The sequence below is a fragment of the Lactuca virosa genome, chromosome 4 (genome assembly GCF_052849685.1).
Source record: "Lactuca virosa cultivar CGN04683 chromosome 4, Lactuca_virosa_CGN04683_v6, whole genome shotgun sequence".
Lineage (NCBI taxonomy): Eukaryota > Viridiplantae > Streptophyta > Magnoliopsida > Asterales > Asteraceae > Lactuca > Lactuca virosa.
Genome location: NC_136429.1, coordinates 7,137,514 through 7,209,602, shown reverse-complemented (window position 1 = coordinate 7,209,602; position 72,089 = coordinate 7,137,514). Strand labels below are relative to the sequence as shown.

General features: G+C 37.4%; 2 protein-coding genes, 1 long non-coding RNA gene and 1 other non-coding gene across 11 annotated transcripts in view; 3 read left to right on the top strand and 1 right to left on the bottom strand.

Moving 5' to 3' along the window:
* The first annotated feature begins 3,637 nt into the window (after positions 1–3,637).
* On the top strand, positions 3,638–3,744 carry LOC145110499 (small nucleolar RNA R71). The gene has a single exon (XR_013709878.1). It is a non-coding gene; the product is annotated as a small nucleolar RNA R71 (small nucleolar RNA).
* Positions 3,745–38,175: 34,431 nt separating this feature from the next.
* On the top strand, positions 38,176–42,033 carry LOC145169262 (Regulator of chromosome condensation (RCC1) family protein). Of its 6 annotated transcripts, none has more exons than XM_079087829.1 (7): positions 38,176–38,457; positions 39,157–39,194; positions 39,553–39,771; positions 39,879–40,228; positions 40,318–40,719; positions 40,809–41,196; positions 41,511–42,033. In XM_079087829.1, the coding sequence occupies exons 3-7, from the start codon at positions 39,568–39,570 to the stop codon at positions 41,751–41,753; spliced, it is 1,587 nt and encodes a 528-aa protein (XP_078943955.1). In that variant the 5' UTR covers positions 38,176–38,457; positions 39,157–39,194; positions 39,553–39,567; the 3' UTR covers positions 41,754–42,033. The 6 variants fall into 6 exon arrangements, with proteins under 6 accessions (XP_078943955.1, XP_078943954.1, XP_078943952.1 ...); XM_079087828.1 differs by having other exon boundaries at positions 38,176–38,531; XM_079087826.1 differs by having other exon boundaries at positions 38,177–38,457; positions 39,513–39,771.
* A 21,615-nt stretch (positions 42,034–63,648) lies between these two features.
* Positions 63,649–65,427, top strand: LOC145169261 (uncharacterized). The gene is made up of 7 exons (XM_079087823.1): positions 63,649–63,778; positions 63,865–63,933; positions 64,050–64,157; positions 64,256–64,323; positions 64,794–64,945; positions 65,024–65,079; positions 65,186–65,427. The coding sequence occupies exons 2-7, from the start codon at positions 63,877–63,879 to the stop codon at positions 65,330–65,332; spliced, it is 588 nt and encodes a 195-aa protein (XP_078943949.1). The 5' UTR covers positions 63,649–63,778; positions 63,865–63,876; the 3' UTR covers positions 65,333–65,427.
* A 5,085-nt stretch (positions 65,428–70,512) lies between these two features.
* Positions 70,513–72,089, bottom strand: part of LOC145169260 (uncharacterized) — a 21,792-nt gene continuing 20,215 nt past the window's right edge. For 2 of the 3 annotated variants that reach the window (XR_013742397.1, XR_013742399.1), the window contains exons 5-7: positions 71,916–72,011; positions 71,061–71,123; positions 70,513–70,587 (exon numbers count right to left, since the gene is read on the bottom strand). This is a non-coding gene — a long non-coding RNA (uncharacterized LOC145169260). The remainder of the gene's footprint in view (positions 70,588–71,060; positions 71,124–71,915; positions 72,012–72,089) is intronic. The other variant, XR_013742398.1, reaches the window with a different exon arrangement.

Here is a 72,089-nt window from a genome sequence, read left to right as displayed (position 1 = left end):
GTATAAACAGAACTTACATTCATTATCACTAGTGATCTACATCTCTTTTAAATCTCTCAGTGTAATGTTACTTCATATCGACACCTGTGATAGAAATAAGCTGGAGTGAGTCAGGTTGGGAAACCTGGTGAGTACATAGGGATTTCAATCCCACAATGCTATATCATATATATAATTTAGAACTCACAAAATATACAATTTCACCATATATATATAAGCGACTCTTACCCCACCACGTTAATCCTTACAACGAGACTATCCATACTCTCGGACCTTAAATTTTACCTCTTACTTAACCCATACTCTCGGATCTAATTCATGCTCATGGTTCAATAATTGTGCCCATTCCATACTCTCGGACTAGGGACAAGTGTCTATGTGAAATCCATTCTCCCGGATTAACGACGAATGACTATGTCGTATCCATACTCCCGGATTGAGGACGACTGACTGCGTCTTAATCCATACTCCCGGACTAAGGACGACTAACTATGTCTTAATTCATACTCCCGAATTAATGACAGTTGGCTATGTCCAATCCATATTCTCGGACTAGGGACAATGACTATGTCTAATCCATGCTCCCGGATCAATGACATATACTAAAGTTCTATTCTCTGAGTATAACTCACTTGTACTCGTAAGAAAATACTGTCCAATATTCCTCATAATTAATTTAGGTTTACTCTTTATCCTAAATCATCATATATAATCAGGTATGTTTTTTAACACGTATTTCAGGCAACATCAATTAACTCGCACATAAACATATAATTAATACTTCAATCAATACTTGTATTAAAATCATGTTCATGAAAGGGACTATGCACTCACTTGATTAGGTGGTGATTCCGAACTCAGACAACGCTTCGTTATCTCAAAACAATTTTTCCCTTGACAAAACCTAGTATCAATACCACTAGGGTTTAGTCTAACGTTAACTGTGACTGATTAATAGTCTAGCTATTATTATTATTATATAAGCGTTAAACAACACTCTATATAACTCATAATAATAACCCAAATATTTATTTTAAGTTCCTAATAATATTACTATAGTTAAATAAAAGTTATATTAAAAATAGCGTAGGCGTAGCTCACTTATAACGGGTTTTATAGAAAATCGGGCTTCGCTTGGAGCAGCATTTCCGAACCGAAAGACCCTTTTTCTCGGGACTCCGGGAGCCTCGGGGCTTCCTTCGGGTGCTAGGGGGTTCCCTAGAGTTTATGGGGCTTTGGGGCTTTAGATAGAGAAAGAAATTAGAGAGAGAAAGAAATTAGAGAGAGAAGAGATTTTTGGTGTGAGAAATCGGAGCACTTCGCACCTCTATTTATAGTGCCAGACTTCGGTGGTACGCTGGGCGTACCGAAAGCTACGCTGGGCGTAGCTTCGGATGAGGCTGCCAGCTCGCATCCAGCTGTCTCGCACGTGCATCAGACCCGGATAAGACCGGAGTACGTAGAGCGTAATCGACCTCGGACGTGGGGTGTAATGCGAGGCTACGTGTCGCGATCCGAAGCGGTTCCTCCAATCAGCGATCGACGGTCCGGATGCTGCCACGTCGTCAATCTCGCAACAGGCTTCGCATTTTCGAGTTCCAACTTCAATAATTCGTATCTTCCTCATACGAGCTCTGTTTTCAACGTTCTTTATATCCACGCGTAGGAGGGAACGTACTCTACAACTTTCGTTTAGACTCCGTCAGCTAATTTTGATTTATTTTAAAAGTTATATTTTTAACAGGCCGGGACACGATTGGTCTGTTAAAAATTCATAACTCCCTCATCCGACGTCCGTTTTCGTATGCATTTTTATCATTACGCTATGATTAACGATATCTTTGATTCTTGTTTAGGTTGTGTCGGCTAAAACCGCTCGATCTAATATTCGAACTTCGGGCTGTACACTGCTAAGTCGAAACTTCGAAAAATCATAACTTCCTCATACAAAGTCAGATTTGGGCGTTCTTTTTATGGACGCTCTCACTTTAACGTATTCTATGACTTTCGTTTAGGTCACTAAGGCTAAAAGTCGCTCTATCATAAATTCACTATTTACGCTTCCCGGTGTCGTGTCGGTTCCGTCGCGAAACTTCGACGTGTCATAACTTCTTCGTTATAATTCGGATTTCGGCGTTCTTTATATGTACGGAACCCTTGAGACATATTGTACAACTTGGTTAAGATTATTTATTATAAATGATCTTTTGTCGAAAAGTCGTTTTCGACCCCTATTATCTCTAAATTGACTGGCTCGGATCTACGGACGTTACAGAATTGGCCTTCGCTCTGGAAGATCTAATTTCTTGAAAAATGAGTATGACATGAGATTTACACTTGCTCCTGAATCAGCCAATGCATAAATGGTAGCTAAGTTTCCAAATTAGCAAGGCAATGTTAAGCTTCCCGGATCACCTTTCTTCTTAGGTAGTTTGTTCAACATGGCAGCTGAACAATTCTCATTTAGGACCACTTTCTTCACCTCTTCCATCTTCTTTCTATTAGTTAGAATCTCCTTGAGGAATTTGGCATACTTCGACATTTGTGCAACCGCCTCTATGAATGGCATATTAATCTGGAGAGCCTTTATGTGTTCCAGAAACTTCTGGTAGTCAACTTCATTTTTTTCTTGTCTAGCTCGAGCCGGAAAGGGAAGTGGAGGCTGATATGGCTTTACAGGAGGCTGGATTTTCTGTTCAGGTGGGGGACTCGTCGAGTCCGTAACATCAACTCGGCGAGTCGGATCGGGATTCTGTGATTCTTCATGTTCTTCTTTACCCTTTTGCACCAGCTTAGGTTCTTCTTGCTGAATAGGGGTTATCGAGTTATAATCTTCCCACTCCTAGTTGTCACTATATTTATATGTGCACCTTTTAGGTTACTTTTGGTATTACTAGGAAGTCCACCCGGTCTTCTTTCATTCACTTGTTGAGCAAGCTGCCCCAGCTGCTTTTCTATGTTGAGAATAGATGCTTGCTGATTCCTAAGCAAGGCTTGTTGATCCTTCATCATAAGTTGGTGTTCTCTCAACATATTTTGTTGATCTTTGAGTGTAGCATCGGTATCATTGTGTCTTTTCTCGGATGCGGCCACGAATCTTGTAAGCATGTCTTCCAAATCTGATTTCTTTTCATGCACCGGTTCCTCCTTTTGATAAAAGCCTCTCTCCTTTTGCTTATACTTTTCCTCCCTTGTCTTTTTGTACTCATCATAAGGTAGCCATTCCTTCTTTGGTTTTCGCCAATTGTCATCAAACCTATCACCACTTGAATAGCACACTTGCACCTTCCAATTCCCATTCTCGTCAAGATCACAATCTTTAGTTAGATGAGGTCCTCTACATTTTTCACAACCCACTCTAATGGCGTGGATGGATTGGTCCATCTTTGTCATTCTTTGATCCATGCTTTCCAATTTTGCCATCATTGTTGCGATGTCATCAGTAATAGAGTTCACCGCCCCTTGAGTCAAGTAATTTCTTGGGTTATGATATTCTCTAGAGTGTTTAGAGAATTCTTCAATTAGGGCCTTTATCACCGGGGGTGCTTTCTTTGTAAGTGGTCCTTGCGAATCAAGGAGTTGCCTAGTTGTCACATTTACTCCATCATAGAAAATGGAGACTTCTTGTTGGCTGTTTAGATCGTGATGTGGCCAATTCCTTAGTAAGCCTCTATACCTTTCCCACGCCTCATATAGTGACTCTCCAGCTTGTTGTTCAAAATTAGCTATGGCTTTCTTCAACTTGGCTATTTTTGAAGGAGGGCAAAACTGGTCTATGAATTCTTCTTTCATTTTAGCCCATGTAGTGATGGATCCTGGGGGAAGTGATTTCAGCCAATCCTTTGTAGCTCCCTTGAATGTGATAGGTAGCATACGAAGCAAGACAGTGTCGCGAGCCACATTAGGGACATTGAAGTAGTCGGCTATGTCATTGACTTCGTCAAGATGCTTGTATGCGTCTTCATGATCCTTCCCGTAGAATGGAATCTCCTTAAGTTGAGCAAGTATGTGGCCTTTAAGTTCAAAGGTGGCAGTTGCAGGAATCGCGGGTTGCACGAGTCCCGGGCCGGTGTCGTCACACATCCTTTTCTTCCATTCACCCATGGGAACTTTATCGATGTTAGCCATGGGGTCTGCTAGTTCGCCTTCTAAATCGCTTCCTTCTTCGGATTCGGTTTCTTCCCTTTCGGTTTCGTACTCGGTGTCCTCCTTCTTCGGGTCTTTGTCCGCCACTGAAGAGAAGCTGGATTCTCCTTCTTTCTTGCTCTTTTTCTTACTAGAAACAGCTTTTAGATTCTTCAACGGTGAATTCTTCGATGTTGCGGTTTCTCCTATGTTCTTGCCTTTGTTTTTCCTCAAGGTTGCTTTCGGGTCTTCAAGCGGTGGAATCAAAGGTGTACCTCCTCCCCTGGTCATAAACGAACTGTAAACAAAACAGAAAACACGCATAAAAAGAACAAAAATAAAATAAAAACGAAACTGAGTTTCAGCGATGGACTCGTCGAGTAGCTTCGATTGCACTCGACGAGTTCAAGGCTAAAACTGAAAAAAAATCAAACAAAAATTCGAACAAATCAGATAAAATTAAAACTAAACCTAATACCTAGACTACTAAAGCAGTAACTTTGTGCAAGATTAATCTCACACAAAGGGTCGGTAATACTAGAAATTAAAATTAATTTTTGAATCGTTACCCGGCAACGGCACCAAAAAATTGATGTGTGTTAAACTAACTAGTTTTATCCTACTTTTAATTTATGAATTTCATACACAAAAGGCAGTGGACCTTTCAATTGGTAATATGAATTAGCAAGTAGGGTATCGAACTCAGGGAACGGAAATTAATCTAACTACTAGAATTAACTAAAATAATTAGTAAAATAGAGGGGTTTTCTCTAGTTTTGCAAGACTAGAAACTTAACTTAAACTTAACTAATCAACTAACAACTGAAAACACGTAAAAACCAACTAAATTCAATGATCAAAAAGGGTTTCTGTTTAGGTTCAACTCATTTACTCCTATGGTTATTTTTTTATGGTAATGTAATGGATTAATTGTTATTGGCTACCGACTAAGGTGATTAGATTCACATTCGTTATTACCAATCCTTAGAAAATAAATTAATTTAAGCAGTGATCAAGTGATTAAACTAATAAATTCCCTAGTTTAATTATTCGGGTTAAATAAGACTTGTAATTAGCTAATTAAATGGGTGATTCAATTAACCTCTCGTTGATAGTGTATCACACAAGCTTACACATTAATTTACCCATTCTCCAGTTAATCCTAGTTTCATATTCACTATTCCTAGGCATATAGCAATGTGTTCACATAAATCATATGAGATAAGCAATTAAGAGATGTTCATGCAACTTAATTACTTAGCAATTAATAGAAAATAGTTATGGTTAATGCATAAGGGTCTTTAACAAGTTTAATTTAACAAGATTCACCACATAACAATTAATCAAAATAGTAAATTAATCCATAGGAGCAAACTTGTCTACCCTAAACAGAAACTAACGAAATTAGTTCATAATTACAGTTGATAAAAACCTAAAAACGAATTCAAACAAGCTAGACATAGTTCTATTCAAAGGTAAAGTGGAAAATTAAGCCTAAGTTGCCTTATTATTCTTAGAATTGAGGATTAGGGTTCTTCTCACGTTCTTCAGATCTCCAGCAGTCTCCTTAGTCGCCAAGTAAGCTTCCCAAAAGCCAGAGAGAGCCTCCATTCGGGTTTGTTGCTTCTATTTATAGATAACTCAAAACAGGGGCTACTCGTCGAGTAGACAACCGACTCGTCAAGTCCCCTTGAAGAATCCGTATACGGCAAGGACTTTACGTATTTCTTCACGAATCTTCGTATGTACTCGTCGAGTAGACGTCCCCACTCGCCGAGTAGCTTCAAGATTTAGCATTTTTCTTCTTTCTTTAGTTCCCGAGCTTTCGATCGTATCTCCTGCTTCCTTTTACCTTCGAGCTTCTCTTTCGAACTGAAAATACAATTTGAACACTATTAAGTACCTTTTGTCCATAATATGTAAATAATTAGCTAATAAATAATGAAAATCTATACTAAATATATAGCTAAATATGCACATATCACTACCCCATGGGGTTTACCTCCAAACTCTGAAACCGGAAGCTCGTTATCTCTTTTGCTTGTCCCAGGAAACGGGTACAATGCAACTCTTGTCACAGAAGGTGACGCCTCATCTATTGGTCGATTGTTCACTCAGACCGCGATCCTCCAATAAGCATCATCTCTACTCATTCCTGAGTCTTGCGACTCCAATTGGCATCTCTCCAATAAATTCTCTCGGAAACTAACTCAGTTTCCCTCTCAAGGTATGCTCCATTAAAACTTGTTCGACATGGCCCTCTAGCCCCACACTCTATCATATATGTTCTCAGTCTAATCAATTCCAATGGGATAACTGGTAAACTCTGAAGCACTAACCGCCACGAATCATGGTACTCGAACCATGCTTTCTTTTCTCAATCTGCTACGAATCATGGTAATCAAACATGTTGGGTTATGAGCATTCTAACACTCCTAAGTGTACATGTAACCCTAAATACCTTGGATCTATGTTTTCTCTCTTATACATACAATTATGAACATCCAAGGTATTATCCTAATCTAGCATACAAAATAATAAATATAACAAGATAGAATACATACCTCTTTGATGTAGAATGTCTTCATGAAGCTTGAGTGCCTAGTGCCCCAAGTGTGACACCTCAAATGGTTCACACAACACCAAATACACTTGGAATAACTTGAGAGAAACTTGAACACTCCTTGAAATCGTCTAGCCCTCACACTCACACATTAGTGCATGATTTCTTGAGCCATGGGATTCTTTTATATGGTGGCTATTAGGGTTACACCATGTAACTCATAACTTTACCCATTCCTTATGCTCCATGGATTTTAACCTCCATGGAGTATCCATGGGTCACCCCATGGACTTAGTCCAACATAAGGAATCTTGGATCACAAGCCCACATATATAAGAATGAATGATTTACACAATCAACCTGTATATTTAATTAGTCTCCTTTTGATCAGTTAATTAATTCCAAATTAATTCTTGATCAATACTAATTAAATAACCTTATTAATATATTAGAACTTATAATATATTAACCAACCTTAAGTGTTATTTCTCTCATTATAATCTATCCAAATGCATGATGCCATGCAACCCAAATGGACCATGCCTGGTCGGGTCAAGTCTTACCAATTATAGTTATGGACTTAGACATTAATCCAACAGTCTCCCACTTGGATAAGTCTAAAACTATTATTGCGTATGACTTCAGGAACCGATCAGCAATCGTAGCTCTCAAAAGCTTCTGTCGAACTCTGACCTTGTCGATGAACTCTGACCTTTGTCAATGACTTGTCCATTAGATAAGGGATCATATATTCCTCCATTCTAGATATCATATGGACTGAGACATGGATTATCAATCATTCTTTCTGTCCATTTGTTGTTTCCCGATTTCCGATTCATGATGACTGACTGATTGAACAAATCAAATCAGTCTTGGCTTGGCCAAGCACTCACATGTATCATCTTTAAATCATCGAGGGGCCCACAGATATCGCTTTTATCCCGAAGGTAAAAGGAATGGATAAACTTCGACTCATATGGCTTGTTCTACTACTTGTTGAATCATACACAAAGGCACGTTTTATAACATCGAGTTACCAATGCGTTTTCGTGCAATCAATGTATAACCAACTCATAGTAACAACTCATATCTCTAGGTTTGAAGAATATAAGATATTATCGTCTCATGATCACTCGTGATAAAATCCATGAAGTGATTCAAATGAGCGCGGGTTGAATCCAATACTCAGAACTTATGAGCACTCATAAGTGTTGTAGCACCACTTTGTCCACCAACTTGGACCTCTACAAACCAACCCATGACAGTCTTGATTCATATCTACTTCCAACATATGACCGACTGTGGATGGTTTGAATAACTTAATCATTCAGGAAGAGCGACTTAGTTATTCTGGAATTCAAAACATGCAAAGTGAAACACAAGAATAAATGAATCAAATATGGTATCAAACCCTATGAATATAAATAAACACTTTTATTTATCACCATACTGATTACTCATTATTTATTGTTTCGGTTTTATCAACTTTATACTTGAATTTAAAACAATAGTTGTCCCACGCTCCAAGCATGTACACTATGTTTTCTAAACACTAGTCATGTCATACACCAAGTATGCATACTATGTTTGTCTATGATCTTTACTTTGTAAAATAGATCGATTGAACATCACTCCAATGATCCTCTTTTCACAGTCCCAAATCCTTACTGCAAATGCAAGAATTCCAAATTCATGCCATTTACTGAAATCTGTTAGATTCTAAACTTATATGCATTGAACCTCTTAATGATTATGCACAAAGTCAGAAAGACTTGACAACAATCATTACAGAGCATTCCAAAGGAGATCAGCTCCTTGGAAACATCCTTCTTTCATTAAGTTTCCTAATCTTACACAGATTGAATAATTTCTAACTTTGAAACATTTCCATATTCCATTTTGACTATCACTTCTGAACAAGAGTTGCCTCCTTACAGATTATGTCAATATGGTCCTTCCAGAATTAACATTATACTTCCAACTGTCCTTGAGCAACCAATCTTTGGTAAACCTTAGATTGTCCTCGACAATTGCTTAATCATTTTAGTCATATCCAATTCTAGACCTTTTCCCTTCATAATGCCCCAGGCATTTGGAAAATTTTAGAAAGGATGAATATAGCACATGTAATCGAACCTATATTCGAAGCATATGGGACACGATTCATGATGTCTCACATAAAGACTAAACCAGTCTTTTGCTATAATATTTCCATTTCAATTTGCCAAGTTCTCAAAATTCAGATTATGAAAAGGGATGTCGTAATCATAATCGAATTTTAGAACGCAAATAATGGACCCATATATAGAATTTCCTTATGTTGAGCCATTCCAACATGAAATTCATATATATATATATATATATATATATATCCTTGATTAAATACGATTAAAATCTCAATCTAAGCTTTTTAGAATTGAAATGAAGTATAATTTCCTCTCCCTTAATTATAGCAAAACAACTTTTTCAACCCCTGCAACCTTACGAATTGAAACTTTTGTTTTCTATAATTAACATTGCTAACTTACAACCTTTGTCATAATTATCATGCTCCCACTAACATGATGATTATTAGCATAACTATCATCCAACTAGCTTTGATATGTACTCAGAAATCAGCTGACTTTCTTACCAAAGTTCAGATTTCTGATACTAGATTGTTTTGATAAAACTTTATCAAAATCATACACCTCTCTTAGATAGCTCACATGTGTGTCTAAACAATTTTAGAACTATGAAAAGGGATGTCGTAATCATAGTCTCAATTGTTTAGACCTTTTCCACTTCTCACAAGTCCATGTTAGTGTGCCGGTAAACCACACACGCTCCACTAACGACTTTGAGAATGCAAATATCACAATTGCTATCTAGCTAAAATCTACTTAGTGAAAGTGTTTCCTCACCATCATTTTCATGAATCGGAGAGAAACCTTATGACACTTAGATTTAATAGTGTATGTGTTCTTATCCATGTGAATTTGTCAAAACCATAATCACAAGACAAGGTTAGTGACAAATCCAAACTCATATTGATTAAACTTGTGCAATCTTAAATTCTTGCCATTTGGCAGCTCAGGTGCCTGCCATTGCTTCCAAGTAGTTGTGCAACCAATTAAGAACTCTCAGAACTCCTATGCAAAGCCAACTTGAATAGGCACAAAATTTTCAACACGATAGGTTATAAACCTCAAGTCGTGTGCTAGTGAAGGACTTTAGGTTTTATTCTTGATTAAGTCTTGAAACTTTCAAGAGCTTTAAGACTCCCACTGTCCTCTTGACATATAAGACTCCCTTATCAAATATTTCAAGAGATAGTGCGGATTCTTTATCAAGACTAACACTTTACACAATTGGCCTAAGTTGGTCTCTGTTTTATCCAAAACATCACAACTTACCAATTTCAAATGTACAAGAGTAGATAACCTTTTACTCTTACATTTGACTAGTGTTAACAAACCCTCTTTAAGATATGTCACTCAAGTTACAATCTTGGAGTATGACTCTAAGAATTGTTTTGGAACGAAGTATGACTCATCTTTTTGATTTAACCATTTCAACAATTCATGACTCCTCTTCTTAGTCATAAGAATGCACTAAGATGACTTTAGAGGACCAATTGTGATATGGTATCTTAATCATTAAGATGATCATAAACATGATACTAAAGTACTCTCCCATCTTTTCAGATTTGAGAAACTTTTATCTTTCTGCCATACTTTGATTCTTCTTATCCTTACAATCCATATGAAAACCTTGTTGTTATCTATTCCTAAGCAATATAAATATCATAACTCTTAAGTAATAGCCCAAAATTCCGATCACCGAACCATGCGATTGAAATCCATCTTCGCGATCAGAATCAGCATGTACTTAATAGAGTTAGACAATGGACTTTACCTGAAGTAGAGCCAGACTTATTGACTTTAACATCCTTAGGTAAATTTGGCAGCTTCGTAACCAATGCCCCTTCCTTTGGCAATAGTTACCTATGGACCCTTGATAATGGGACTATCTCAGACTTCGCCTCTCTCTTTATCATTGGGTCAACCGAGTTGACTATGGCCGATCCCTTTCCATTGGGAAGAGAGAGCTTTACTGGATATCCAATGTCATCATTGTCAATGTCCATATCGTTTTAGGAAGTTGATCTTAGCAAATAGATAAGATCATTAAGGGTCTTGTCTTAGTCTGTTTCATAGGATTCCCAAAAGAACTCACTATGTGACTTAGAAAGTAGTTGAGCCACCAACTTTCTCAAGACTTTGACACCCAACTCTCCCGGCTTGTCAATATGTGACTACATCTCCAAGATGTGATCACACCTAGACCTTGCCTTGCAAATAGGGCTTGAGTGACCTTAAACTTTTTAGGAACTTGTGGGTTAGGAAAAATAATTGGAGGAGGTGAAAGAAGTATGATATCCATGGGACATCATCTTCATTTAGGAAAGCTTGTTTCAAGAGATTTGGGAAGATCATAAATGTCTAGACCAGACATCTTTTTGGGAGATATTCAAGATAGTTGATTTAAAGTCCTTAATATGACACCCAATATGAAATATTAAGGCTAGGACCCAACAAACTATTTTATAACTTAGAAGAGGGATGCCGTAATCCAAGCTATAAAATATTTGAAGGTAGGTGAATGACGATTCACCAATTTCCACCATGAAAAACGAAATAATTTATTAGGTTTTAATTGGATTTGAAAGTCCTAGATCTTTCAATCTCGAGTGTGCCCTTCAGGTTTTGTGACTGGGATGCCGAGGATCACAAAACAAGGTGTGAATAACCATGCAAATATACTTGGTACCCTTAATATTTACCCCTTAATCAGTGTGTCGGTTAACCACACACGCTCCACCGATACTATGATAAATATTAACTTACCCTTTGCCTACCTTGTTAAGTCCAGGTTAGTGTGCCGGTTAACCACACACGCTCCACTAACGACTTAAGCAAAGTGCAAAGTGTAATTTCATGGGTTAGCACCAAATTCACATTTTCCTAAGTAACTAAGATTGGGTATTAATAAGAGTTTAGTTACTTAGTATTTATCATTAATACTTTTAATTAAAGGAGAATTATAGTCCTTGTCCTACCCGTTCGGCTAACGACCCTCCACCAGTCAAGGAAGCGGTGGGTGAGAGTGGACACCCATTAAACTGCCATTTTATAGGCAGTAACCTTATACCCCCCTTATAGACCGGCTTCGTGAATGAGGCCTACTAACGGTAAGACTGACTTTACTCTTATACATATATATAAATATTATTAACTTATAATATTATAAAGTATAAGGGTTGAATTTTAACTTTTAAAATTCTAAGGGCTAACTTGGAATTAAAGTATTCATAAGTGAAAACTTTTCAAATTCCAAAACTTGAGGGCAAGTTTTGAAACTATTCAAAACTAATTAATTCCATAACTTATGAGTTTAAAGTAGTTTTAATTAAAAAAAAAAAAACTCTTCAAGTTCCATAACTTGAGGACAAGTTATGGAAGACTTTAAACTAATTAATAAAAAAAAATAACTTTTTTTTTATTGTAACTTATGGAACTAATTAAGGTTACACTTTTTTTTTAATTTAATGAAGAGACTCTTCATTTTGTAACCTTTGCCAACTTTTATGAGTTTTATGATTCTTAAATGTGACTTTTCATATAACTTGAGGACAAGTTACAAAAACACACTTTGGAATCAACTCTTAGATTAAAATGGATTGAAAACAACTATTTCACACAACTTTTCTATTAATCTAAGAACCTCATAAGAACAAGATAATTCAAATCATCAATCTTCAAGAAATTAGCATGAACATACAAACTAATACAAATCTTGAAATTATGACAATTATCTTAGAAATTGGATTAGCATGAACATTACCACATCAAAAACAAGTTTGTAAGTCCAAAAACATCTTAGGGTAATGTTCCTAGTCCAATTCCAGCCAAAACAATCGAATATATGCATCCAACTCGATTTTTCAGCTACTTTTGCAAGTATAACAAGAAAACAAGCCTAGGCTCTGACAGCACTGTTGGGTTATGAGCATTCTAACACTCCTAAGTGTACATGCAACCCTAAATACCTTGGATCTATGTTTTCTCTATTATACATACAATTATGAACATCCAATGTATTATCCTAATCTAGCATACAAAATAATAAATATAACAAGATAGAATACATACCTCTTTGATGTAGAATGTCTTCATGAAGCTTGAGTGCCTAGTGCCCCAAGTGTGACACCTCAAATGGTTCACACAACACCAAATACACTTGGAATAACTTGAGAGAAACTTGAACACTCCTTGATCCTCAAAACATAACTCTTTCTCTGGTGTGTACAATCAAGCCGGCGCCTTCCCGCGATCTTGAGAAGAACCTGAAACACATATCACATAACACGGTAAGCACGAAGCTTAGTGAGTTCCCCAAAACACCACACATATCTCATTAGCCTCTCATGGCTATGCTCAAATAAGACCCTCCGGTCATGTGTCTCATAATCCTCTCATGGCTATAACTTGTCATGGACCCTCCGATCATGTGTCTCAGTGAAGACCCTCTAGTCTCACAGCTCGGTTTGGACCCTCCGGTCCTAACTTAGTAAACTCAGTATAATACTCAACATAAATCACAAATACATAATGAAGGATATCACAATACTCAATATAAGCACATAAGACCCTCCGGTCACACAAAGGTTACCACTCTAGGTAAAGTATAGTGAGAAGACTCACCTTGTTAGCAAGCAAGTAATAACCTCGTACACGAATCTCGAACTAGCCTCTGCCTAACACATATGATAATTATCTCTAATTAATACTCTATTCACAACTCTAAATAAATCAAGGCTATTCTCTTTCTCTCAAACTCTTGGATTGGGTAAAACACCATTTTACCCCTCTATGGCTCTCTTAACCATGTCTTGACCAAAACCCTAAAGTCAACAGAAGTCAACGCCCGAGTCAACATTCCATGTTTGACCCGGCTCGCTGAGTACATCTATGTGACTCATTGAGTCCCCTCGTTTTCCTCAGAAGTCTCATGAAAGTCCAGCTCAGCCCGTCAAGTTAACTCCAACTCGGTGATTTGTCGCATGAACAAGCTCATCGGGACAAACTCTAACCGACTCGTCGAGTCAGTTCATAGACTCGGCGAGTCCCTTCAATCTGATTTCCCATTTAGACGTTTTAAAGCAGATCTACCACTCCAAACACTAGATCTAGCATCCCATGAATCGATTGTTACGTAAAGCTTCGATCTTTACGTTCATGCATGGTACTTTTTCTCCAAAATACCAATACATGTTCTCACAAAGTGTTAAGCACAATAACCCTCATATGGATGAATAAAGTTGGGACCTTTAGACTTTAGGGACCTTACAAGGTCCAGATCTGAGGTCTAAACCTCATGATAACTCAGTATTCTTGAAGTCCCAATTAACAGGTGGTAGAAATCCTAATCTTCCATAACAATGAGATCTAACCAAATAAATGAGAAATGTGCATGCTTTTTACCTTCCACTTGAAGCTTTGGACGAATTGGCCCTGGATACCACAGTTCCTCCTTGTTCCTTGCTGGACAAACTCCTCTTCTCCTCAAAAGATGCACTAAAATTCCTCAAGATTAAATTTGAGACTCTCTTAGCTCACTACACTCGTTTAGGGTTTCACACAGGGAGGCTAGGCAACTAGTGAGGCACAACTGAGAACGTAAGTTCTCTTAAATAGGCCCCAAACCCGTGGATTTAGGGTTTCATCTCACAGCGCCAACTCGGCGAGTCAGTTCTCTGACTCGTCGAGTTGGTCACTTAACTTCCGTGACCAAATCACGACTCTACTCGACGAGTTGAGACACCAAATCACCGAGTTACTCAATAAACCCCAAAAATAAATATAATAATATTCTTAGGAGTCTGGATGTTACAATCCCCCCACTAGAATCATACTTCGCCCTCGAAGTCACATAGTATTACCACTCAGGTAAGTATAGTGAAAAGACTCACCTCGTACGTTGGCAAGTAGGTCTCGTACTCAACGATCGGTCTAGACTCCGCCTACATATCATAATCATCTCTAATTAATACTTTATAACAACAACTATAAAGATGTTCAGCTAATCCCTTTTTTACTCTTAGAAAGGGTGAAAGAGCATTTTACCCCTCCATGGTCTCCATAATCCTTCACTTGACCAAACTATAAAACTCAAAGAAAGTCAACACTCGAGTCAACAGTCCATGTTGACCCAACTCGTCGAGTGCATCTATGCGACTCATCGAGTTCCTGTTGGGTTTTATATACTACAACATCCTATGGTGCACATACAACCCTAAAAGCTTTAGATCTATGTTTTCTCTAATTATACATGCAATATTGTTTCCAAAGCTTTAAGCATACAACTAGCATACAAATGATATAAACTAAATAAAATACTAGTTAGAAGTTTACCTCTTTATGTAGCTTGTAGAACTTGATGAATTTGGCCTTTAAAAACTTAGCCCCAATAGTATGGAAGCCTCAAATGGAATCACAACACATCATGGACAAAGGTAGATCTTGAGAGAGAATCTTCATGCACCAAAAACACCTCCATTAACTCCAAGTACAAGTCTAGGCATTTTTGGCTATGAATGGACATATTTATATGTAGGATTCCAAGGGTCATGGGTATAACCCAAATCCATACCCATGGGTGTTATGATCCATAGTTCATGTGGCCCAACTCTTTATGTATCCATACATAAACTTGGTCCAACATGGATCATAAGCCCAACACATATAAATATAACTAATTACCATAATTAGTCCCCATATATTTAATTAGTCTCCTTTGATCACTAAATTAATTCCAAATTAATTATTGATCAATACTAATTAAAACATATGACTTCATATTAATATATTATAACTTATAATATATTAATAAATCATATATAACCTTCTCTCAAGAGTCCATCCTAACAAATTGTCCTTATGATATGCAACCCAAATGGACCATGCTACTCTCGGATCGAGTACATACCAATAATAGTTATGGGCTTAGACATCTAATCCAACAGTCTCCCACTTGGATAAGTCTAAAACTATTATTGCAAGTATTGTTGGATTAGATGTCTAATCCCATAACTATTATTGGTATGTACTCGACCCGAGAGTAGCATGGTTCATTTGGGTTGCATAACACCAGGACAATTTGTTAGGATGGACTCTTAAGAGAAGGTTATATATGATTTATTAATATATTGTAATTTCTAATATATTAATATGAAATCATATGTTTTAATTAGTATTGATCAAGAATTAATTTGGAATTAATTTAGTGATCAAAAGAGACTAATTAAATCTATGGGGACTAATTATGGTAATTAGTTATATTTATATGTGATGGGCTTATGATCCACGTTGGACCAAGTTTATGTATAAATACATAAAGAGTTGGGCCACATGAACCAAGGATCATAAAACCCATGGGTATGGATTTGGGTTATATCCATGACTCTTGAAATCCCACATATAGATATGTAGTCCATTACCCAAAAATCGCCACTTGAGGAACACAAGAAGTTCTTAGAGAATTATGGTGTTTTTGGTGCATGGAGTTTCTCTCTCAAGAGTCACCTTTGTTTTAGGTCAAATTCTTTCAAGCAACACCAAATACATCAAGACTTCAAGCTACATAAAAGGTATGTTACCCTAACTAGTATCTTGTATGGTATATGTCAATTGCATGCTAGTTATAGGCTTAATACCTTGGAAACACCATTGCATGTATAATTAGTGAAAACATAGATCCAAAGTATTTAGGGTTGTATGTGCACCATAAGATGTTGTAGTATACTAAAACCCATCAGTGGTATCAGAGCCAAGGCTTGTTTTCAATTATACTTGATGCAAATGGCTGAAAATCGAAGTTTTTTGCTGTCTGGACAGGGACTCGACGAGTTCATTGAGGGACTCGAAGAGTCCATGTACAAACTCATCCAACTCGTCGAGTTCGTTCTTGCACTCGGCGAGTTGGAGCCCCTGACAGCATATATTCGAGTTTTTTGGCTGGAATTGGACTAGGAATATTACTCTAAGCTGTTTTTGAACTTATAAACTTGTTTTTATGTGGTAATGTTCATGCTAATTACATGAAAATTGTTTAATTTGAATTATCATGTTCTTATGAGTTAGTTTAGATTAATAGAAAATTTATGTGATAATTTGTTTTCGATCCAAATTGATCTAAAAGATGTTCATAAAATGTGTTTTTGTAACTTGTCCTCAAGTTATATGAAAAGTCTCATTTATGTTTTTTAAAAACACATAAGATTTCCATAAGTTATGAAAATGAAGAGTCTCATTTTTTAAATGTTTTAAAGTCTTCCATAACTTGTCCTCAAGTTTTGGAATTTGTAAAGTTTCCCCCCATAAATACTTTAATTCCAAGTAAACCCTTAGAATTTTAAAAGTTAAAATTCAACCCTTATACTATTATAATATTAATAGTTAATAGTTATATATATGTATAAGAAAAAAGTCGGTCTTACCGTTAGTAGGCCTCATTCACGAAGTTGGCCTATAAAGGGGGGGTATAAGGTTACTGCCTATAAAATGGCAGTTTAATGGGTGTCCACTCTCACCCACCGCTTCCTTGACTGGTGGAGGGTCGTAGCCGAACGGGTATGATAGGACTATAATTCTCCTTTCATTAAAAGTATAATGATAAATACTAAGTAACTAAACACTTATAAATTCCCAATCTTAGTTACTTAGGAAAATGTGAATTTGGTGCTAACCCATGAAATTACACTTTGTACCTTACCAAGTCGTTGGTGGAGCGTGCGTGGGTAACCGACACACTAACATGGACTAGTAAGAGTGGCAAAGGAAGTTTATCATAGATCGGTGGAGCGCGTGTTGGTAACCGGCACATCGATTAGGTGATAAATGTTAAGGGTACCAAGTCAATTTGCATGGTTATTCACACCTTGTTTGTGATCCTCGGCATCCCAGTCACAAACTTGAGAGGGCGCAATCGAGATTTAAACATGTCATTGAAAAGTTCAATGAATCTCAAAGGATCTAGGAGTTTCAATTCACTTAAGACCTAAAATTCTTTTTCGTTTTTCGTGGTGGGAATTGGTGAATCGTCATTCGTCTACCTTCAAATATTTTATAGCTTGGATTACAGCATCCCCTTTCTAAGTTATAAAATATTGTGTTGGGTCCTAGCCTTAATATTTTATATTGGGTGTTATATTAAGGACTTAAATCAACTAACTTGAATTTCTCCCATTGTCTAGTTCAGACAACTATGATCTTCCCAATCTCTTGGAACACGCTTTCCTAATGAAGATGATGTCCCGTGATTGGATCATGGAAATCATACTTCTCTTCCTCCACCTCCTCCAATTATTCTCCCTAACCCACAAGTTCAAGGTCACTCAAGCCCTATTGGCAAGCAAATTCCGTGTGTGCTCACATCTTGGAGATAAAGTCACATATTGACAAGCGGGGAGAGTTGGGTGTCAAGGTCTTGAGGAAGTTGGATGTTGACTAGGTTCTCCAGTCACTTCCTAAGTCACATAGTTAGTTCCTTTAGGACTACTATATGACAGACAATGACATGACCCTTAATGATCTTACATATTTGCTTGATGCTACTGAATCAAAAATGATTTGGAGCACTGGTAAAGCAAATTTTATTGGAAGATCGACTTCCCAAACTCCCATGGACATTGACAACGGTAACATTGGAAATCCAAAAAAAAGTTTCTCTTCCCAATGGAAAGAGATCGGCTATAGTCAACTCGGTTGACCAAATGGTAAACAGAAAGGCTAAGTCTGAGATAGTCCCGTGTACCATTCCCAAAGAGTCCATTTGTTTCTATTGCCAAAGGAACGAGCATTTGTTACGAAGCTGCCCTATTTACCTGAAAGATCATGAAGTTGGTAAAGTCAAAAAGTTTGACTCTACTTCGGGTAAAGTCCACTATCTAACTCTATTAATTTCCTATTTGGAGATTCTTATTACATGATGTGACTAGGTCACATGTTGATGTTTTAAGAATCAAAGAAAAAAAAAGGAAGCTTAAAGGAAGAATATGCCGATTCTGATCGCGAAGATGGATTTTGATCGCATGGTTCGGTGATCAGAATTTTGAGTTGTTGCTTAAGAGTTATGATAGATTGCTTAGGAATAGATAACAACATAGTTTTCATATGCATTTGCATTGTAAGGATAAGTTTTTCTGCAAGTTTTAAAATACAAACAAGAGTTTTGATTTTATTTATTTTAAATATCCTTACAATTTTTTTTTGTTATAACGTTTTTTTAAAGAACAACATTTTAATTGTGTGACACCAGTCAAATTTTGGTCAAAAATAAATTGATCAATAATCGTAATTGGGATGAACCAAGTGGTAGAGTTTGTAACAAGGTTTCCAAAAACATAAAGAACACTGAAATCCGAGTTATAACGAATAAGTTATGACCAATCGAAAATCCACGGTAAAACCGGCAAAACATTGTTCAGTGTAAAAAGCGAATTTTCGATAAAAGGATTTTTAGCCTTACAAATCTAAATGAAAGTTGTAGAATATGTTAAACCGAGAACGTTCATAAAAAGAACGTAAAAATCCGACTTCGTATGAGGAAGTTATGATTTTTCGAAGTTTCGGTTTAGCAGTAGACAGCTAAAAATTTGAAATATAAATCGATCGATATTTAGCCGACACAACTTAAACAAGAATCGAAGACCTCGTCAAAAGTAGCACAACGGTAAAAAGACAGACGAAAACGGACGTCGGGTGAAGAAGTTATGAATTGTTAACGGATTCCCGTCCCGGTCTGTTTAAAATAATAATATAAAAAATAAAGTCAAAATCAGCCGACGAAGTCTAAACGAAAGTCGTAAGGTATGATTTTACCTACGCGTGCATATAAAGAACGTCAAAAACGGAGCTCGTATGCGAAAGTTATGAATTTCGCAAGTTTTTGGCACAAAAATCGAGAAATTGTGGATAACCGAGAAATTTCGCTGAGTCACTCCTCGGACATGTCACCTCGCATGCGAGGCCTCCACGTGTGACCTTCTGATTGGACCTCAGATGTTCGTGTCGCCTTCTGATTGGTCCGAAGTCATCACCTCCTTCCCCACTGGACCGAAGTTCGGCCCACTTAGAAGAGGCCACCTGTTCGAAGTCACGTGTCTCGCACCGGGTCAGAAGCTCCACCGCCTTAAGCCTTCGCACGTGGCCTTTGCAGGAGCTGCCACGTAGCTGCTGACTCACCTCCTCGCCTCGCAGGTGTCCGAGCCCTCGCCAGTTGTCCCCCTTCGGCCTAACCCTCGCACCCCTATATAAAGTGTGCGAGCCTTCTCGGATGGAAGGGTTTTTAACCCCATTTTTCACCCATTTTGCACCATTTCACCCCCTCGACTTTCTCATGACCCCCGAAGGCCCCGGTATCACGTCTAAAGCCCGAAGCAAGCCCCGGAGCCCCGAAATTCTTGAGAATTCATCCTCTCTCCTGTCGAAACTTTGCCCGATTTGAGCCGGTTTTTCGTCAAACAAACTCTTTTCCGGGAAACGAAACGCTGCCCGAATCACCGCTTATCAAAGTGAGTTCATACCCCTATAATTTACCTTTTCAATGGTTTTTAAATGCTTTTTACGGGGGGAATACAAGTTTAACACAATATTAAATTGTGTTAATAACTGTATGTGATAATAATCACACAAAGAATTTCCGTATGCTTTTAAGAATTACCAAATACTCCAAAATAACGTGAAGCCATGTTAAATCTTTAAAGTCATGTAAAAACTCCGTTAAATTCTTTGAAAAATGTTTTATAAGCTATTTCAAAGTATAAATGCCAAAATCATGTTTATATATGTATAAATATATAAATAAGATTTGAAGGGCTTAGGACTAATGAATTATCCTATATCCTTTTCCTTGTTTGGATGTGGAATTAGGGTTGTATTATTTTTTCGAAGGTTGTTTCCTTCTTAATTATATATATATATATATATATATATATATATATATATATATATATATATATATATATATATATATTATACATATATGAGTACAAAAGGTTACTCCTTTTGGTATCTTCACCTTTGTATCAGGCTGAGCAAAGGTGTTCATCCATGACAAACCATGCTAATCAGATAGAACATATAAATTATAATAGGTATAATTTATGATTCAAAAATAAAGATACAAGTATGATTCACAACTGTATACTTTCCTAGGAAATTACCAAAATACATTCAACTATAACAAGATATGTGTAATACCTTTAATATACGAACAACATATTAAAGAAGTAAAGATACATCATACCTGGTTTGCATTAACAAAGGAACTATGAAGAGTACCAGAGTTAGCAAACACGTGGTAATGCCGGGTTTGCATTAGCAAAGGTACTATACAGAGTGTCCGTGTTAGCAAACACGAGGTAATAATACACCCTGTCGGGTTTGCATTAGCAATGGTACTATACAGAGTACCAGAGTTAGCAAACACGAGGTAATAATACATTCTGCCGGGTTTGCATTAGCAAAGGTACTATACAGAGTACCCAAGTTAGCAAAATCGAGGTAATAATACATCTTACTGGGTTTGCATTAACCAAGGGTACGATACAAAGTACCAGAGTTAGCATTCATCGGGTAATAATAATAATACATCGGAAATCTCGTTGAAACAATAAATTTGTGAGACCCTTCACGGTGTACTTATCTAAGTACGACCTTTTTAAGTCCTGAACTATTAGCCAGAATCTCTTGTAGGGAGAGCGTGAATTTGTGTATAGATCTATATGGGACTGACAATCCTGCACCTTTACTGTTCGCTACAGTTTGGCCGGTAGGCCTAGGGTGTCAAATATCATACCGTTTCGACGCCTGAAGAATGTCGCCACAGGCATTTCCGTCATATTAGTATGGTTGATAGGACTCACATGGATAAAACAACGAGTGAATTACAAAGTAATATACTTCTCTTATAACAGTAAGAAAAGTTAATTACATCCCGGCCAGATATACCTTCAGTAGCTTTTACTTACAGTAAGAGCTATGTATCATGAAATCAAGTATTGTACTTCTGGTTTTGAACATTTAAAACCACAAGGCAGTATTATGGATAATAGAATACTCTCCATGATTAATACTAAGGTTTTTACTGTAGAACAGATATAACTAAGAACACTTTTACAAATGAAACGGTTTATGGGATTAAACCACTTATACAAAGGAAACGGTTTATGGAATTAAACCACTCATCAAATGAAACTTAGTCATTCAATATTTGTAAACTAGTATAACATAAAAGACCTTTAGTGGTTAATTCTATAATTCCTTAGTTATTACATCAGAGTTGTACATAAGTAATATCCGATTGACAGTGAAATGTGTGACTTCCGCCTTACTTCCTGTTCCTTGTTTGGTTGTGGGCTTAGGGCAGATACACCCATTTGACTGTCCATTCGATATTGGGTTATATATAATCAGTATAAACTAAGTAATTACAGAGGGAAACTATTGAGGTTATCAGTTAATCACCTCAGAAAATATAGGATTTCCTGGAGAAACCAGTGAACTTATTCAAGGAACTTAGGGTATACTTAACAGAACTAAAATACTTATGAACTCACCAGCTTAAATGCTGATCTACTCTTTCCAAATAACTTGTATTCTCAGGAATCCAGTAGACAGGTACACTCCCGAAGCTTTTGAGAAGACTACCTAGTACCGTACTGCGACTCTTGTCTTCTACTGTACCTACTTCAGTGTTTGAATATGTAATGTTTAAACGCTTATGTAAAACTTATACTTATTAATGCAATGGTTGTTTGTACTTTTATTACTATGTTACATGTGTTGTGATACTTACCTAAAGTCCTCCGCCCTCAAACGTTTCCGCTGTTCTGGTTTCGGGGTGCGACAAATTGTCATCGTACAATGAGTGAGATGGCAAACGGCCAACAAGCTGTGCCGCTAAGCCTTTTTGAATGGTAAAGCTAATTCTTTTAAAGACTACATCCGAAGATCTAGGGGATATAACATTACTATGCATAATTCGTTGTACTCTTTTAAGAAGTTCTACCGCATCCGGTGCGAGGAAACCAAACGTATCATGTTTGTTGATTTTCCTTACAATGACATTTGTGAAAAATTGTTGTTTATATGATTCCATTGATAGCAATATTGGAAAATGGATTTGATTCTTTCGTTTGTGGAAGTGTCATAATTTACCAAATAAGGAAAGATTCCCATCACCCAAGTTTCAGTTGGATAGAAACTTGGAATCATGCAACTTGTATTGTATAATGAATGAGGATTTTCATCTTTGGGAAATTAAGATTAATTCCTTGTTCACATGTACATGTGAGTCAAGTGAAGGACTAGGGGATCGGGTACACTTGGTTGTACGCTGATCATGTCCACCACAAAGAACGATAAGGCTATTCGTCACGATTTACTAAAGTTTAGTAAATATGGTTATGCTTACAAGTTTAATTATAATTCTAAAACATTGGAAAAGTTTCAATGTATGGCAGGACGAATGAAAAGAATCAAATTAGGCAGAAAGATAAAAGTTTCTCCAATCTGAAAAGATGGGAGAGTACTTCAGTATCATGTTTTAAGATCATCTTAATGATTATGAAAAACCATATCACAATTAATCCTCTAAGGACATCTTAGTGAATTTGTTTGACTAAGAAGAGGAATCGTGATTGTTGAAATGGTTAAATCAAAAGATGAATCATACTTCGTTCCAAAATTGAGTCTTAGAGTAACACTCCAAGATCGAGCCTTGAGTGACATAATGTTAAGAAGGTTTAAACAACTTATCAAATGTAGAGTAAAATGTGTTCTACTCTTGTACATTTGAAATTGGTAAGTTTTTATGACTTGGATAAGACAAAGACCAGCTAAGACCAATTGTGTGAAGTGTTTTCTTGATAAGAATCCGCACTAACTCTTGAATATTTTTTTTCAAGGAATGGTTCTTGACAAGAGAAACATATATCTCAAGAGGTCAGTGGGAGTCTTAATGATCTTGAAAAAGTTTCAAGAACTAATCAATACTAGAACCTAGTGTTTATCACTAGCACACGACTTGAGGTTTATATCCTATCGTGTTGACATATTCTTGTTTCTGTGCCCATTCCAGTTAAAGTTGACTATACATGTGAGTTCTATGAGTTCTCAGTTGTTTGCATAACAACCTGGAAGCAATGGTAGACCCTTGTGCTTCCAGGTGGCAAGAAATTAAGATTGAACAAGTTCAGTCCATATGAGCTTTAATTTGTCACTAACCTTGTCTTGTGATTATGGTTTTGACAATTTCACATGGATATGAACACATACACCATAAAATCTAAGTGTCATAAGGTTTCTCTTCGATTCGTGAAAATGATGCTGAGGAAACGCTTTCACTAAGAAGATTTTAAGTAGATAGCAATTGTGATATTTGCATTCTCAAAGTCGTTAGTGGAGCGTGTGTGGTTAACCGGCACACTAACATGGACTTGTGAGAAATGGAAAATGTCTAAACAATTGATACTATGATTACGACATCCTTTTTCATAGTTCTAAAATTGTTTAGACACACATGTGAACTATCTAAGAAAAGGTGTATGATTTTGATAAAGTCTTATCAAAGCATCTTGTATCAGAAATCTGAACTTTGGTAAGAAAGTCAATAAAGTATTGATTTCTAGAAGTCCAGTTGATTTCTGGATACATGTCAAAGCTAGTGGGACCATAAGTGTTATGCTAATAATTATCATGTTAGTGGGAGCATGATTGTTATGTTAAGTGCTAATTATAAAAAAAACAAAAGTTTCAATTTGCAAAGTTGCAGGGGTTGAAAAGTTGTTTTGCTATAATTAAGAGAGAGGAAATTATGCTTCATTTCAATTCTAAAAGCTTAGATTGAGATTTTAATCATCTTTACTCAATGATATATATATATATATATATATATATATATATATATATATGAATTTTACGTTGGAATGGTTCAACATAAGGAAATTCTATATATATTGCGTTCTCAAAATTCGATTATGATTACGATATCCCTCTTCATAGTCGTATTATGAAAACATGGCAAATACAAAATATTGTAGCAAAATACTGGTCTAGGATCATGACTTTATGTGAGACATCATGAATTGTATCCCATATGCTTCGGGTATAGGATCGATTACATGTGCTATAATATTTATCCTTTCTAAATCTTTCCAAATGCCTAGGGCATTAAGAGGGAAAAAGTACTAGAACTGGATATGACTAAAATGATTAAGCAATTGTCGAGGACAATCTGAGGTTTACCAAAGATTGGTTGCTCATGGACAATTGGAAGTATAGTGTTAATTTTGAAGGACCATATTGGCATATTCTGAAAGGAGGCAACTCTTGTTCAGAAGTGATAGTCAAAATGGGAATATGGAAATGTTTCCATAGGTGGATGTTATTCATTAAATCTGTGTAAGATTAGAAAACTTAATGCAGGAAGGATGTTCAAAGGAATGTACTTTGAATGTGAGACTTCGTTTCCATGGAATTGCTCTCCATCGGAATACTTTGTAATGTCTGTTGCCAAGTATTTGTGACTCTTGTGCATATTCGTTACAAGATGATCATTGCATATAAGTTTAGAATCTAACAGATTTCCAGTATTGTTATCGTTGGAATCATATAAACAACAAATTTTCACAAATGCCATTTTAAGGAAACTTAAAATAAGATAAAAAAAAACTTTTTTCTTTATTTATAAAAATTTTTGGAAAAACTTTTCCTTACAATACAATTACAAATGAAAAACATGTTGTTATCTATTCCTAAACAATCTATCATAACTCTTAAGTAGCAGCTAGAAATTCTGATCTTCACGATCAGAATCAACTTACTCTTTCTTTAAGCTTCCTTACTTTTCCTTGATTCTTCAAAACATCAAAATGCAACCTAGTCACTCCATGTAATAAGAATCTCCAAATAGGAACTTAATAGAGTTAGATAGTGGACTTTACCTGAAGTAGAGTCAAACTTTTTGACTTTACCATCCTTATGATCTTTCAGGTAAATAGGGTAGCTTCGCAACCAATGCCCCTTCTCTTGGAAAAAGAAACATATTGACTCTTTGGAATGGTACACGATACTATCTCAGACTTAGCCTTTCTCTTTACCATTGGGTCAACGACTTGACCATGGCCGATCCCTTTCCATTAGGAAGAGAAAACTTTTCTGGACTTCTAATGTTACCATTGTAAATGTCCATGGTAGTTTGGGAAGTTGATCTTCCAATCAAATTTGCTTTACGAGTGCTCCAAATCATTGCTGATTCAGCAACATCAAGCAAATAGGTAAGATCATTATGGGTCATGTTGTGGTCTGTCATCAGGGAGTGACTGAAGAACCAAGTCAGCCAGCTACCCCGAGACTTTGACACCCAACTCTCCTAGCTTGTCAATATGTGACTTCATCTCCAAGATGTGAGCACATATAGACATTGCTTTCCAATAGGGATTGAGTGACCTTGAACCTTTCAAGAACTTGTGGGTTAGGGAGAATAATTGGAGAAGGAAGAAGAAGTGAAGTATGATTTCCAGTCCCATTAATTCTCAATAAAGGGATTAATCTTTCACCCTGATTGCCATGTGGGATATCATCTTCATTAGGAAAGCTTTATGAAAAAGGATAAGGAAGACCATAGTTGTCATAACTAGACATCTATAAGGGAGAAAATCAAGTTTAGTTGATTTAAGTCCTTAATATAACACCCAATATGAAATATTAAGGCTAGGACCCAACACAATATTTTATAACTTGGAAGAGGGATGCCGTAATCCAAGCTACAAAATATTTGAAGGTAGGTAAATGACGATTTACCAATTTCCACAATGAAAAAATGAAATTTAACATTAAGTTTTAAATGAATTGAAACTCCTAGATCTTTTGAGATTCATTGAACTATTCAATGACATGTTTAAATCTCGATTGTGCCCTTCAAGTTTGTGACTGGGATGCCGAGGATCACAAACAAGGAGTGAATAACCATGCAAATTAACTTGGTACACTTAATGTTACAACCAACTAATCAATGTGCCGGTTAACCACACACGCTCCATTGTTCTACGATTAACATCAAGCTACCCTTTGCCACACATTGTCAGTCCCAGATTAGTGTGCCGGTTAACCACACACGCTCCACTAACGACTTAACAAGGTACAAAGTGCAATTTCATGGGTTAGCACCAAATTCACATTTTCCTAAGTAACTAAGATTGGGAATTTATAAGAGTTTAATTACTTAGTATTTATCATTATACTTTTAATGAAGGGAGAATCAATGTCCTGTCATACCCGTTCGGCTAACGACCCTCCATCAATCAAGGAAGTGGTGGGTGAGAGTGGACACCCATTAAACTGCCATTTTATAGGCAGTAACCTTATACCCCCTTATAGACCGGCTTCGTAAATGAGGCATACTAACGGTAAGACTGACTTACTCTTATACATATATATAAATATTAAACCTATAATATTATAATAGTATAAAGGTTGAATTTTAAACTATTAAAATTCTAAGGGTTTAATTTGGAATTAAAGTATTCATAGGGGGAAACTTTACAAATTCCAAAACTTGAGGGCAAGTTTTGAACAATTCAAAAACTTTTGGGTTCCATAACTTATGAGTTTAACGTAGTTTAATGAAAAAACTCTTCAAGTTCCATAACTTGAGGACAAGCTATGGAAGACTTTAAAAACATTTAAAAATGAGACTCTTCATTTTCATAACTTATGGAAATTTTATGAGTTTTAAAATTCATAAATGAGACTTTTCATATAACTTGAGGACAAGTTACAAAAACTCATATTATGAACAACTTTTAGATCAATTTGAATCGAAAACCAATTATCACATAAATTTTCTATCAGTCTAAACTAACTCATAAGAACAAGATAATTCATATCATCAATCTTCAAGAAAATTAGCATAAACATATAAACTAATACAAATATTGAAATTATGACAATTATCTTTTAGTTGGATGAGAATCATCATTACCATTACAACAAAATCAAATTTTATGAACAAAAACATTTTGTGGTAATGATTCTAATCCAAAAAGAGGCCAAAAAACTCGAATATATGCTGTCAGGGGCTACAACATCCTATGATGCACATACAACCCTAAAAGCTTTGGATATATGTTTTCTCTAATTATACATGCAATATTGTTTCCAAAGCTTTAAGCCTACAACTAGCATACAAATGATATAAACTACATAAAATACTAGTTAGAAGTTTACCTCTTTGTGTAGCTTGTAGAACTTGATGAATTTGGCCTTTAAAAGCTTATCCCCAATAGTGTGGAAGCCTCAAATGGAATCACAACACATCATGGACAAAGGTGGCTCTTGAGAGAGAATCTCCATGCACCAAAAACACCTCCATGAACTCCAAGTACAAGTCTAGGCGTTTTTGGCTATGAATGGACATATATATATATATGTAGGGTTCCAAAGGTCATGGGTATAACCCAAATCCATACCCATGGGTGTTATGATCCATGGTTCATGTGGCCCAACTCTTTATGTATCCATACATAAACTTGGTCCAACATGGATCATAAGCCCAACACATATAAATATTACTAATTACCATAATTAGTCCCCATAGATTTAATTAGTCTCCTTTGATCACTAAATTAATTCCAAATTAATTATTGATCAATACTAATTAAAACATATGATTTCATATTAATATATTATAACTTATAATATATTAATAAATCATATATAACATTCTCTCAAGAGTCCATCCTAACAATTTATCCTGATGATATGCAACCCAAATGGACCATGCTACTCTCGGGTCGAGTACATACCAATAATAGTTATGGGCTTAGACATCTAATCCAATAGTTCCTTCGTTTCTCTGAAAAATCAGGAATCTGTTGGGTTATGAGCATTCTAACACTCCTAAGTGTACATGCAACCCTAAATACCTTGGATCTATGTTTTCTCTATTATACATACAATTATGAACATCCAAGGTATTATCCTAATCTAGCATACAAAATAATAAATATAACAAGATAGAATACATACCTCTTTGATGTAGAATGTCTTCATGAAGCTTGAGTGCCTAGTGCCCCAAGTGTGACACCTCAAATGGTTCACACAACACCAAATACACTTGGAATAACTTGAGAGAAACTTGAACACTCCTTGAAATCATCTAGCCCTCACACTCACACATTAGTGCCCGATTTCTTGAGCCATGGGATTCTTTTATATGGTGGCTATTAGGGTTACACCATGTAACTCATAACTTTACCCATTCCTTATGCTCCATGGATTTTAATCTCCATGGAGTATCCGTGGAGTATCCATGGGTCACCCCATGGACTTAGTCCAACATAAGGAATCTTGGATCACAAGCCCACATATATAAGAATGAATGATTTACACAATCAACCCATATATTTAATTAGTCTCCTTTTGATCAGTTAATTAATTCCAAATTAATTCTTGATCAATACTAATTAAATAACCTTATTAATATATTAGAACTTATAATATATTAACCAACCTTAAGTGTTATTTCTCTCATTATAGTCTATCTAAATGCATGATGCCATGCAACCCAAATGGACCATGCCGGGTCGGGTCAAGTCTTACCAATTATAGTTATGGACTTAGACATTAATCCAACAGTCTCCCACGTGGATAAGTCTAAAACTATTATTGCGTATGACTTCAGGAACCGATCAGCAATCGTAGCTCTCAAAAGCTTCTGTCGAACTCTGACTTTGTCGATGACTTGTCCATTAGATAAGGGATCATATATTCCTCCATTCTAGATATCATATGGACTGAGACATGGATTATCAATCATTCTCTCTGTCCATTTTTTGTTTCCCGATTTCCGATTCATGATGACTGACTGATTGAACAAATCAAATCAGTCCTGGCTTGGCCAAGCACTTACATGTATCATCTTTAAATCATCGAGGGGCCCACATATATCGCTTTTATCCCGAAGGTAAAAGGAATGGATAAACTTCGACTCATATGGCTTGTTCTACTACTTGTTGAATCATACACAAATGCACGTTTTATAACATCGAGTTACCAATGTGTTTTTGTGCAATCAATGTATAACCAACTCATAGTAACAACTCATATCTCTAGGTTTGAAGAATATAAGATATTATCGTCTCATGATCACTCGTGATAAAATCCATGAAGTGATTCAAATGAGCGCGGGTTGAATCCAATACTCAGAACTTATGAGCACTCATGAGTGTTGTAGCACCACTTTGTCCACCAACTTGGACCTCTACAAACCAACCCATGACAGTCTTGATTCATATCTACTTCCAACATATGACCGACTGTGGATGGTTTGAATAACTTAATCATTCAGGAAGAGCGACTTAGTTATTCTGGAAGTCAAAACATGCAAAGTGAAACACAAGAATAAATGAATCAAATATGGTATCAAACCCTATGAATATAAATAAACACTTTTATTTATCACCATACTGATTACTCATTATTCATTGTTTCGGTTTTATCAACTTTATACTTGAATTTAAAACAATAGTTGTCCCATGCTCCAAGCATGTACACTATGTTTTCTAAACACTAGTCATGCCATACACCAAGTATGCATGCTATGTTTGTCTATGATCTTTACTTTGTAAAATAGATCAATTGAACATCACTCCAATGATCCTCTTTTCACAGTCCCAAATCCTTCTTTCATTAAGTTTCCTAATCTTACACAGATTGAATAATTTCTAACTTTGAAACATTTCCATATTCCATTTTGACTATCACTTCTGAACAAGAGTTGCCTCCTTACAGATTATGTCAATATGGTCCTTTCAGAATTAACATTATACTTCCAACTGTCCTTGAGCAACCAATCTTTGGTAAACCTTAGATTGTCCTCGACAATTGCTTAATCATTTTAGTCATATCCAATTCTAGACCTTTTCCCTTCATAATGCCCCAGGCATTTGGAAAATTTTAGAAAGGATGAATATAGCACATGTAATCGATCCTATATCCGAAGCATATGGGACACGATTCATGATGTCTCACATAAAGACTAAACCAGTCTTTTGCTATAATATTTCCATTTCAATTTGCCAAGTTCTCAAAATTCAGATTATGAAAAGGGATGTCGTAATCATAATCTAATTTTAGAAGGCAAATAATGGACCCATATATAGAATTTCCTTATGTTGAGCCATTCCAACATGAAATTCATATATATATCCTTGATTAAATACGATTAAAATCTCAATCTAAGCTTTTAGAATTGAAATGAAGTATAATTTCCTCTCCCTTAATTATAGCAAAACAACTTTTTCAACCCCTGCAACCTCACGAATTGAAACTTTTGTTTTCTATAATTAACATTGCTAACTTGCAACCTTTGTCATAATTATCATGCTCCCACTAACATGACGATTATTAGCATAACACTTATGCTCCCACTAGCTTTGACATGTACTCAGAAATCAGCTGACTTTCTTACCAAAGTTCAGATTTCTGATACTAGATTGTTTTGATAAAACTTTATCAAAATCATACACCTCTCTTAGATAGCTCACATGTGTGTCTAAACAATTTTAGAACTATGAAAAGGGATGCCGTAATCATAGTCTCAATTGTTTAGACCTTTGCCACTTCTCACAAGTCCATGTTAGTGTGCCGGTAAACCACACACGCTCCACTAACGACTTTGAGAATGCAAATATCACAATTTCTATCTAGCTAAAATCTACTTAGTGAAAGTGTTTCCTCACCATCATTTTCATGAATCGGAGAGAAACCTTATGACACTTAGATTTAATAGTGTATGTGTTCTTATCCATGTGAATTTGTCAAAACCATAATCACAAGACAAGGTTAGTGACAAATCCAAACTCATATTGATTAAACTTGTGCAATCTTAAATTCTTGCCATTTGGAAGCTCAGGTGCCTGCCATTGCTTCCAAGTAGTTGTGCAACCAATTGAGAACTCTCAGAACTCCTATGCAAAGCCAACTTGAATAGGCACAAAAATTTCAACACGATAGGTTATAAACCTCAAGTCGTGTGCTAGTAAAGGACTTTAGGTTTTATTCTTGATTAAGTCTTGAAACTTTCAAGAACTTTAAGACTCCCATTGTCCTCTTGACATATAAGACTCCCTTGTCAAATATTTCAAGAGATAGTGCGGATTCTTTATCAAGACTAACACTTTACACAATTGGCCTAAGTTGGTCTCTGTTTTATCCAAAACATCACAACTTACCAATTTCAAATGTACAAGAGTAGATAACCTTTTACTCTTACATTTGACTAGTGTTAACAAACCCTCTTTAAGATATGTCACTCAAGTTACAATCTTGGAGTATGACTCTAAGAATTGTTTTGGAACGAAGTATGACTCATCTTTTTGATTTAACCATTTCAACAATTCATGACTCCTCTTCTTAGTCATAAGAATGCACTAAGATGACTTTAGAGGACCAATTGTGATATGGTATCTTAATCATTAAGATGATCATAAACATGATACTAAAGTACTCTCCCATCTTTTCAGATTTGAGAAACTTTTATCTTTCTGCCATACTTTGATTCTTCTTATTCGTTCTGTCTCACATTGAAACTTCTCCAATGCTACAGACTTATACTTAAACTTATAAGTATAACCATATTTACTGAACTTAAGTAAATCATGACGAATAGTCTTCTTGATCTTTTGTGGTGGACTTGACCAGTGCACAAGAATGTGTACTCGATCCCTTAGTCCTTTCCTTATTCACATAAGGAATTAGTCTTAATTTTCCAAGCTGAAAGTTCTCATTCATCATACTATACAACTTGCATGATTCCAAGTTTCGGTCCAATTGAACCTTGGGTGATGAGAATCTTTCCTTATTTGGTAATATTAGACACTACCACAACCGAAAGAATCAAATCCATTTTTCCAATATTGCTATCAATGGAATCTTATAAGCAACAACTTTTCACAAATGCCATTGTAAGGATCCTTAAAATAAATAAAATCAAAACCTTTTTCTTTTATTTTAAAACTTTGCGGAAAAACTTATCCTTACAATCCATATGAAAACCTTGTTGTTATCTATTCCTAAGCAATATAAATATCATAACTCTTAAGTAATAGCCCAAAATTCCGATCACCGAACCATGCGATTGAAATCCATCTTCGCGATCAGAATCAACATGTACTTAATAGAGTTAGACAATGGACTTTACCTGAAGTAGAGCCAAACTTATTGACTTTAACATCCTTAGGTAAATTTGGCAGCTTCGTAACCAATGCCCCTTCCTTTGGCAATAGTTACCTATGGACCCTTGATAATGGGACTATCTCAGACTTCGCCTCTCTCTTTACCATTGGGTCAACCGAGTTGACTATGGCCGATCCCTTTCCATTGGGAAGAGAGAGCTTTACTGGATATCCAATGTCATCATTGTCAATGTCCATAGCGTTTTAGGAAGTTGATCTTAGCAAATAGATAAGATCATTAAGGGTCTTGTCTTAGTCTGTTTCATAGGATTCCCAAAAGAACTCACTATGTGACTTAGAAAGTAGTTGAGCCACCAACTTTCTCAAGACTTTGACACCCAACTCTCCCGGCTTGTCAATATGTGACTACATCTCCAAGATGTGATCACACCTAGACCTTGCCTTGCCAATAGGGCTTGAGTGACCTTAAACTTTTTAGGAACTTGTGGGTTAGGAAAAATAATTGGAGGAGGTGAAAGAAGTATGATATCCATGGGACATCATCTTCATTTAGGAAAGCTTGTTTCAAGAGATTTGGGAAGATCATAACTGTCTAGACCAGACATCTTTTTGGGAGATATTCAAGATAGTTGATTTAAAGTCCTTAATATGACACCCAATATGAAATATTAAGGCTAGGACCCAACAAACTATTTTATAACTTAGAAGAGGGATGCCGTAATCCAAGCTATAAAATATTTGAAGGTAGGTGAATGATGATTCACCAATTTCCACCATGAAAAACGAAATAATTTATTAGGTTTTAATTGGATTTGAAAGTCCTAGATCTTTGAGATTCATTGAACTGTTCAAAGGCATGTTTCAATCTCGAGTGTGCCCTTCAGGTTTTGTGACTGGGATGCCGAGGATCATAAAACAAGGTGTGAATAACCATGCAAATATACTTGGTACCCTTAATATTTACCCCTTAATCAATGTGCCGGTTAACCACACACGCTCCACCGATACTATGATAAATATTAAGTTACCCTTTGCCTACCTTGTTAAGTCCATGTTAGTGTGTCGGTTAACCACACACGCTCCACTAACGACTTAAGCAAAGTGCAAAGTGTAATTTCATGGGTTAGCACCAAATTCACATTTTCCTAAGTAACTAAGATTGGGTATTAATAAGAGTTTAGTTACTTAGTATTTATCATTAATACTTTTAATGAAAGGAGAATTATAGTCCTCTCCTACCCGTTCGGCTAACGACCCTCCACCAGTCAAGGAAGCGGTGGGTGAGAGTGGACACCCATTAAACTGCCATTTTATAGGCAGTAACCTTATACCCCCCTTATAGACCGGCTTCGTGAATGAGGCTTACTAACGGTAAGACTGACTTTACTCTTATACATATATATAAATATTATTAACTTATAATATTATAAAGTATAAGGGTTGAATTTTAACTTTTTAAAATTCTAAGGGCTAACTTGGAATTAAAGTATTCATAAGTGAAAACTTTTCAAATTCCAAAATTTGAGGGCAAGTTTTGAAACTATTCAAAACTAATTAATTCCATAACTTATGAGTTTAAAGTAGTTTTAATTAATAAAAAAAAAAAAAAAAAAAAAAAAAAAAAAAAAAACTCTTCAAGTTCCATAACTTGAGGACAAGTTATGGAAAACTTTAAACTAATTAATAAAAAAAATAACTTTTTTTTAATTGTAACTTATGGAACTAATTAAGGTTACACTTTTTTTTTTAATTTAATGAAGAGACTCTTGAACCTCCATAACTTGAGGACAAGTTATGGAGTCATAAAACCATTTAATTAGAACTAGACTCTTCATTTTGTAACCTTTGCCAACTTTTATGAGTTTTATGATTCTTAAATGTGACTTTTCATATAACTTGAGGACAAGTTACAAAATCACACTTTGGAATCAACTCTTAGATTAAAATGGATTGAAAATAACTATTTCACACAACTTTTCTATTAATCTAAGAACCTCATAAGAACAAGATAATTCAAATCACCAATCTTCAAGAAATTACCATGAACATACAAACTAATACAAATCTTGAAATTATGACAATTATCTTAGAAATTGGATTAGCATGAACATTACCACATCAAAAACAAGTTTATAAGTCCAAAAACATCTTAGGGTAATGTTCCTAGTCCAATTCCAGCCAAAACAATCGAATATATGCATCCAACTCGATTTTTCAGCTACTTTTGCAAGTATAACAAGAAAACAAGCCTAGGCTCTGATACCACTGTTGGGTTATGAGCATTCTAACACTCCTAATTGTACATGCAACCCTAAATACCTTGGATCTACGTTTTCTCTATTATACATACAATTATGAACATCCAAGGTATTATCCTAATCTAGCATACAAAATAATAAATATAACAAGATAGAATACATACCTCTTTGATGTAGAATGTCTTCATGAAGCTTGAGTGCCTAGTGCCCCAAGTGTGACACCTCAAATGGTTCACACAACACCAAATACACTTGGAATAACTTGAGAGAAACTTGAACACTCCTTGAAATCGTCTAGCCCTCACACTCACACATTAGTCCCCGATTTCTTGAGCCATGGGATTCTTTTATATGGTGGCTATTAGGGTTACACCATGTAACTCATAACTTTACCTATTCCTTATGCTCCATGGATTTTAACCTCCATGGAGTATCCATGGGTCACCCCATGGACTTGGTCCAACATAAGGAATCTTGGATCACAAGCCCACATATATAAGAATGAATGATTTACACAATCGACCCATATATTTAATTAGTCTCCTTTTGATCACTTAATTAATTCCAAATTAATTCTTGATCAATACTAATTAAATAACCTTATTAATATATTAGAACTTATAATATATTAACCAACCTTAAGTGTTATTTCTCTCATTATAGTCTATCCAAATGCATGATGCCATGCAACCCAAATGGACCATGCCGGGTCGGGTCAAGTCTTACCAATTATAGTTATGGACTTAGACATTAATCCAACAGAATCCAACTCAACTCGCCGAGTTGTCTCACCAACTCGCCGAGTTCGCAACGCGTCCAGACTATTGGGGAAAACCCTAAACAACTCGTCGAGTTGGCTCACCAACTCGTCGATTCCCGTCACTCCATTCTCTCATTCAGACGTTTTTAAGCAAAACTAGGGCCCCATACTCTAGATCTAGCCTCCCAAGGCTGAAATAACACATAAAGCTGCAAGTTTTACGTTCATGCATGACATCTAGGGCTAAGTTGCCAAACCAAAACTCAACAAGGTTTTAATGCATGAAAGTTGGCCAAAGCTTGATAAAGCTTGAATCTTTTGGCCTAAGGGACCTCATACTGTCCAGATCTGAAGTCTCATCTTCAAGGCATGCTCAAACAACTAAAAGACCCAAAGAGAATATGTAAATGGCCATAAACTCCCTAGTAAAGAGATCTAACAAACAAATGGTCAAGGTGATAACTTTTTACCTCCAAATGGCAGCTAACACTGAAACAATACTGGATCCAAGGGCTCCTTCTCATTCCAAGCCTTTTGCTCCTCAAACTCCTTCCAAGAATGCACTAAAACACACACTTTTAACCTCTCTCTCTCTCTCTCTCTCTCTCTCTCTCAGATGATAACAACTCGATTAGGGTTTCTATCAGGGTGTTAAGGTGATGAGGGAGGCGGGGTAAAGGACTTAAGGTCCTTTAAATAGGGTGCAAACCCTGAAAATTAGGGTTTTCACACTCAGCTCCTACTCGTCGAGTCGGGTCCCCCCCCCCCCCCCCAAACTCGTCGAGTAGACTCTAAAAATCACGCGACCATCTCAATCTCTACTCGGCGAGTTGGGGCCTCTAACTCATCGAGTTGCCTTGACAAAATGAATATAATTTAATTAAATATTATACCTGGGAGTCGGGATGTTACAAGTTGTTTTTAAAAAGCTTTTTCCTTTGTTAAACACTTTTTAAAACTTATTGATTTTTCAAGAAGTCAATAAGTTAATAAGGAGTTTTTAGATGAAATCTCAAACATACTCTGAAATAGATGAAACCTCCCGAATAAAAGCTCTATAAATCGTCCTTTGAGTGAAGCATATGGTCAAAATGACCTAAGAATATGTATAAAGGAGGTGGTTACAAGCAATTTTCACGTCCATATGACCATATTAATGGATAGGCTAAATTCAACATTGATGTGTGGTTCATAAAATAAAACATATGCCCCAACACGACCGTGTGACATTCATTCGCAGAACTCAACACAACGGTTTTACACTTTTGTCCGTCGTTATCCAACTTCGATCCCAATGTCATCTCGAGCGTATTTTGGCGTCTAGAATCTTTCTAAGGTTCTCTATTATCTCTTGCAATTGCTTCGAACCTACAAAAACAACCAAAAATACCCCAAAGTAGATTATGTTCCATCAAAGCATCTATTTCACAAAACGATATGATATGCATGGAATAAATGTATGAAATGCAATATAAATGTATGTAAAAGTATGATAAATCATGTGTAAAAATGTTCTTAACATGATGTTACTTTATACTTGTCTTTTGATTATGTTGTTACTCCTTCATATGTTTTGACAGTTTAAACCTTTTTAAATGTTAAGAACTTTATTGTTATGAAATCTTTATCCACAAATCGATTTCTTAAATGATTATTAGTTAATAAAATTTACCTCAAAGCTTGTTTTGAATAACTATTTAAAAGAGCTCATACGAAAGATGTTTTAATAGACCTGTATAGGATCTCACAAGAAATGGTCTGACTGATGGGGGCCAAATGACCATTTCATAGTGCCACTACCGTTTCATAGATATGATATCGCAAAATGATAGTTATTTGTACTGTTTGTGAGCCAAATTAGCATTTAGTGGTGCCACTATCATTTTCTAGTGACCTAGTTGTAAAATGATAAGTTATTTGTGAAATTTGTTAATTTTTAGTTATTTTTACAAAATTAATTAAGAAAAATTACTAATCTGTCTTTTCCAGTGAATTAAAAGGATATAATTAACATAGTAGTGGGATCATAAATCATGAATATATATAATAAATAATTTTGTAAGTAAATGTCTAAAAAAGTATAAAATACCATGATGCATTTGTAAGAAAACGAAATAGGAGGTGGTGACCTTGAATCATCAATCGATAGACACATCATCTATTTTTCTCAGAGGAAACGTATACAAAAAGACCCCCCAAATTGGATTTGACCCGTCCATTCATTCATCCCAAGATTACAATACACAACACAACCTCCTCATTTATCTCATCTTCCTCCCCTTTTTCATTCTTCATTCACTCATCAACAAATCCCTCTTTTCTCTCTCTAAAATCTTCCAATTTAACAATACCCCCTTCTCCTGAATCATCCATCTAACTTCCACCGATACAATAATCATCCAAAATTCAATCTAATTGCTTTGATCAGATAAGGATTCTGTTTTTCTGGGTGGGTTCTTCATACTACCATCAGAAACTTATTATGTTTCTTGGATTTTGACGGATCTTGCTTCTTGATTACATGTAATTCTTTTTTGTTTTTTTGATCTATGATGATCATAAATGTACAATCTTTATCTGACCCAATTGAAAAGCAAAGTTACCCATGTTGCATATCTTAATAATTTTATATTTTTCTGAACTTACTTGATGGGATTTTTTGTTTTTTGGTGATGGATGATACTTGTTTACTCGATTATCCGACGATCAAGACGATCATGTCTGTCGTTGATTATCGTCTTTTCTTTTATTCGGATGCTATAATTCTCTGTTTTGATTGCTTGATTTTACCCAGAATCCGACCGTTCTTGTTCATGTGATGTTTTAGATGAAAATTTCCCTTTATGGGCATGATGGAATATCCTTTCTTGAAGCAATAGTATTCTTCATCTCATAGTTTCCTTTAATGGGTTATGTTCCTCTTATCGAAAATTTTTGGTTTTCCTTGTTTGACCGAATTTGACAAATCTTCTTCCACTAATTCAATTATGCATTTTTCATCAATGTGTATTGTTTGCCTTCGAATCATTGATTAATTTAATGGTTTTGATTTGATCTCTTAACACAATTTCTGAACTTGGTATGCAATGGATGTATCTTTAGATTCCATTTTGATTATCTTCTGATGACGCTCTTTATGCTTTTGTAGTTTTTGGGACTTGAGGGTATATAAGGCAGTAATTCAAGGTATGCCATTGTTTTCTTTCTAAAAGGGGGTTGTTTCGATTACTAATTTTCAAAGTGATTACTCCGATTTAAAGAATCAGATAATCTAGGGATAGATAAGGTCCAAATCTGTCAGAAAATCAGAATCGTAACGATATAAACAAAATTCCGCAATAATCGGTTTAAACGAACATCCAAACACCCTCAATTCTCGTTGAATTTGATGAATCAAGAGAATAATGTGGGTTCGTTCTATTAGTTCTTAGACCGAAAAAAGATGAAGAGAAGATAAATGTGTTTAATTTTTAAAATTTTAACCAATGTTTATGTGATTTCTAGCAGTTAAATCTTCTCATCTTGATTAATTTGGGCACTGCAGAATCGAGCAGTGCCCATGGACGCCACAACGAGTGGAACTCCAACCATTCAATACCACAACATCACCGATCAACCGATTCCCAACATCGCCAATCGACAAACCCGCCATTGTTTCGGAGATGCAACACCAGGAGAATTCCCATTGTCTGCAAACCCTTCAATCGTTCTTCATGTTCTCACTGGTTGTAATCTCGACCCACAAGACCTAGCAAAACTAGAGGCAAGTTGATCTTTTTTTAGTTTTTCAAAACACCCAAACACTTTACCTTGACATTTAGAATTGATGGTGCTGCTGATTTCTATGTGAAAATTCTTGTTCTTTTGCAGGCGACATGTTCTTTCTTTAGGCAGCCTGCCCATTTTGCCCCTGATCATGAGCTCTGTTTATCAGAGCTTGCTGCTCTCGACATGTGCCAAAAAAGAGCAATCTTTAAACCAATGGCTTCAGAAGAACGCCACCAATTAAAACTACGATGCGGTGGTTCTTGGAAATTGGTTCTCAGATTCTTATTGGCCGGAGAAACATGCTCCAGAAGAGAAAAATCTCAGGCGATTGCAGGACCCGGCCATAGCATCGCCGTCACTGCCAAAGGTTCCGTTTTCACCTTTGGGTCAAATAACTCCGGTCAACTTGGTCATGGCACCACTGAAGAGGAGTCAACTCCTCGCATTATCAGGTAATTCCCATTCTTTTATTCTTTTCTTCATCAAACTTCTGTCTTCTGACACATACAAAACATATATAACCCTAATTCGATTCTTCCAGATCATTGCAAGGGATTCGTATCATACATGCAGCAGCAGGGGCAGGGCGCACAATGCTGATCAGTGATTCTGGGCAGGTCTACGCCTTTGGAAAGGACTCATTTGGTGAAGCAGAATATGGAGTTCAAGGAAGTAAACAAGTCAACACTCCTAAATTAGTCGAGTCTTTAAAAGACATATTTGTAGTTCAAGCTGCAATTGGAAACTTCTTCACTGCTGTTTTATCACGTGAAGGAAAAGTCTACACTTTCTCATGGGGAAACGAGTCCAAACTCGGTCACCAAACCGACCCAACCGATCTCGAACCACACCCGCTCCTGGGCCCACTTGAAAACATACCCGTGGTTCAAATCGCAGCTGGATACTGCTACCTTCTTGCTTTAGCCTGTCAGCCTAGTGGCATGTGAGTTTAATTAATTTCATAATCATTTTTTAAGTTAGATTTGTAGATTTGTTTCCTGTTAAATTCAAATCCTGTTGTCAAACAAACAGGTCTGTGTACTCTGTGGGATGTGGGTTGGGAGGGAAGCTAGGACATGGAACTAAAAATGATGAGAAACAACCGAGACTAATCGAGCAGTTTCAAACTTTGAACCTGCAGCCCATGGTGGTTGCAGCCGGTGCGTGGCATGCAGCCGTGGTTGGGACGGATGGTCGGGTGTGCACATGGGGTTGGGGTCGATATGGTTGTTTAGGTCATGGAAATGAAGATTGTGATTCGGTCCCGAAAGTGGTTGAATCTTTGAGCAATGTAAAAGCTATACATGTTGCTACGGGTGACTATACCACCTTTGTAGTTTCTAGTGATGGCGATGTTTATTCGTTTGGATGTGGTGAATCATCGAGTCTTGGACATAATACTGCAAATGCCGATGAACAGGTTTGTGTTTTTTTTTTTTTATCCTTGTTTTTATGTTTTTCAACAAGATGACATGATATGATACAACTATTGTATTGTACCGTATATCAAATCAACAAGATGACATGATATATTTGTTGTATCATATCTTTATGTCAAAAAAAATTAGCAAGATGACATGATACAACTGTTGTACCGTAGCTCATCTCAAATCAACAAGATGACATGATACAACTGTTGTATCAAATGGGCAAGATGCCATGATACAAGTGTTGTAGTGTATCTTATGTCAAATCAACAAGATGACACGATGCAAGTGATGTAATGTTTTTCAGGGTAATAGGCATGCAAATGTGTTGAGCCCCAAGATGGTGGAATCTTTAAAGCAAATTAAAGAAAGGGTGGTGCAAATTAGTTTGACAAATTCTATTTATTGGAACGCACACACCTTTGCGCTCACGGAAACGGGAAAGTTGTATGCATTTGGAGCGGGGGACAAGGGGCAGTTAGGGATGGAGCTTGTGGCTAACCAGACCGAGAGGCCGACACCGGAACGGGTTGAGCTCGATCTCAGTTAGTGCTATTTAATGGTGACTTACTGATCTCTGAAATCGGTCACTATGATCGAATTATTTGTGTTTTTATTTTCAGTTTGGTGTTTGTGTCCTTCCATGTTTATTTGTGTACATAGAAACAAAGAAGGATTTGTGAAGAAAGTAGGTAGGTTGGGTAGGAAATGCTCTTAGGAAAACGTTGGGGGGATTGAAGTAAATGTCTTTTATTGGTTTATGAAAGAAGTAAATATTAATTGCATTTGTGGATTATGGTTTATTTGATTGAAAACAAGTGATTTGGTAATTTATGGCTTTCTTTCATTTGCATATTAATAAAACTAAAAGTTTGCAATGTAAAATCGGTCATTTATGGTTTATTGTCATCAAGTATAAGTTTTATTACAACGCCTAAAATATTAACACCTATATGTTTTGAATGTGCATTTTGAAATGTTCTCAAGTTTTCTTTTTAGTAATTTAGAATGCTGCCACATATTTAACGTGCTTGAAAGAAAATGAGAATGACATTAAATTTATTGGTCGGTCCATGTGACCTATGTTCATGAGAACCTTTCCATTTCTCGATTGTTTTCCAAAGTGATGATTAGAATTTCTGGTTACAAATATTTATAACCAAAAATAATAGCAGCTACTGAGCCGAACTTATATACAACAAATTCGGAATAAAAAGAATAGTATTTAAAACATTTAGCTCATACACAAGTACACAACAAATTTGGAATAATAATAATATTATTTAAAACATTTATCCCTTCGAAATCGTCATTCAAGTTTCTTCCTTTTGTTCTGAGTTGGTTTATTTCTTTGGATCACCAAAATCCAAGTCACTCTAAAAATCTCCACATGTACTTGAATTTTCTTCAACTATCAAGGATTACTAAGAGTCATCTCCTTCCTACTAGTTTGTCCAGAAAGGACTTACCTCCACGAACATTCATCGAGTTCAAGAAATGCTTGAACTTCTTTGTCGGTAGTGCGTTTGTTAACATATATGTCAAATTCTCTTTTGTACCTATCTTTTGGATAGAGAACATATCTTCTACAACATCATATATAAAGTTTTGTCATCAATATGTTTTGTCTGATTACGATAGATTGGATTCGTTGCTAGACTTAATGCGACTTGACTATCATAATACACAGTGGGCTTCTCCAGATTTAACCCAAGACTCTAAACAATACCATGCAACCATATATAATCTTTTATCCCTTCAATTATTGACATGTATTCTACTTCACCTGTTAACAAGACAGTCGTAGGTTGTAAACTTGCATTCCAACGAATAACACATCTAAATGAAGTAAAAATATAACACATAAGTAACCGTCAATAATATTGCATTGTATTTTATTTACTTGAGGACAAGTTAGGTTTAAGCATGGGGTGATTTGATAGTTTATTTTATTTATTTCTTTTTATTAGTTTATTTTAGAATTTTTAGGTCTTTTTATTAATATTGCATTGTATTTTATTTACTTTCTTTATTATGGATCGTACCTGGTGCTTTTTATTTTGCATAAGGTATTTTTGCAGGGTTTTGGAGCTTATTGCGGTTGTGGATTAGAGTGAAGATGGACTTTGTGGGCTCTCGAGGCGTTATTGAGCTTTTCGGATCCTCTAAAGGAGATTTGGGCCTTAAGAGTTGAAGACTTTGATATTTTTAGACTTGTGAAGATGGGTCATAAACTTCTATTTTTGGGCTTGGAGCATCCATTTTTGTAGTTGATGATTGGTTGGTTTAAATCACATTGATATCGAGGGGACCAAAGGAATCTTTGGTAGTGGAAGAGTGGAGTGGAGGAATGAAGGACCAATAACATTACAGCAACATTTGCGCGGGTGAGATTTCTGTCGCGTGGGTACCCGCGCAACTGCCCAGTTTGGGCATTTTTGTCATTTGGCACACCATAACCTTGGGGGATCAGATCTAGAAGCCATATAATCACGGTTTTTCACCATTGGAGACCTGCAAGAGGCGATTTTGGAGCTAGAAACCCATTTCTTTTCATCTTTCCAAGTCTTAGGTAGTTTCTTTATGCAATTAGACTATTGTTATTGTTATTTTATTGCCATGAGTGGCTAATTTACTTATTTTGGTTAACTTTGGCTGAAAACCATTGAATGTTTGTGGGTTTTGAAGGATTCATGTTGATTATCAATTTATCTCATGTTTATGATTCTAGATTATAATTCTTATGCTTGTTTGATACTTTGATCATGAGCTTGGTACTTGAATGAGCAATTGTTGGTTTATTTCTTTGGTTTTGTATTGAATCATTGAATCTACTTAGAACAAGAGCTTTATGATGGTAGAAATCATCTCTAGATTATGAATCATAGCTCCTTTATGGATGTGTAAGCATTGACATCCTCTAGGAATTGGGGATTCCTTAATTCTTAAGGCTAATTGATTTCTTGGGTCTAATTGCTTCAATTGACCCTTGATCTTGATTAAGAAGGTGTGTTGTGGGCTTCCCCAACCTCCATACTACCTAAGAGGAATCTTGGCATATCATGCTTTATGATTGCTATAACCAATTTGGGATGAATGATAAGCTTTGTAATGGATCCTAATGATAAACACACAAATGTTCATTGTGTTGAATTGCCTTCGTTAACCAATTATTCCTAACATTTGAGCATCTCATCAACTTGCTTAATTGCAAGCTTTTTAGTTATTCAAGTATTTTAGTTTTCAAGCAATCAAACACCCCCCCCCCCCCTTTTAGTTTAATTGTAGTTAGTTAGTTAAATTTCACTAGTTCTATTGGATTGCGTTGGTGATTGAATACAACCATTTCCCCGAGGATCGATACCCCTTTTTACCATTATACTACGTTTTATTTGCAAACAAAGGGTGTAATTTGCTTGGTGGACTTGACATCCCACCAAGTTTTGGGCCGTTGCTGGGGAAATTTGTTATTGTTATTTGATTGTTTATGCCTAGGTCTACAAGAACCGGTGAACTACTCTACAATCCGGAAATTGAAAAAGAAGTAAAAAGATTGAAAAAGTTAGCCAAACAAGCAAAGCAACAACAACTCGTTCAAGCTTCTTCCTCTTCTCCACTAATCAACATAGAAGATCAAGTTCACACTTCAAGTGATACCGACACCGAGCCGAGTTCTCCAATTGTTGGTCATTCCTTTGAAGAGATTCCGTTTGAAAACTACATAGCCATGAATCACACTCCACCTCACAATCACAACCCAAACCCAAACAATCAAGATGCCAATACCCCACCCCACTAACCAAGACAACAACCACAAGAACCTCTCATAGATATGCCACCTTGGAATTAAGCCCCTCCTCAAAACCAACCCAATTATCAACCACCACAACCACAAAATCAATACTTCCACCAAAACAACCAACCTCAAAACAATGCTTTTCAACTTTAACAACTAGTACATTACCCAAATCAACCCAATTACCAACACCCCCCAATGTACCAAAACCCAATGTACCCACAAAAACAACCTCTCTACAACCAATATCCTGACTACCAACCTTATCCACCACCAATCTACAATCACAACCAATACCCATACCCACCTTACCAACAACACCCCAATTACTTGAAACAATATCCCAACAACCCCAATTCACCCACCCCCCCCCCCTCAAGAATTGACACTTCGACAAATGATGGAGACGGATGTCACTCATACACCTCTTGCTATTGTTTATCCCGCAAACCGCCGAGGAATTGACTTGAAGTCAAGTTTCATACATAAACTTACCAAGTTCCATGGGTTGGATAGAGAAGATCCTCAAAAGCATTTGAAGTCCTTTCATATGATATGTGTTAGCATGTTGCCCAATAATGTGACATTGGATGCTTTCAAGCTAACCGCCTTCCCGCTCACCTTGGAAGACTAGATAGTGGTTATTCAACTTACCACAGGGATCAATTCACACATGGGAAGAGTTACTCAAGGCCTTCAATAGCAAGTTCTATCCCACCTCCCGGATATCAAGTCAAAGAAGTGACATTTTGGGGATTCGTCAAGGGGAAAATGAGACATTTCATGATTTTTGGGAGCGATTCAACAACTTATGTACAAGTTGTCCTCAACACAACATACCCGAACAATTACTTCTTCAACAATTTTATGAGGGTATGAATGAAAAAGATCGAAGGATGATTGATGCTTCAAGTGGTGGTGACATCTTCAACAAAACCCCTCACGAGATCCGATCACTTTTTGGAACCATTTCTCAGAATCAAAGGAACTTTGGGACTCGAAATGAAATGAAGAGAAGTTCTCCACAAGTGGTTGGTGAAGTTAGCAACACTCAACACTTGGAATCAAAGCTCTTGGATTTGACTATTGTGCTAAGTCAAATGGTGGTGGGAAGTGGTCAACAGTTGATGGTATGCAGTATTTGTGCAATGACGGACCATTATACGGACAGTGTCCCACTCTTGTAAGGAAGTGAACCAGAGGATGTGAATGCAATGGGAGGATATCAAAGTCAACCAAGACCCATAGGATTTCAAAATAACTTCAACCCAAATTGGCGGAATAGCCCAAACAACCCATACCCACCAAAGCAAAACCCACCAAACATTTTGATGAGACCCCAAAATCCACAATACATAACCGAAAAACCTCCATGTCCACCAACTTCTTATAACCCTCCAAATTATCAACAACATCCACAACAAGGCCAATCAAGTGGCAACCATCAAATAAGCCTTCAAGAGCTCGTTACTTCTCTTGCTCAAAGCCAAACCCAATTTCAACAAGAGACCAAGAACACTTTCTCCAACATTCAAGCACAAATTGGAGACTTGGCCACCATTCTCAACAAGATAGAACAAAGGGGTAAACTTCCATCTCAAACCGAGAAGAATCCCAATGTGAGTGCAATAACTTTGAGAAGTGAGAATACACTTGGAAAAAGCAACCCTAAAAGAGTTTCAAGAGAAGATGGAGATGAAGTTATTATCATTGAACCTTCAAAAGTTGTAGTTCCTCCAAAGGAACCGGTTGTGCCAAACATTGATCAAACTTAATCTTCCAACAAGCCTATCAAGTCATTGGTTATACCACCACATTTTCCTTCCCGGTTAGCCGCTTCCAAGAAGATAGAGGAAGAAAATGAATTATTTGAAACTTTCCGCAAGGTCCAAATCAACATTCCACTACTGAATGCTATTAAGCAAATTCCAAGTTATGCAAAATTTCTCAAGGATTTGTGCACCAAGAAGAGGAAATTTAAAGCGAATGAAAAGACTCAAGTCAATGCAAATGTGTCTGCGGTTATCCAAAAGAAATTACCTGCCAAATGCAAGGATCTGGGAATATTTTCTATCCCTTGTACCATTGGTGATTTGCATGTCGAAAGTGCCATGTTAGATCTTGGAGCCTCGATCAATGTGATGCCATATTTGATTTTTCAATCTCTCAATGTTGGACCTTTGGAAGAAACGGGAGTAATCATTCAATTAGCGGACAAGTCAAGTGTGTCTCCAAGAGGAGTGTTGGAGGATGTGTTAGTACAAGTTAATCAACTTGTTTTTCCCGTGAATTTTTATGTCATTGATCTTGAAGAGAAGACTCCTTCCAAATCATCCATGATTCTCCATGGAAGACCTTTCATGAATACCGCCCATACGATCATTGATGTCCATAAAGGGAAAATTACTATGGAATTTGATGGAGAGACCATTCACTTCAACATCTTTGAAGCAATGATGTACCCTAACAACATTTCTCCATTATACCGGGTTGATGTAATTGTAACATCCGAATTTCTAGGTATTATATTTTAATCATTTATTTTTGGAGTTTAAGAGAGGGACTCGACGAGTTGACGCCTAGACTCGTCGAGTAGGATCGCGATTCGCTGACTGGATTAATGACCGGACTCGACGAGTCGGAAGGAGTGGGCTCGACGAGTCCGCGCTGTGGACTGAAACCCTAAATCCCCGGGCCTGTGCCCTATTTAAAGGACCTTATAGCCCTCATTTGCGGCTACCAGTCCAGAGAGAGATACCCTAGAGAGCTTGAGCGAGTTGTGAGAGAGTTTGAGCCTTTTTGATTCATTTTTGGTGTGGTTTAGCAAAGGAGAAGGTGTTTCCAGCTAAAGGAGGTCAAGAGGGTTTCTTTTCAGTGGATTTTCAGCTTGGATCTTCAGTTTTGAGGTAGCCATTCGATCCTATTCTTCTGTTTGCATAAAGCCTTGAATATAGGGTTTTCTATACCCTTTTTGTGGCTTGTTCCGTTGAGTTTAGTGTCCCGTTTAGTAATAGACTCTGGATCTGGACCTTTTGAGGTCCAGAGAGCCTTAGCCAACCTGCTTTTTGTGACTCCATGGAGGAAATGGACTTAGGTTGCCATGTTAGAGGGGATTTCACCAAAATAAGCCTTGAGTGCAATGCATGTGTATCAAGATTCGACCTTTACGTAGTTATTGGTCATGGGGAAGTCAGATCTATAGGTTAGAGAAGAAGATCTAACCTCAGAAGGTCGTTTGAGTGTTGTCATGGGAGCAACTCGCCGAGTTCATAAGTGGACTCGACGAGTCGAGTCGGGGTTGCCCCGCGATTCGTTGCAGAGTAACCCGGCGAGTGGAGAGGAGGACTCATCGTGCCATGTGAGGCTTAAAAGGATTTAGAGGACCAGCATGGACTCGCTGAGTCGCCCGTGTGTACTCGACGAGTCTGGTCAAAGTTTGACTGTTGACTAGAGTTGACTTCGTTGACTTTTAGGGTTTAGTCAATGCTCGATCTTTTGAGCCATTAGAGGGGTAGAATGGTCTTTTACCCTTCTTAGAGAACTTAGAGAGGGATTAGTCTAACCTTTGAAAGTTGTATTGATTAGAGTAATTATTTATGTGATTAGGCGGAGACTAGTTCAGTATTCCCGAGTTCGAGATTCTTCGAGATTTCCTGAGGTGAGTCTTCTCACTATACTTTACCTTGAATGGTAATTAGAGTTATGTGACCGAGTATCTTGTATGCTATGTATGTGATGTGTTGCACTGAATTATTTCTCTATGATTTATGCTGTGTGTATTCCAGAGTTTACAGAGTTAGGACCGGAAGGTCCACAGAGTTAGGACCAGAGGGTCCACAGAGTTATAGCCTCGAGTGGCTAATATGTGTTATATGTGGTATTTTGGGGAACTCACTAAGCATTTATGCTTACAGTGTTTTGTGTTATGTGTTTCAGGTACCAGTGAGGATCGCGGGAAGGCGCTGGCATGATCAGTACACACTTGTGGAGTTTTCATGTATTATGATCTTGGGATGAATTTTATGGATTTTGATATGTGATACATTGAGTTTTGATAATGTTTATGAGTGGAATTACGTTTTTAAAAGTGAAAAATTGTTTTGAAATTTACGGTGTTACAAGTTGGTATCAGAGCCTTGGTTTGAGGGATTCGGATGCACCTTCGGACGCATTTGAACTCAAACTGAGGATTTGAGGAATTTTTTGAAATAAAACAAAATTTTTCTAAAAAAGTAAAGGGTTTTGAAAAGAGCAGAGCAAAGCAGTGTGTACGATAAGCCAGCGCCCGAACGGTGATTTCCCAAAATACCCTTATATTATGTGTTATGAGATATGATATGATATGTTATGCATGCTAGAGTAGGCTAGGTATTCTTATTAGGACTAGAGTGGCCTGATTTGTGATGCCTTAGCCTAGGGGTTTTGCTGCTAGGAGATGCTTGAGAGTGAGTAGATAGCAGCAAGGAGCTTATGAGAGATCTGCTAGAGAGTAGTCTATGCATAGTGAGAGTAGAGTACATGGGATTTGGGATCCTAGGAGGAGGACTTGGGGTGAATACTGATGCGGTGTGGACGGTAGTATTGGGCCCGTACTACTGAAGACACCGGAGAAGTGCGCATCCCAAGTAAGAATCCTTGGGGTACCCAGGAACGAGTAGGGTTGAGTTATCGTGTGTGAGTATGCTCGAGCGAGTCTCTGATATTTCTTATGTTGTATTTCAGAGACATCATGGTTGGGACACGCCACAGACCAGAGACCAGCGGGGTGAGTGATGAGGAGCTATGCCAGATGATCCATGAGGAGGTGGCTGCGGCTATCTGCGCAGAGATTTCGGAGATGTTTGGGTCTATTAAGACCACATTGATTAAGACTTTTGATGAGAGATACGCAGCGGTTACTGAGGCTGCAGCCGCTGCAGCTACCGCAGCTGTTGCTGCTGCCAGACCTCAGGGTGGTGATTCGTTGCTGTTCCGGGAGTTCAGCAACACGAAGCCACCAGAGTTTGATGGGACGCAGGATCTGATTGCTGCGATGAGATGGGTTTCTGATATTGAGGGATGCTTCTATATGTGTTCATGTCCGGAGCATCTGAGAGTTCGGTTCGCGCTGAACCAGATTCGCTTGGGAGCGAAGGACTGGTGGAAGTTTGTTACAGCGCACTTTTCGCCTGCTAAGCTTGCTGCGGTGACTTGGGAGAGGTTCACCGCTATGTTCCATGATGAGTACGTTCCCCCGGTGGAGATGGAGCGTTTGGCCCAGGAGTTTCTGACCCTCAAGCAGGGTACTGAGTCTGTTACTCTGATCAACAGGATGTTCCATGAGAAGGCGATGTTCTGCCCTGAGCACGTGTCTACCGAGCAGGCACGCATGAGTCGGTGTTTGAGCATTTTGAGGAGAGACATCCGCGAGTTCGTGGCAAACTCGTCGTACCGGACATTTGCCGAGCTTCAGGCAAATGCTCAGAAGAGGGAGATAGAGCTTGAGACTCGGGCTAGGGAGGAGGCGGAGTCTCAGGGGAGGGATCGGCGACCGGCACAGTCCCAGCCGGCAGCCAAGCGTACCAAGCCCGCTGATTCGAGATCAGGGAACCAGAAGGGCCGCACTTGTGGCAAGTGCGGCAAGGATCATGAGGGGGTTTGTAGAGCAGGGTCTTGCTACAAGTGTGGCAAGGAGGGGCATATGGCCAAGGATTGCCTCAACCGGTTTGCAGTCTGTTTTCACTGCAACTAGACCGGACACCAGAACGTCGAGTGTCCGCAGCTGCGGGGGTCAACACAGGGAGCATCGCAGGGATCTGTCCCTGCTGTTGTTCGAGCTACCGATAGTCGGCCGGTGAAGGCCGAGGCACCGAAGGCACGAGGGAGAGCTTTCCAGTTGACCGTGGAGGAGGTCCGCGCAGCGCCCGATGTTGTGGATGGTATGTATTCTTCCATGTATTTATTTTGATGTTTGAGATATTGTGCTTATATTATGATATGCGTAGGTACTTTTCTTGTGAGTTCAGTACATGCCTTGGTGTTATTTGACTCGGGTGCGAGTCGATCTTTTGTGTCATTAGCCTTTAGTCAGCACATCAGTATCCGTCGAGAGGCATTGAGTCGACCTCTGCGAGTTTCCATAGCTGACGAGCGAGCGGGGATGTGTACTCGAGATCTTCGGCGTTGAGTTTCCGATTGATTTGGTCCCGATTGCGATGGGAGATGTCTGTGTCATAGTGGGCATTGACTGGTTGAGCAGATTTGGAGCGGTTATCGACTGCGAGCGACAGTTGGTGACCATACGAGACCCTAGTGGGGGAGTTCTTACGGTGTACGGCGAGGGTACCCGTTCCGAGTCGGCGTTCTATTCGGCTGCCAGAGCGAGGCAGAGTCTACAGCAGGGTTGTAGTGGGTTTGTGGCTTATGTGATGGATACGAGGATTGATGCGGAGAGACCGAGATCGGTTGATGAGGTTCCGATAGTGCGTGAGTTCCCGAATGTTTTCCCCGAGGAGTTTCCGGGTGTGCCTCCCGAGAGGCAAGTAGAGTTCCGTATCGATTTGGTTCCGGGGGCAGAGCCTATCGCCAAGGCGCCCTATCGCCTTGCGCCTCCAGAGATGCAGGAGTTATCCTTGCAGCTTCAGGAGCTGTTGGGGAAGGGGTTTATTCGGCCGAGTAGCTCGCCGTGGGGAGCGCCGATCCTTTTTGTCAAGAAAAAGGATGGTTCACACCGGATGTGCATTGATTACCGGGAGTTGAACAAGTTGATGGTCAAGAACCGTTACCCCTTGCCGAGGATCGAAGATTTGTTCGATCAGTTACATGGAGCGTATTGGTTCTCCAAGATCAATCTGAGGTCTGGATATCATCAGATGAGAGTGCATGATGAGGATATTCAGAAGACAACATTCAGGACTCGTTATGGCCATTACAAGTTCGTGGTGATGCCTTTCGGGCTCATCAATGCACCAGCGGCGTTCATGGATCTCATGAACAGAGTGTGCAGGCCGATGTTGGATCGTGGGGTGATCGTGTTCATTGATGATATATTGGTGTATTCGAGATCCAGAGAGCAGCATGAGGAGCATTTGAGGGAGATCCCCGGAGTTCTGAGATCGGAGAGGCTTTACGCCAAATTCTCCAAGTGTGATTTCTGGTTACGAGAGGTCCAGTTCCTGGGGCATCTTGTTAACCAGAATGGGATATTGGTCGATCCGTACAAGATTGAGGCCGTGATGAATTGGGAGGTGCCGAGATCCCCCACCGAGATCAGGAGTTTTCTGGGGCTGGCCGGATATTATCGGAGATTTATTAAGGATTTCTCCAAGATTGTTGTTCCTCTCACCAGGTTGACCCGGAAGGGCGTGGCTTTCAGTTGGGGCCCAGAGCAGCAGGCCTCCTTCGAGACACTTCGCCAGAGATTGTGCGAAGCTCCAGTATTAGCCCTTTCGGAGGGAATGGAGGATTTCGTGGTGTACTGTGACGCATCGATATCGGGATTGGGTGCGATGCTAATGCAGAGGGGGCATGTGATAGCATACGCATCGAGGCAGCTGAAGCCTCATGAGACGAGATATCCTACTCACGATCTAGAGTTGGGGGTTGTGGTGTTCTCCCTCAAGATTTGGCGTCACTATTTTTATGGGGTCCGGTGTACCATATATACGGATCACAAGAGCTTGAAGTATTTGATGTATCAGCCCAACCTGAATATGCACCAGAGGAGATGGTTGGATGTGGTAAAGGATTATGAGTGTGAGATTATGTACCACCCGGGTAAGGCTAACATGGTAGCCGATGCCTTGAGTCGTAGGGCGGAGAGCGCCCGATACGTGATGTTTGTTTGAGGTTGACAGTGATGACTCCGGTGTTGCACACCATTCGGGAGGCCCAGGTAGAGGCCATGAGACCAGAGAACCGCAAGAGAGAGCAGGTGATCAGGCAGATATCTGAGTTCGTTGCCGATAGTCGTGGGCTTATGACCTTTCAGGGTCAGATTTGTGTGTCGTTTGAGGGCGGGGCACGTACCATTCTGATGGAGGAGGCACATAGATCGAGGTTCTCGATCCATCCCGGGGCCACTAAGATGTATTTGGACCTGAATAGAGAGTACTGGCGGCCCTGTATGAAGAGGGATGTCGCGTGGTTCGTAGAGAGGTGCTTGACCTGTCGTAGAGTGAAGGCCGAGCACCAGCGTCCGCATGACAAGTTGTAGCCACTTGAGGTTCCCGAGTGGAAGTGGGAACATATTTCCATGGATTTTATCACCAAATTGCCGAGGGCTGCGAGGGGTGTCGATGCAATTTGGGTGATTGTTGACCGGCTAACGAAGAGTGCTCACTTTCTTGCTATCAGTGAGAGCTCTTCTGCTGAGAGGCTGACAGAGTTGTATGTGAGAGAGGTGGTATCGTGGCATGGAGTACCGATCTTGATCGTGTCAGATCGAGATATGCGTTTCACTTCCAGATTCTGGAAGAAATTCCATGAGGAGTTGGGTACGAGGCTGCATTTTAGTACCGCATACCACCCACAGACGGACGGTCAGAGTGAGCGGACGATTCAGACGCTCGAAGACATGCTGCGTGCATGTGTGATGGACTTCGGAGGAAGTTGGGACACGTATTTGCCGTTGGCTGAGTTGTCTTATAACGACAGCCACCATTCGAGTATCGGCATGCCTCCCTTTGAGTTGTTGTATGGGAGGAGGTGTCGGACTCCCATCTGCTGGGGAGAGGTCAGACAGCGAGTGATGGGCAGCACTGAGATAGTGCTTCAGATGACTGAGCAGATACAGCAGGTCAGACAGAGGTTGTTGACAGCTCAGAGTCGCCAGAAGAGTTATGCGGATAGGCGACGATCCGAGCTTGAGTTCCAGGTGGGAGATTTCGTACTCCTGAAGGTATCTCCTTGGAAAGGAGTGATCCAATTCAGGAAGAGGGGCAAGATGGGGCCCCCGTATATCGGTCCATTTAGGGTGACCGCGAGGGTAGGCAGGGTAGCATATCGGTTGGAGCTACCTGCGAAGTTGAGCCAAATTCATGATACCTTCCACGTGTCTCAGTTGAGGAAGTGTATAGCCGACGAGTCGGCGGTGGTACCGTTGGAGGATATCCAGGTGGATGCGAGCCTGAATCATGTTGAGAGGCCAGTTGCAATTGTGGGTCGGAAGATCAAGGTTCTGAGGAACAAGGAGGTGCCCCTGGTGCAGGTCCAGTGGCAACATCGGAGAGGGTCCGAGCTGACTTGGGAGCCAGAGTTGGAGATGCGTGAGCAGCATCCAGAGTTGTTTGCAGAGTAAGACTTCGGGGGTGAAGTCCAATTCTAGTGGGGGAGAATTGTAACATCCGGATTTCCAGGTATTATATTTTAATCATTTATTTTTGGAGTTTAAGAGAGGGACTCGACGAGTTGACGCCTAGACTCGTCAAGTAGGATCGCGATTCGCTGACTGGATTAATAACCGGACTCGACGAGTCGGAAGGAGTGGGCTCGACGAGTCCGCGCTGTGGACTGAAACCCTAAATCCCCGGGCCTGTGCCTTATTTAAAGGACCTTATAGCCCTCATTTGCGGCTACCAGTCCAGAGAGAGATACCCTAGAGAGCTTGAGCGAGTTGTGAGAGAGTTTGAGCCTTTTTGATTCATTTTTGGTGTGGTTTAGCAAAGGAGAAGGTGTTTCCAGCTAAAGGAGGTCAAGAGGGTTTCTTTTCAGTGGGTTTTCAGCTTGGATCTTCAGTTTTGAGGTAGCCATTCGATCCTATTCTTCTGTTTTGCATAAAGCCTTGAATCTAGGGTTTTCTATACCCTTTTTGTGGCTTGTTCCGTTGATTTTAGTGTCCCGTTTAGTAATAGACTCTGGATCTGGACCTTTTGAGGTCCAGAGAGCCTTAGCCAACCTGCTTTTTGTGACTCCATGGAGGAAATGGACTTAGGTTGCCATGTTAGAGGGGATTTCACCAAAATAAGCCTTGAGTGCAATGCATGTGTATCAAGATTCGACCTTTACGTAGTTATTGGTCATGGGGAAGTCAGATCTATAGGTTAGAGAAGAAGATCTAACCTCAGAAGGTCGTTTGAGTGTTGTCATGGGAGCAACTCGCCGAGTTCATAAGTGGACTCGACGAGTCGAGTCGGGGTTGCCCCGCGATTCGTTGCAGAGTAACCCGACGAGTGGAGAGGAGGACTCATCGTGCCATGTGAGGCTTAAAAGGATTTAGAGGACCAGCATGGACTCGCCATCTTGTTACAATTACATGAACCTTGATTATGAGAGTTTGAAGAAAACACTGGAAATGTTTACATTGGACTCCGAAGTTGAAAATATTGTAAATACTTTGGAAGTAAGCAAGTCAAAAAAGAAAGATGTCTCTCAAATTGACTTATCTCATTCTCCAAACAAGATGGCCCGTTCCATAGTCCACCCACATACACATCCTCCAATGATGGAAGTGATCAAGAAGAAGATAATTAAAAGGTTCAAAAGGTGCAAAATGAAGAAAAAGGCATTTCATGACAAGCATATAACCCCAAAACACTTTATTCCGGGTCAAAAAGTTCTTCTTTATCATTCACGCTTAAAGCTATTCCCGGGAAAATTGGGATCTCGATGGCACGGACCTTTCATTGTTATAAAAGTGTTTGATCCTGGTGTGGTTGAAATCAAGAGTTTGGCAACAAACCAAATCTTCAAAGTGAATGGGCACCGCTTGAAACCATTTTATGAGGGCTTTGACATAGGAGAATTCGACAATGTAACATTGGAAACACCGACTTATGAAGATTGAAGGAAGCGGGACTATGTCTTGGCAAAGACGTTAAATAAATGCATTGTGGATAGATAACCACTTGAAGTTTTGGTGTTTCTAGGCTTGAAGTTGGTCAAAAAAAAAATAAGCATCTTGAAGTTTAGCAATGATTTTGGTGAAGTTTGCAAAAAAAAAAATGCCAAAAATCTACAATTTGCGCGGGTACCCGTGCAACAGTTGCGCGGCCGACCCCTAGCCGCGCAAAATCCGACTCCAAATTACCCCCACTTGGGATGCATTCTGATGTATGTGCGCGGCCGGTTCCTCACCCGCGCAAATGTTTGCGCGACCGACTGCCACCCGCGCAACCCTTGCGCGACCCAGCCCCAGTCGCGCAAATCTGAGCTCCAAAATTCCTCCAACTTGAGGTGTATTTTGATGTGTGCGTGCGGCTGCTACACTTTGCGCGGGTACCCGCTCAAATATGCCACTTCATAAGAAAATTATGTGTCATTACATGTGCTTCCTTTGCGCGACCAAGCTTTCATCCATGTGTATTTAGGTGGCCAAGAACTCCATCCACACATCATTGTACGACCCATGTGTTGCTTCCATACCGTCCTCACGGGCCTCCTCCACCTTGATCCCGGTATGATCATTCCTTACTCTCATCCTAAGCATTGAGGACAATGCTTTATTTTAAGCTTGGGGTGGGGTATTCTTATATTTTATTTTTATTACATTTAGGTTGTATATAGTTGCATTTAGAGTAAGTCATTTAGTTCATTCATAAAAATTGCATAAAAAAATTTCAAAAATATTGCATATTTTGTTTTTTCTTTTCTAATTTTCATGCTTTTTAGATGCATTCTAGTTTAAGTTCATGCTTTTTTATTCTCTCTTGTCTTCTCATCCCTACAGGTACCAGAGCGCCGAGTCATAAGTATTGAATCATAGATTGGTCCCGGGTCTTGATATGGAATTCCTTGTATTGGATAAATAGGACACGTTTTGAGCCTCACATACCACTTTGAGACCGCTTGTGTGGGGATCAGATGCAGGAAGCTTAATTGGGTCTAGGTGCGGAGGGTTGTAGTTGGTCAAACCGATGTGTGTGAGCAAAGATTAGCCCAGTAAAATATTTTGAAGACATTGAAGACTCGCATCTTGGTTTTAGGGGGAGTACCCTTTAGTACTCCCGAGTCTCGTCCGAGCCTTACTTAGTTAGACTCTCACCACCTTTTTAAGATAGGTCATCATTTTTCTAGGGGTCTAAAGTAGATAGTTAGATATATTTTGTTTATCACACCTTACATTGAGGTGCTTGATGAACTTTGAAGTGGGTCCCCAAATTCACATCTTTTGGGACCAAGTTTTTTCGGTAACACCCATTTTTGAGTCATATCCCACCCTTTTTAGTAGATCTTGGCACATTGTCAAAGATCATTAGGTGTTCATGTTAGCCTCCATCTATTGCTCCATTTTCACTATTGGAGTCCTATGTTATATGGTGAAAATCCTTAGACCTTCCAAGAAGAAAACACAAAAAATGAAGAAATTGGAAAAACGAAGACAATAAGAGCCGATAAAAGAAGATTCAAAGAGAGAGAGAGAGAGAGAGAGAGAGAGAGAGAGAGAGAAATAAGAAGACAAAAGATCAAGCAACAAAGAAAACTGAAGACCGAAGTTCAAGATTGAAGATTTAGGTTAATATGTTTAGATTTAGGTTAAGTAGATTTTTCTTATTTTGGTTTATTTTTGATTTTGGTGAGAAAAGGCTTCGACGATGAGACGGTAGATTGTAAAGGACAGTACAAGGGAGAAGCCCCTGAAACCGGATGTTTTCCCGGAGGCCGTGCTGCAAAGCCCTATTTCATTATTATACACTTTAGCCTGACAAATGCAGGAATCATAGTGTGTGAAGAGGCGCCTTTCCTTCATGCACTATGGTCTGCATTGGTGATTTAAAGTGCCCCCACTGGGCGCATCCTCTGTTTCCTTTGTCTTGCACACCGCGACCGCATCCAGCCGGAATCTATTCGCCCGTAAGTGGTTGAGAATGTGGTTTATGCCTTTAACGCGGGGAACATTTTGACGATGCGTAGGGTCCATGAAGGACTAATTCTGACCATGTTGACTGATGTTGACCAAGTTCTATGGTATCTTTCTTTTTCACTTTTTAGTTTAGCTCATCCCGAGTTCATTTTAGTCTTGTTCTAACTTGAGGACAAGTTAGGTTTAAGCTCGGGGTGATTTGATAGTTTATTTTATTTCTTTCTTTTTATTAGTTTATTTTAGAAATTTTAGGTATTTTTATTAATATTGCATTGTATTTTATTTACTTTCTTTATTATGGATCGTACTGGGTGCTTTTTATTTTGCATAAGGTATTTTGCAGGGTTTTGGAGCTTATTGAGGTTGTGGATTAGAGTGAAGATGGGCTTTGTGGGCTCTCGAGGCGTTATTGGGCTTATCGGATCCTCTAACGGAGATCTGGGCCTTAAGAGTTTAAGACTTGGATATTTTTGGACTTGTGAAGATGGGTCATAAACTTCTATTTTTGGGCTTGGAGCATCCATTTTTGTAGCTAAATGATGATTGGTTGGTTTAAATCACATGGATATGGAGGGGAGCAAAGGAATCTTTGGTAGTGGAAGAGTGGAGTGGATGAATGAAGGACCAATAAGATTACAACAACATTTGCGCGGGTGAGATTTCCGTCGCGCGGGTACCCACGCAACTGCCCAGTTTGGGTATTTTTGTCATTTGGCACACCATAACCTTGGGGGATCAGATCTAGAAGCTATAATCACAATTTTTCACCATTGGAGACCTGCAAGAGGCGATTTTGGAGCTAGAAACTCATTTTCTTTCATCTTTCCAAGTCTTAGGTAGTTTCTTTATGCAATTAGACTATTGTTATTGTTATTTTATTGCCATGAGTGGCTAATTTCCTTATTTTGGTTAACTTTGGCTGAAAACCATTGAATGTTTGTGGGTTTTGAAGGATTCATGTTGATTATCAATTTATCTTATGTTTATGATTCTAGATTATAATTCTTATGCTTGTTTGATACTTTGATCATGAGCTTAGTACTTGAATGAGCAATTGTTGGTTTATTTCTTTGGTTTTGTATTGAATCATTAAATCTACTTAGAACAAGAGCTTTATGATGGTAGAAATCATCTCTAGCTTATGAATCATAGCTCCTTTATGGATGTATAAGCATTGATATCCTCTAGGAATTGGGGATTCCTTAATTCTTAAGGTTAATTGATTTCTTGGGTCTAATTGCTTCAACTGACCCTTGACCTTGATTAAGAAGGTGTGTTGTGGACTTCCCCAACTTCCATACTACCTAAGAGGAATCTTGGCATATCATGCTTTATGATTGCTATAACCAATTTGGGATGAATGATAAGCTTTGTATTGGATCCTAATGATAAACACACAAATGTTCATTGTGTTGAATTGCCTTCGTTAACCAATTATTCCTAACATTTGAGCATCTCATCAACTTGCTTAATTGCAAGCTTTTTAGTTATTCAAGTATTTTAGTTTTCAAGCAATCAAACACCCCCCCCCCCTTTAGTTTAATTGTAGTTAGTTAGTTAAATTTCACTAGTTCTATTGGATTGCATTGGTGATTGAATACAACCATTTCCCCGAGGATCGATACCCCTTTTTACCATTATACTACGTTTTATTTGCAAACAAAGGGTGTAATTTGCTTGGTGGACTTGACATCCCACCATGAGTCTTCTATATATTAATCATAAACTTACCACACTAACTATATGATCCATATCAGGTCTAGACTTTAGAGCAGACCATAACATACATAAGAATTCCAACGACGCTCGAATATGGAACCATCATACGTGGCCTTGCTTATTGTAGGCCCACATAATGTATTTTGTATGTGTGTATATATATATGTGTATATATATATATATATATATATATATATATATATATATATATATATATATGATATATATATATATATATATATATATATATATATATATATGATATATGGTCTATTAGCATGACCTAGACCATTCTAGTGTGTCAACCTTGCCTGGTGCGCTTCCGTCAGCCTTGCTGGAGACTCCCTTGCCAGCCTTGCTGGGGACTCTCCCATCGGCCCGGCCTAGTGCTCCCTAGCATGAATTTCCCTTGCTAGCCTTGTTGGGGATTCTCTTGTTAGTCCGACCCGGTGCTCCCTTGTCGGCCTTTCCTGGCGTGCTCCCGCCAGCCTTTCCTGGTGCGCGCCCGCCTGCCTTGCCTGGGAGCGCCCGCCAGCCTTGCCCGGTGCCTCAGGGCGGCCTTGCCTAGCTGCTTGATAGCTGGGCATGATATGGGCTGACCTAAGGCCTGACCTAATTCCCTTTGACCTAATTGTCCCCTATAAAGTGAACAGTACCTCCTCTATGGAGGGGGATCCTTCCCCGGCGGCTCAGGTGCCGCCCTAGACTCCGACCGGGTGGCTCAGCAGCCACCCTCCGCCGTCAGCCACCATACACCACCAGTACCAAGATGGTTCTCTCTAGCTAAAGAGGACCATCTCAGATCTACCAGATGATCTAACTTGACCGTCAGAGCCCGCTCCTGGGGCACAGTCCCTGGGGCGGCTCTAATAGTCTTGTCTGTTGTAACCTCGCAGCTCTATCTCCAACGTAGAAGCACATCCTTAGAGCAGGTGGTCGGTGCCGAAGTCGCATCATTTGACACCATCCCGGACTTGAACGAGTCGCCACCATCTCAGTTGGTCTCAAGCTCGTTCTTGGCCAGATCTGAATAGATCTGATGTGTTCTTCATCTAAGGTTTGCGCAGATCCGTTCATTTCTACTTTCACTAGGTCATATCCGTTTGGATTTTGCCAAAGATATATCCAGATCTGATTAACTATGTTTCAGATCTTTCGATCTAATGCACACTTTGTTCAGATCTATAGATCTACTTCATTTTTAGCTCAGGTCTCTAGATCTGAACGTTTTGTTTCACTTAATCACCTCTCAAGTTTAAAAACACCAGCTCAGACCCGTTTTTAGTCATATTTTCGAGGAGAAAAGAGGTTTTTACGAGCTTTTCTCCATCTTTGTTCATATTTTGATGTTTTATGCAAGAAACTTGAGAGTTGAAGAACTTTTTGGTAAATATTTACTTTATTTTCAGTTTATGTTGCAAAGAAATCACTTTCAGTTTATGGTTTTCTTTGCAAAACTCCTTTGAAGTTGTCTATTTAGTATTTTCTTTAAAAAACTTGGAAAAGGAAAACAAAATTTTTCAAAAGATTTGTTTCTTGTTCATATTTTGAGGGTCTGTTGAGTAAGTTCTAGAGAAAATAAAGTTGTATGAGAAGAAAACCTCATCAAATTCCCTTTTTGTTTATATCTTGGGGTTTTTAGTAAGTTTGAGAAGAAAATAAATTTTTGTTGATTATTTGTTTTTTTCTTTAGAAGTTTGAAAAAAGAGAAGAAAGTTTTTATGAGTTTTTACCCCACCTTCAAGTCACATATTTTAAAAAAATCCTTTATTTATGATTGTTTAGAAGCTTGGAGAAAGAAATAAATTTCTATAATTCTTACCATTTTTAGCTCATACATCACCATAAAGTTGTTTTTAGACAAGATTTTGTATGTTTAGCTCCTTTTTCTCAAAAAGTTTGTTTTAAACATTGTTTAAGTTTGCAAATAATTTCTAGAAGTTTTTGTTCACATTTTTTGTGCTTTTGTTCATCTTTGAAAAAAATGGAAATGTGAGTTTTTGTCTTTTTCTATTTTCTCTTAAGTTTATATTATCAGAAATCCATTTTAATTAATGATTTCATTTGTACAACTTTATTATACTTGGACACCTCACAAAACCACCAACAAGAGAAAAAAATTCACTATCTCAAAAATTTACGCCATCACTTCAGTTTTACCCTTAGAGTTTACAGTTCCAAAAAAAAGGGAAGAGAATACAAAGAACCAAAAAAAAGTTTTTTTAAAATAGGGAAGAGAATACAAAGAATGGTGTTGTTGCTTTTGTTGCACCTCAGCAGACCAAAAAAAAAATATCGGCTATAAACATTTTTTGGGGTTGAATTCCAAAATATAGACACAAAAAATTGGATTTTCCGGGTATAGACATGGATTCCGCGAAGGTAGCTCTAAGGAGTTGCGCGGAATCTATTGTAGTTCCGCGGAATGGCAAAATCGTAAATAAATTAGGTATTAATAAAAAAACTCAAGATCCATTCCGCAGAGCTACCTCCATGGAATGAACTCATTCCAAGGAGGTAACTCCGAGGAATGGATCTTCAGATTTTTTTTTAACATCGATTCTTTGGGGTTTATATTAATTATTTTTAAGAAAAGATTATGATAGTATGAATTTTTCTTGACAATGTTTAAAATGAATGTGAGGTGGAAAGAAATTGATCTTTTAATTGCAGATCCTTACATAAAATAATCATTAGAGATGTTTTTTTTTCCCTGAAGATCCATTCATCGGAGCTACCTCTGTGGAATGAAGTCATTCCTCGGAGGTAGCTCCACGGAATAGATGTTGAGTTTTTTTTAATACCTGATTTATTTACGATTTTGCCATTCCGCGGAGATCCTCGGAGCTACCTCCACGGAATCTGTGTCTATACTCGGAAATCCAATTTTTTATGTTATGTCTATATTTTGGAATTCAACCCCAAAAAGTGCCTATACCCGGTATTTTACCCAAAAAAAAAGAGAGAGGAGGTGTAGTGTACACCATACACTAGAAGAAGACAAGTTGTCCCAACACGATTCAAAGCATTAAGGTGACAAGAAAAATAAATGGGCCCCCTGGCTAATCCCCTCCATAGAAATCTGTTCTTCATGTTTTCTTTAAGACTACTAGGTGTAGGCAACATGTTATTACATGTTATCACATCCAAATTGTCCATCTCATCATCCTAGTCATAATTTGGTGTTATAACACCAAATGTGTAAATGAGCAATATCAAATAACATGGGATAACGCATTCTATTTTCTATTTCTTTTTTTATTTTTTTGAATGTTTTTAATTTCTATTATTCTAATTTCTTTTATTTTTTTATTTACTTCATATAGTTCTAATTCGTTTTATCTTTTTATTTATGTCATATATTTATAAAAAAACATATAAATTAATAAAACATAATTTCATTAAATAGTAAATTAAAAATACCATACAAACTTTAAAGAAATTACAAACCAAAAAAAAACATTGAAAAAAAAACACACGATAGTCCTAATAATTAAAAAAAAAAACCGACAAACTATTCTTCGCCCAAGTATTTGCTCTCGACCTTGGCCCCGACCTGACAAGGAAAGACCATGATCTGACTCGTGGAAAAATGGCAAGACTATGGTCGGCACCTAGCATCTTCTATTGCATGTATGATATGTATGGTGTGTGGTATTTTGGGTAACCGACTAAACTTCGTGCTTATAGTTTGTTGTTTATGGTTTCAGGTATTTCCAGTTCGAAAGGGAAAAGCTTGACTTGATCGCATCACACACACCTATGTTTTCTGCAACTCGTGATTTTGGAATTGTACTATGATAACTGTTTTATTTTGAAATACTTCTAAATGTTTGAATAAATGATAAATGGGTGTTTTGATTATATTAAAAATGAAAATTTTACGTCATAATTTTTTGGGATGTTACAGGTTCACGGGCAATTTGTTGAAGATTCAGTTCATTCATACCCTATTTTGAAATACTAAAGTTTGTATCATACCCCAAAACTTGAATAATAGTAAAAAAGGTTGTGTGGTTTTATATTTTGACTTACCATGTTTTTGTGTAGGAAAAATGTAATTGGGTAAAATGTGACAAAAGGGTAAAAGTAAAGGGAAGGGACAAGAAGCAAAGGAACTAAAGGGACGAGTCTGATAGATGACGAGGAGCGCGTATATAGAATCGACACCTCTAGGGTTTTCTTTTGCCTTTTCGGTAAGAAACCGCGAACGTTTCTGAGAGTTTTTGCTTGGTTGCAGGGATTGTTAAACTCAAACTTGGATTCCGTTCTTCTTAAATCTGTAAGTCTGTGATAGTGTTATGATTTCTATTAATATGAAAGAAGACGATGTTCTTGTTTTTCTAATTTCATATATGCTTCGTGCAGGGCATCGGCGGCATGTCTGGAACAGGGGATTTGGAATCGAATGCGTCCGCTGCTTTTGAGAAGGTTCAGGTTATGGCTTTTTTATTCTATACGTTTTAAATATGGATCGTGTGCCTGAAAATGATGCATGATCACCATGAATTCTGTGGTCTGTTTATCGATTAATTTAGTTTTCATATTGTCAGACATGTGAAGCAACTCGTGATGCTACCGAGCCCTCAAACACAAGAAAGCCCTCAAAGACAAGAAAGCCCTCAAACACAAGAAAGCCCTTAACAGTCAAAGATGTTATGGTAAAATTATATGCCTTTTTACTATGGATCATGTGCCTGAAACTGAGTTTTTTTGGATATCGGTGACCTGTCATCTAACATATTCTTGTTGCTGACAGTTAGAGAGATTACCGTCTAAGAATGATCTCCAAAAGGGTGATATGTCATTCAGGGGTGGTAATTACAGGTAATAGGCTCAAATTAATTCATCTGAGATTAGCTTTTTTGCAGAAATTATTTAAGATTACTTTGTTTTGTATTGATACCAGATGATTTTGGTTCCAATAATCTTTTATTTGGGTGGTTTTTAATCTGCTATGTACTGACTTGATCTAAGAAGTAACACACAACACAAACATGTCATCAAAATGAACTAGTGAAGAAAACAGACTGCAATTCCTTCCTTATTACTCAAATCAAATGGTTTAAGAACAAAAGATTCCCACTACCCTCCTCTTATATGTATGATGATGCAACAAACTAAATAAATTAAATACCTAAATTACCCCTCCCTATTAAGATGCACTTTGTTTTGCTGATTTCCTCTATTACCCCTATTCAATTCACTTGTCTAATATCAGAGTTGTAGCAAAATGATGTTTATCAATATCGCGAAAAGTAGTCCAAGTCCAACAACTAACATTGATCTTCTTGTAGGAGTTATGCTAGTGTTGTTTCTGCACCTCTTCTTCCATCCGGCTCCTTGGAAAATCACATAAATCGGATAAAACTCAATTTAAGTGGACAAAGTGTGAAAGATGGAATTTATTATCTGAAAAAGCACCTTATATTTGGTGTATATTGTGGAAGTAAGTATCGACTTCATTAATATATATATATATATATATATATATATATATATGTCTTTTAATCGCTGTGGTCTACAGCTCTGGGGCATCTCCATGTCAACACAGGACATGACGGGTCGGATCTAAAACAAGCGGTATGAATCAAGTCTAGTTTTTTTTTTTTTAGTAGAAATTGGTATTTTGTTTTTTTGAATATATGTATGTTTTTGTCTAACTTAAATTGTGGGATGCTTGTTGCAGGTTACGGATCTCTTAGATGATGAAGGTATCAAGTGGGACCAGGAAAAAGACCCAGGATGTGTCCTAATCACATTCGATCGGGAGAAGAAAGAGTTGAAATTCAATAAAGGTGGTAGAAATTCCGGTTGCTTTATTTCGATCGATTGACATTTCAATGTGGTATAATAATGAAACAAATATGAAGGTGTTTGCTTATTTGAAGGAACTTGTGTTTATGCTCTATACAAGTGTAGTGTTTGTTAGCTTATGTGGTATTAAAACTTAAGTATGCCCATTACATTATGCAGTACCAAAACATACTACATTGATTACTTTCTCTAAAAATTATTTTTATAGTTTTTATTAAAAAATATGACACATGAAGAGAGAGGGATAGAAAGATAACCATTTCCATGGTTTATGATGGAGTCGGAAGAGAGAAAAACTTTGATTTATTTCATTTAACTACTAGGGAAAATCTTTTTCTTTTTCTGGCTTTCACCCAAAAATGACAAACCCTTCAATTTGTTTTCTAATCAAGTGTCAAATGCAAGCAATAGCAGTTAGCAGATTACTTTTATTTATTTCTATATTTTAGCATATTCCTTCAATTATTGGTTGTTCTACTTTATAAAAAAAGTTACTCAATTGTAGTGTAAAAATTGTTTTGGAAGTTGCTTGGTATTGCTATAATTTGTAGATTTTCTAGGTAAAATGCTATAGCAGAAAGTAATGAAACTACTTCCCCATGACAGACAAATAATGAAAGTATTTGTTCCGCTATTTATATGCATTTCAAACGAAGCTTAATCTAATCTCACCATAATGTACAAAGTTAAATAAATTTTTATTCAACTTTCAATTTTTCATTTGTACGTTGTTTACTTGTACCGTACAAATTCTTGCATTGACAATTCATTGGCCAACGTTGGGAATATTCATATATGCACCATAACTCTATCAAATATCGTATTATTATGGTGTTGTGTATAAGCCCTCATGATTAAAAGGTATCATCATCCTCATGGTTATAACCCCATAAATACACACAAAACATTTTCTAATAAAAAATTACCTGTTTATATGCTGTCTAATGATATATAATAATGAGTCGTATCTTTTTTTCTTTGTGTTAATTCGTTTTCTAGACAGAGGGTGTGACCGTTTTCGTTTAAATAATGAGCAAGCTAAAAAAATGATAAGTTTTTTCCTGATATTTAATTTATAAATTTACATTTCAACCATTATTTACATACTAGAATCGATCACCAAGTTTCTAACGGACACATTATTATAACTATCGTTCAAAAGAGTCTTAGTTCAAACTAATCTACTACGTTATAGTCGAAGGTCTGCTCCAAAAGAATTCAAAACATAATAATGTGATATACCCTGTGTTTGTAGGAAATCACTAAAAATATTTTTAACCCACTAACCGATTTTAGTAGTAGGTAAATATTGACTTAAATAAAAAAAATCAAATAAAAAAAAAGTATTTAAATTTGCCCTTAAATACTTTTTAAAACATCTATTCAAAATTTCACAATTTTATTTAATTACGATAAAAATCTGTCACACACTCTCTCTCTCTTCCCAACATTTGAACGACCAGATATTTTAAAGTCGATTTTTTTTTTACCTATAAATAAAACCTTACAACCCTTAATATAGCACACCTTAATCCAGTTCTTCTATCTTTCAATATTTTTTTTCAAAACTTTCAACATGTCTTTTTCCAACAACCCAAACAACCAAGAAACACCCATTAGAAACACCCCAATACCTTCTTATGATCAACCGATTTATTCGCATACGGTTTATCACTATGGTGGTATGCTACCGTATTATCCACACCAATTCCCACAACGATAGTCACAACCACAAAACGACACCGACTTTAATTTGTTTAACTTTGTGTTTCAACCCAAATTCGTTCAAGAGACTCAATCACCCATTTCAGATTCCGACCCCGAAATCATTCGAGAAACCCAACCACTAAAGCACCAAGTAAAAAAAAAGGAGAAAACGGTGACCAAATCATGGGAACCCAAAGAAGTTATAACATTGGCACAAGTATGGATCGATATTTCTAAAGACGCAAAGACATGAAACGACCATAAACACATGTTATTTGGTCAAAGATGTTCAATATATGTTAATGAAAATTGTCAAAATTGAAATCTATTTTTAACCTAATAAACTAAGGGGCGTTTGGTATTTGCATATTTAACTCAATCAACATTTTTTGATAAAATTAACATATAAAGACTATTTCTGCTAAAAAAAATGAAGGGGTATATAAAATGCGTCCATGATTATTTGGATAGCATCGGTTGATATGGAACTAAAAGAAACTAAAAAACAAATATTAAAATAAATTGGTTCTCTCATTGATCAAATCAATGACCAAAAAGCTTGTTGAAAAAGAAAATTTTACAAGCTCATATTGAAAGAAACAAAACTTTGTTTTATGGGTATTCTATTCCACTTTTCAATTCCATCATTGATTTGATTTTTTGTCTTTTTTTCAATTCCATCATTGATTTGATTTTTTGTCTTTTGTTGTTTTTGTTTTGTTTTTTTTTTATTTTGTTATTTTGTTGTTTTTAATTATTATTATTATTATTATTATTATTATAAATTTTGAAAAAAAAATTATAATTCGGACGACGTTATAAAATTCGAACGGCTATATAAAATCGGTTTTTAATTATTTTTTATTATATATTACTATTATTATTTTTATTATTATAAATTTCGAACAACATTTTATATATCGGATGACATTATAAATTCGAACGACTATATAAAATCGGTTTTTAATTCTTTTTTAATTTATATTTTATAAATCGGTTTTTAAAATCCGATGATATTATAAATTCAGATGAAATTTTAAAACTCGTACGACATTATAAATTTGTACGACATAATAAAATTCAAACGACAATATAAAACAGAACAAAAACAAAGTTTGTCTTTATTTATAACGGATATATTAATTGGTTCGTTATTACATTTGCGTGGTGCGTTATGTGGATTGGAAACAAACTTTACTTTTGTTCCATTTTATATAGTCGTTGAAATTTTATAATGTCGTCCGAATTTATAATGTTGTCCGAATTTTAAAATGTTGTCCGAATTTTATATGATTATCGAAATTTATAATAATAATAATAATAGTATTATTATTATTATTATTACTATTATTATTAAAAGAAAAAACAACAAAAAAATAAAAAGGAAAAAAAAACAAAAAAAAAAAGAAAAAGAAAAAGAAAAAGAAAAAAATGATGTCAAATCAAATATAAAAAGTTGATTAGATTGATGTTAGGGGGTAAAATGAGTTAAGGGGGTACTTATAGCACAACCCAAATTAAGTGGCTGTCTATTCGCATACTTCTTTTGTATTGATAATCGAACTATTTTTCTTACTCTTCCCGATAATTCAATTTTTAATTAATATTTCAAAAGTAATTATATTTAATAAATAACATAAAAAAATTGAGTTGACAAGAAGAATGATACCAATTAAAAATGTTATACTTATCTATTAAATTTTAGAAGACATTTACACCTTTTAAGTGCATCAAAAAAATATTATAAAGTCAGATTTATAATTTAGTTAAGATAATTTTAATGTCGACATATAATGATAAATGTTTTACTACACATAGCTATTAATGTCGACGTATAATAAAAATTTGGTTACAAAATCTTACGATACACTTTTATAAATTTGTTACAAAATCATAAGCCTTTGGTGATAGATAAAATGAGTAAACACTCACAACACACAACATAGTGATTTGTAATTTAAAAGAAATTTCAATCATGGCCAAATGTTCTGTATGGAGAAGATAATTAAAGAGGTTGTCTGCCGCTTGCAATTTGCACGTGCAGGGGCATAAATGTCCAATCCACATTATGTCCATTTGGAATTGATATGGAATCTGAAGAATGAAGATCACATCCCTATCAGATGCAAGGTGACGCAAGAAGCATGGGAGTGGATCTCAAATTGGTATGGTATTTCTATGAAGCATTTTTCATCCATTTCAAATCATTGCGGTTAAATGGGGGCAATCGCCCAAAGAATAGGATGGTTCTCACCGCTATCATTGTTAGGAATCGGATCGGGTACACGCAGCGGAAACACACTGTCACACACTCACAAACTCACGAAAATAAAGCAATAAAGAACACACGGATTTTACGTGGTTCGGATTCGGTGTAAATCTTACGTCCACGGGCTGCAACTAGATTTTCTTATTAACTCAATAAGATTACAATTTATAACTCTACAAGTTATATTTGATGCACACATTCTCTGCTACACAACACACATATATATAGTTGTATATGTGCATAAACTTCCAAATAAATATTATTATATATATTGCTTTACGCCATCTTCTTTGACCACCTCTTCCTTCACCAATTTTCTATGACCATCTTCTTTGACCGCCTTTTCCTTCACCTATTTTCTCCACCAACCAACAATCATCTTGTGTCTACCAACGAAGATTGCAAACAGTGTCATTACACAATGGTATGTTTGGTTTAAACATAGAAGTTCACTTGGTTGTGGTAACCGATCAAATCGGTGTCTGTCTCATTTTATTTATCTTAATCTGTAATAAGTAATTTTGTAACTTTATCCTGCCTTGCGCTTTTTAGGTACTTGCTAAGGGTGGACATTTATCAATATATTTGTGGTTTCGAAAAAAAAAAATTCAACCGATCTAAAAATAAAAATAAAATTCGTAAACTAATAAAAGATAAAATAACAAATAATATTCTTTTTCAACTATTTATAATAGTGGTATTAAAAAAATTAGAATATAATTTTTGATCAAAATTTTAATATAAAATGCTAGATATGTTAACATCACTACATGAGCATTTTATTACATAGTTTGGCGTACAAAACAACATATTTGTGTTATTAACTAAAAACTGGCGTATTTAAAAAAAATAACATACTTTTATTTTAACCTAAGTAATAGCCTCTGTCGAAAGAAAATAAAACTATACACCAAAAATATACAAGTTGACCACCACTGAAGTGAAACTAATTTTCGGCCGAAATCCAATTGCAGGAAAGAAAAACAAATCGTTACCGCTGCATCGCGCGGGTACACCACTAGTATATATATATATATATATATATATATATATATATATATATATATATATATATATATATATATATATCCAAACAGCCCCAAAGTACCACCACACACCATAACTGTAACACCCATAAAATTTAAGTCAAATTTAAACTTTACAAAAACATTTAAAACCATTAATTACTACAAATTTGTTTCCAAAATAGTTTTTATCAGAGTTTTCCCAGAAATACATAACAAAATGTGAGGAGCGGTACGATCATGCCTTTGCCTCGCCTCGATCCCCTGATGTACCTGAAACAATAAACTGAAACTGTAAGCCCGAAAGCTTAGTGAGTTCCCCCAAAATACCCATACACACAAATATACGAATTATCACAACACAGTATACAATGGGTCCAGTCAACCATCGGGTTGGAATACCTCAGGCCCTCAACCAACAGGTTGGAATGCCGACACACTATGGGTCCAATCATCCTCGGGATGGAATACCCCAGGCCACAACTAGCAGGTTGGATTGCCCGGTCTATTGGCCTCCGCACAAAGCAGATAACCTCAACCACAAACAGACATGTGCATGCATAACCGAAACTCACATTATAGTCTACGGACAATACTGATCTAACAACCATACCACATAGCATATAATATTATCCTACCCCCTAGGATATCGATCTAACATATCATACTGGCATAACATAACCAGATACAATCTAAAGGGCCGGCCTTGGTGCCTTAGACCATTGAGTATAGTGAGGATAACTCACCTTGCAATGTCGAATCGCAGGAATAAGCTCCAACCCTCGGATCACTGTCACGAACTCCACCACCTATATTTATCACGAACCATACACGTAAATCTCTAATCTTTCCAAAAGTGTCCTCAAAACTCAACGAGTCAATCCCATGGTCAAAGTCAAAGTCAACAGTCAAGGTCAACAGTCCATGTTGACCTTAACTCGTCGAGTACCCTCAGCTACTCGCCGAGTTTCTTTAATACTTGTCCACTCGCCGAGTCACCAGAGTGACTCGTCGAGTTCCTAAGGCTCACGATCGATGCTCTGAGACCACTCGTCGAGGTTTCCCGCGTGCAACTCGACAAGTTTACACACACTTAACGATTTGGGAAAACCCTAACCGACTCGCCGAGCCACTCTACCGACTCGCCGAGTCTACGACAATCTTCAACAGACTCGCCGAGTTGTTCATCCAACTCGTCGAGTTCATGACCAACTTCATATGACTCGCCGAGTCGACCATGCGACTCGCCGAGTACCTTTAGTTCCTCATCCATACAAAAGCTTTTTAATTCATGCAAAGGCTCCAAACTGTAGATCTAAGCTTCTAGGGCATGATTATCACGTAAAGTTGCAAACTTTACGTGCATACAAGCTGATATGGCTCAAAACAAGCTAAAAGAGTTGCTCAAGGTAAGGGGAAAGGTCATAGCTTGGCAAGCACTGAAACTTTATGGTAAAGAGGGACTATAGGAGTCCAGATCTGAGGTTACAACCTCAGATCTTGGCTTAACACCGAGAATCACCACAAAACTCTAAAAAGGGCTCCAAACCCAAACATGAAAAGACCCAACCAAAAGGATAAGCAAAGTAATGACTTGTTACCTTCATAATGATGCTAAGTTCAAGAGGAAACCAGATCTACAACAGCCACTAGCTCCAATTCCTTGCACTCTAAGCTCTTCACTCCAAAGGATCTTCCTTCCAAGGCAAAAGCACACTTAACGATTTGAGAAAACCCTAACCGACTCGCCGAGCCACTCTACCGACTCACCGAGT

Coding starts and splice junctions, on each gene's coding strand:
- LOC145169261 (XM_079087823.1), top strand. CDS start 63,877: ATGTCTGGAACAGGGGATTTGGAATCGAATGCGTCCGCTGCTTTTGAG. Junction 64,946..65,023: donor ATTTGGTGTATATTGTGGAA/GTAAGTATCGAC, acceptor TGTGGTCTACAG/CTCTGGGGCATCTCCATGTC. Junction 65,080..65,185: donor GGTCGGATCTAAAACAAGCG/GTATGAATCAAG, acceptor TGCTTGTTGCAG/GTTACGGATCTCTTAGATGA.
- LOC145169262 (XM_079087829.1), top strand. CDS start 39,568: ATGGACGCCACAACGAGTGGAACTCCAACCATTCAATACCACAACATC. Junction 40,229..40,317: donor TCAACTCCTCGCATTATCAG/GTAATTCCCATT, acceptor CGATTCTTCCAG/ATCATTGCAAGGGATTCGTA. Junction 41,197..41,510: donor CTGCAAATGCCGATGAACAG/GTTTGTGTTTTT, acceptor AATGTTTTTCAG/GGTAATAGGCATGCAAATGT.